Source organism: Bubalus kerabau, chromosome 4 (genome assembly GCF_029407905.1).
Source record: "Bubalus kerabau isolate K-KA32 ecotype Philippines breed swamp buffalo chromosome 4, PCC_UOA_SB_1v2, whole genome shotgun sequence".
Classification (NCBI taxonomy): Eukaryota; Metazoa; Chordata; class Mammalia; order Artiodactyla; family Bovidae; genus Bubalus; species Bubalus kerabau.
In genome coordinates this window covers 98474996-98547084 of record NC_073627.1, presented here as the reverse complement: position 1 = coordinate 98547084, position 72089 = coordinate 98474996, and positions in this window count along the sequence as shown.

The window sequence follows — 72089 nt, the reverse complement described above, 5'->3', positions numbered from 1 at the left end:
TTGAAAGAGTGAAGAAAATCAGCCAATTTATAATCATGAGAGAGCACGACACTTTCAAGCAACAGAAAGTACCTGTGGCTGGACTCCATGGGTTATAGAATAAAAACAATTTTGGAAATCAGTTGAGAAACATATTAAATGTCCTTTTATGGCATTTTACAGATTTCAGGATGGTTGTGTGAGGTTTGCCAAAATCTACAAGCATTGTTAAAAACACAGTATATAAAGAAAATTATAAATGTAACTTATTATTCTGTAGGCTTACTTAGGGCAACTCTAATCTTTGGATAGTGATTTTATTTTTTAAATAAATCTAAGTTTTGTGATTTGTAAGAATATCAATATAGCAAGCAAAATTAGAAATAAACAGCAAATAGTATGATTTGTATATATTTCTCTCATTCTCTGAAAAAGCAAATACTTGCAGACATAATTTTTCCATTTAATGTTTAAAAGGTTATTATTTTTATTATTAGGTGAACAGAGATGAATTTAATGCATTCAGTTAGAAAACTCATTATTCAACACAGTGCTATTGCTATCATATTAGGTATGCTAATTTATACAATTAACCTTATGTAATTGGTTTAAAGACCTTGTATAACAGGGCAGTATATTAGTTCATTGATGGAATAAATGAAGAAACCTTAAATTGAAGTGATTTCATAAAGCTCATTATTATTACAATATATGGTTCCCTTTTGGTTTTCTTTTTATCTTTACCAATATTTAAAGTTAGTACTTAAAGGAAATCAATTCTAAAAAGTATAATACAAGAGTATTGTTCAGAATCACCAAAAAAAAATTAATTTCTGTCTGATTAGGTATATAGTTCATATTATTCCAGAAGAGCAAGTGAAGGAAAATCATTATTCCAGGTAAAACTGGTTCATTTCAGTCACTTCAATTAAAGCCAAAAATTCAGTCAAATAAGCTTTCAGGAAAAGAAAGAACATAAATACAACAGTAAAGCAGTATATATTTGTGTATTAAAATTAAGGCACCATATGCAATTTTTGTGCTTCATTGCCCCACACATGCTGATGGAGAGAAAAGGAGCTAGTGAAAGACATTAACCCAGTAATAGATTTTAGAAATATTGGCCTGGTGACAGACTACTAGATCAATCAACTCAGCACAGCAAAAGCATCGTGTTCTAAAATAATGCCAAGGCAATAAACATAGGCAAACCAAACTATAATATATGATTTTAGTCACAAATTTCTGTCAGATCATCCTATAAGTACTTGAGACCCTACATATGTAGAATGGGAAACATTATCTCTTTTTCAAAAAACCTCGGTCATATTTAATGCTCAACTTTTCATAAGAGCTACTGCTTAGGGAATTTTAGCCTGGAAACACTGAAATCATAGTCAAATTTTCACTCTGGTTCATTCTTTACATTTGACTTGTTAATTTGCATGTTGTGCTGTGTAATGTTATGTTGTGTTATGCTATGTTATGTTATGTTACGATGTTTGTTCTGTCCTATCCTATCCCATTCCATCCTATCTTATTGTAGTCTATTTTATTTCAAGTGTATATCAGCGATTCCCAAGCCCTGGGCTGTAGAACTGTAGTGGTCCTCAGCCTATTAGAAACTGGGCCACACAGTAGGAGGTGAGTGGCAGGCTAGCAAGCAAAGCTTCATCTGCTACTCCGCATTGCTCCCCATTGCTGGCATTATTGCCTGAACCATTTCACCTCCCCTGTACCACCATCCCCATCCCTGGAAATATTGTCTTCCACAAACTCTGTTCCTGGTGACAAAAAGGTTAGGGACTGCTGCTTTAAACTGTCATGCTTTCTCACTTCCATGGTTCTATTTCTAATGTGCTTTAAATTTTAACTATGAATTATAATATTGCTTAAAAATATATTTGTGTCCAGTCGATCCTTATATTTGCTTTCTGAAATACTCTTAACACAAACTTAGTTATTTTGGGGGCTTTCAAATCTTCAGCCAAGACACTGAGCTACCTTTGTGGATTCAATTTTTTCTATCGAGCGCATTCAAACCCCTCCAGCCATAACATATTACTTTCTACCTCTTGAAAATGGCAACTTCTGTCTTACCTCATTTTTTGATTTGTGTTTTGTTTGTCTCTCATGCTAAGGTATTCTTTATGAACATCCAGTATGTTTGATGAAGAATTGATTTCTCTAACAGATGTTGCTCATGGCTTCTAAAATCCATGCTTACTTTCCGAGTTTTATTGGACATATAGCCTGCCTGCTAGAAACTCTCTTTCTTAACTTCCTTTGAAGATTAGTGTGCCACATGACTAAGTTCTAGCTAAAAGGATGTGAACAGAAAAAAAAGTATGCAGTTTCAGTGTCATGTCTTTAAAAGAAAACTACTTGCTCTCTGTATCTTTCCACTTCCAACAGTGAAAACTGTAGATGTTATGGTGATGAGCCAGTTTTAACCATGTGATTAAATCAGTTTTCTTGGTAATAGCAGACTTACAAGATAGATAATATCTTGGACCTGAGTTTCATCTCTGGATAGTTTGGCTATTACTGTTAAATTTATTTTTAAAAAGATACTATATATTAAACTTATAAAATAAAGATATTACTTATTAAAGTTATGTGAAGGGAAAAATATCTTATTTAGACACTATAGGTTGAAATCTATTTATTACATCATATGAGTGATTCTCAAGTTTGGCAATGTTATCCACTCTATATATTCAATTCAGAATGTATTCATGCAACAAAATGATTTATTCAGCTCCTTGAATCTCTATCCAGGTTGAAGGATGATTCTGCTTCAACTTTTCCTACCTATTGCTTGCATGAATTTCTAACATATTGTGTCCTCAAGGAAAAGTTGTACCTATATGGTGTTGTCTCATCAACACTTAGAGATCACCTGGTCTTGAGTACAAAAAGTTAAAAAAAACAAAACAAAAAAACACTAGACTCTATATTGATCTTACTACTCCTTCCAATGATGACTTTATTTCTTCCATTTTCTTTATAAACAGACTTCAGCATCAAGCAGTCCCAATATATTACATCCATGTTCTCAACTTCTACTTACTCTTTAACCTCTCTAATCTAGTTTTTATTCATGTCACACCACTGAAAATTCTCTCCCACAGATTACCAATAGGCTCTGTTTTATTAACTTTCCAAGAATGTAGGTGCTGTTTCTGATTTTTCTGTGTTCTTTCAGTGGAGTGTTAACCACTGCTTTCTTTTGAATTACTCTTCCCTACACTTTCTTACGGGTTTCCCAGGTGGTGCTAGTGGTAAAGAACCTGCCTGCCAATGCAGGAGACATAAGAGATACAGGTTCAATCCTGGGTTGGGAAGACCCCCTGGAGGAGGAAGTGGCAACCCACTCCAGAATTCTTACCTGGAGAATCCCATGGATAGAAGAGCCTGCCAGGCTACAGTTCATAGGGTGGCAAAGAGTCGGACACAACTGAAGCAGCTTAGCAATAATGTCTTGGTTTAACGAAGGTCAGAAAATCTGTGCCATTCCTCTCTCTCCAGCTCCCTGTCCTTTCAACTCTAGTCAGTTAGCACTCACACACACTTTCTTATCCCTGTCTTTAATTTCTGTTCACATGCCAGGCACATCCTCATCCTTCTCTGCTCTGACCTAAGTTTCTGAAACTCTAATGTCTGTTTATATTTCACCAGTGGATGTCAGAGTGTTCATCACATAACTTCAGAAGAAGTGAGGAAGAACAAGTTAACAACACGCTCAGAAAATGGTGTCCCTGGAAAATCACTCTGCTAACAATGTACTATTTCTCAATTGATTATCAACTCTAAGTCTGAATTGTAATTTTAAAGTATTTTTAAGAATCTTCAAGTTTCTCTCTACTTACCAACCTTATTTCACCTGGAAACTGACTAACAAAAAGAATTTACTAGTAATAACTTACTAGACTGTTGAACGCCAACATGGCTGGTCCCCTTCCTTCTCCACTTAACACATATCTAAAAACCCACTACCAACTTTAAACCCACTATAATTTTCCATGAACATAGTCCCCTATAGCATCATTTTTTATGCAGAAATTTTTGGCTACAAAAGAAAAGACTGTAATGCTTTCCCCTGTCTTGGATGAGCCTAGAGGTAAAGTATCAGGATAGCAGATTCTGTCTGAGTTTACAAGAGGCACATAATTTCATTCTCTCAGACTCAATATTTCTAAAACTAAGTATTTTCACTAAAGATATATTCCAAAGGAAAATATATATTGCAAACATATTTATTATGGTGTGGTGTAATATGGACAATCTGAAGCCAAATTGAACATCTGGAAACTGAATTATTTTTCCTTAAATATTCATATATCAAATTAATAAAATATTTCTAGCTATATAAATGGTCATTGTAAAGATTTATGTGATTTCAGATAATTATGGGTGAAATTAAAAAGTTTAATGAAATAATGTACTACACCAATTAAAGTAGGAAGGTGTCTAGAAATTAATTATGGGTACACCTAATATCTTACAAATCTGTATATGTTTATATTAAATCACTATTATAATCAACATATTGTACATTATGAGAAAAATAGAAAGAAAATAAATATTAGATATTAGAAGGATGAATATTGAAGATGAAACTAAAGTTTTGCCATTAGGAGCTTCTTTCTTGGGAGCTTCTAATTATTATGTATTTGTTTATTATTAAAATCTCAAAAAGAGCATAACTGATCAGGGGAATTGTTTATAAAGGGCTACCAAAACAACAGAGATAAAAATATGTGTTTTGAAGTCAGGAAAAATTAGAGATCCTGATATTAGTATTCTCTTTTGGAGTCTTCAGATATATAGCTACAGAAGGCAAAACAGGGTCATAAGCAATACAAATATCACATTTCCTGCTTAGACCTGATCATTGATTTTATGTATTTGGTGGTCAAGAGCTAGTAAGAAATGAACTGTATAAAAACATGAGCCCACAAGGAGAAAAATCCATATTGTGAGAAATATGTAGGAATATTATCCTATAGAAGGTGCTTGTACAATTTTGTTATTTGAGAAAGTGTGTGTGTGTGTGTTAGTCACTCAGTCCTGTCTGACTCTTTGCGATCCCATGGAGCCCACCGGACTCCCCTGTCCATGGGATTCTCTAGGCAAGAACACTGGAGTTGGTTGCCATTTCCTTCTCTGGATTTGAGAAGATAGCAATGTAAATAATTCTTAAGTAGATTAACAGTGTCAAATTGGTAATCAGAAAGACACAGAGAAAACCCTAAGATACCATGGAAGTAACCTGAGCATGAAACACTTGCTACTTTTAGGACTCATGGGACAAAGGAAGTGGTTTGTGTCATTAAAATTTAGGAACTTGGAGAAAGGGGCCTGCACGACTAAAACTCTGAGCTCTGAGGAGTGGGTCATGGCCATTTGCCACAGGTGTGTCTGAGTTTGACGAGAACCATGCCTTTGAAGATAAGGTGCCAGCCCAAGGTGCTGGTGTCCCTGAGAAGAACGATGGTGCTGTGCTTGTGACTTGTGTAAAAAGCTGCAAACTATTAATAGATTCAACTGCTGTCCCTGTATGACACTGCTGCTGCTGTGGTGAAGACACATGATTGCTAAAGAAACAGGAGGCAAACAGGAAACAAGGCCTTCCTCCCTCTTCCAGTTTCTGTCTTTCTCAAGTGGCTATTATTGGAAGAACCTGAAAGGGAACAAGATGGCAGAACAAAAATGTGGTGTGGAAACTTCTAGTTGCATCACTGTAAAAACAAGTCACTGAGAAACAGATGCTCATCAACTGGTACCAAAAGAGTCCCTTGAAATCACTGGTCACAAAAAAGTCTTACTGGTGAGAATGTGTATACATTGAGTCACTTATGCATTCATTTGTGTATCAGGTACCATGAACATTAATGTACATTGATTACGTGAAAAGCTAAGTTTGAGTCTTCATATATAAATAGTATAATATATGGTCCCTGATCTTGCTGTTCCTGTTTGCGATGCCAGTTGTCTCACTGTTCACATGATTCACTAAACCCAGGGAAGGAGACTCGAGGAGCTGTAGGAACTGCAGACATGTTTATTGTCTCCTGGCTAGCCCAGTAACCATAACACAGCTTCTCTCTTGGCTGACAGCAGCTGCAGTAGCAGCCATAACATAACCCTAATGTAGCCACAAGGTAACCACAACATAATCTCACATAACATAATCATGATGTTGCTCTAATGTCCCCCCAATGCAGGAGCAGCCAGGGCTTTCATGGCGAAGCTCATACAGGTGTACCACACAAAGTAGCCCGTGACCAAGCAAGTATCTCATGACATGCATGCACAGTGCTGTAAATGATCTCAGCTGTTTCATAGTCATTATTTACAAAACAGGAGGTGAGGGAGCCTGAGCAGTCCATCTTGGCTAATTTGTTCTCTCCCAACAGTCCCCAAACTCCACATGATTATTATTTAGTACTGAGTTTTATCCTGGGTTCTATGTTATATCCAAATAGTTTGGATATATATCAGATAGCCTGACATTATTAATAACAACATCACATTTTACTTTTAGAAGTGTTCCAATTCAGGCGATAAATCATATTGTTACTGAACACATACCTTACAATTAAATAGAAATGTCCAATAGACTTTAATTTGTGTTTTACCAGCAACATACATAAGGGATATGCTATGCTGTGCTTAGTTACTCAGTCGTGTATAAATTTTTATGACCCTATGTACTGTCGTTGAAGCTCCAATACTTTGGACACCTGGCGTGTAGAGATGATTTATTAGAAAAGACCCTGATCCTAGGAGAGATTGAAGGCAGGAGAAGAAGGGGACAAGTTGGTTGGATGGCATCACTGACTCAATGCACGAGTTTGAGCAAGCTCCAGGGGATGGTGGAAGGACAGGGATGTCTGGTGTGCTGCAGTCTATGGGGTTGCAAAGAGTCAGACATGACTGAACAACAGCAACAACAATGGACCATAGCCCGCCAGGCTCCTCTATCCATGTGGATTCTTCAGGCAAGAATACTTCAGTGGGTTTCCATACCTTCCACCAGGGGATCTTCCAACCCAGGGATCGAACCGAGGTATCCCACACTGCTGGTGAATCTGAGCCACCCAGGAAACCCAAGAATACTGGAGTGGGTAGCCTATTCCTTCTCCAAGGGAACTTCCCTACCCAGGAATCAGACTGGGATCTCCTGCATTGAAGGTGAATTCTTTACCAGCTGAGCTACCCAGGAAGCAAATATAAGGAATAGTAGTGATAAAATTGAGGGAACACACAACTATGTTAGTTAGATAGTACAGATGATATGAAAGGAAACATTCTAAAGGGAGGAGCTGTGTAAGTTGGATGTTAGAAGATTAGTGGAAGTTTATCATTGTGATGATGCAAATAAGGACACTTAAGACAGCAGAGGCAGCGGAGAACATGTGGGGAATTTATAAAGTTCTAATCAAGGCTGTAGCAAGTCTTGGAATCAATTAGCAAGTTTATATGCGACCATAAACAACCAATCAAAAGTATCCACTGCTGACTCTGAATCTACACAGACACTTCAATTTGGAATAGTCCAATAATGAACTTGTGGTTGTCAGGGGCAAGAATGGGAGAAAGGAACAGTTAGGGGGTTTGGGATGGGCATGAACACATTGCTATATTTAAAATGGATAACCAACAAGGACCTCCTATATAGTACATGGAACTCTGCTTAGTGTTATGTGGCAGCCTGGATGGTGGTTTGAGGGAGGTTGGATACATGTATACGTATGGCTGAGTCCCTTCACTTTTCACCTGAAAGGATCACAGCATTCTTTGTTAATCAGCTATGCTGCTGCTGCTAAGTTGCTTCAGTCGTGTCCAACTCTGTGCGACCCCATAGACGGCAGCCCACCAGGCTCCCCCATCCACTGCAGTACAAAATAAAATGTTGAAAAGAAATTTAATAAATATATAGATATATGATACTGGAAAAAAAAGAATAGTCAAATATTGATGATGCTAAGGGCATTGCAGACATAGTCTCACTTAAAATTGAGAAAAATAAAATCAAGGATTTTCTAGTTTTTTACTATTTCAAATATAGCTTCTGTAACATTTATGTACATACTTCTACTTGAACATAGATCTTCATTTCTCTGGAAAAAATTTCCTAAGCAGTATAATTACTGGTTTGAAGATATATCATTTTCAGTGGAGTATTTTACCTGTTCTGCTTATATATCTTTGTCTTTTCTTTTTAACACTTGAATAACTGCCATAATCATGTATTTGCACTTGGCAGGGTATGAAAATGACCAATGTGCATGCATGAGTGTCTCTGTGTGTATGTCTGTGTAGTAATATCACTCAGAGGAAGTGGTTGGGTAGAGAGGTGACAGTTACAAAAGGAAAGAGATAAAGATAAACCTTCCAAAACTTGCTTTGTCAGTCCTTACAGCTCTAAGCATTTGGTGAGTAGATGTTAATAGGAAATTTGCTATTTAATAAAATATGTGCAAGGAAAGCACTGTACGTTTCTTTCATGGATTTGAGAAATTGTCTGTCTTCTCTTATTAAAGGATGTGTTTACTTCTTTTATACAAGTATAAATAAGTACAGTGATTCTTAGACATATTAGAGATATCCATCTGGGTATCTTTTCAGAGAGAAACACACCAGGGAACTGAAAAATGCTACACATCATTGAGCAGTAACATCTAATTATTACTGGTGGGGAAAGCCATACCAAGTGGGTCAGCTTTCAGATAATGCTGCTGTTTCTTCTGTCAAGCTATCTACTTGTCATTTTCATAGCTACTGATGGATGCCTCCATTTATCAGAAGTTTCTGAAAGCATTATTCCTTTGGAGGACAGGGATTAGTATAGGGGTTTGAAAATACAGTACCTGAATATATGGACCAGAGGAGCACTTTTAATTCCTGACTCTTCTGTAGGAAGTGAAATATTTAGTAAATTGAGTTCTGTGTAACAATCTCCCGGAGACCAATAAAAGCAGACATATGCAATTACTGAAACTGGCTCCAGTCTCATCAACACTTAAAAAAAATAAAACAATAAAAGCTCTCAGCTGAAGCCTGAGCATTTATCCTATTCATCTGATACTGTATTTCAGTTTTATTATTTTTAAGGAATTTCTTTCTGTTGAAGGTTATATTTTAATTTTTCCTAGATAAAAGCTGTGCATAATATTAACTGAATATCTATCAGTCACTCAGAATGTCCAAAATAATCATTTTTAAGAAAGACAAAACAGTCATTTTGTTAAATTTTTTCTAAAGTTTAATATAAGTATATATGATATATTCCTTTAGTTTTTACATTAAGCAAATACAAATGATGAAACATTATTGTGGGATAATTTATCAGATAACTTGGCTAATAGAAGTAATTTTGCTTTAATCTAAAAACTCTTGGTATAAATGAAACTCATATACTCTTTGGTATAAGAATACTATTTACTTGAGAAGTATATCTCTGAATATGGTATCACTGGTATATTTAGGTATTCTAAGAACTATTTTCCATACGAAATAGTCACTTCAATATAATTTTTTCTAAAAAGTTAGTATTCTAAAATCCACTATATATTCAATAAATGGTTCAGTACAGCAGTTGAAAACACATTTCAGAAAGACCATACTGAAACTCAGCATTTATTTTTACTTTCTTGTTAAGTTTAGCCATATCTTTTTATTCAACTCTCCCTTCACTGAAAATTCTTTAAAGGAGTAGATTACAGATATCTCCCAACACAATGTATATCATTCATAGCAGTCTCACGACCACATACTCTTGAAACATACTCATACCACATCTCATAATAGACCTTAATAACCACATACTGTGTTGCCCATTATTCTCTCCTTGACAGATACAACTCTATTATCTTACATTCAGGGGTCTATGTAGTGATATTGATTAGGGATAAAGAGGCAATTATTAACAAAAGCATGATATTGGACTTTAGTGTTAAATTTGTCATTCATTAGTTCAGTTCAGTCGCTCACTCGTGTCCGACTCTTTGCAACCCCATGAATCGCAGCATGCCAGGCCTCCCTGTCCATCACAAACTCCTGTAGTTCACTCAGACTCAAGTCCATCGAGTCAGTGATGCCATCCAGCCATCTCATCCTCTGTCGTCCCCTTCTCCTCTTGCCCCCAATCCCTCCCAGCATCAGTCTCTTCCAAAGAGTCAGCTATTCACATGAGGTGGCCAAAGTACTGGAGTTTCAGCTTCAGCATCATTGCCTTCAAAGAAATCCCAGGGCTGATCTCCTTCAGAAAGAACTGGTTGGATCTCCTTGCAGTCCAGGGGACTCTCAAGAGTCTTCTCCAACACCACAATTCAAAAGCATCAATTCCTTGGCACTCAGCCCTCTTCACAGTCCAACTTAAACATCCATACATGACCACAGGAAAAAACATAGCCTTGACTAGATGGACCTTTGTTGGCAAAGTAATGTCTCTGCTTTTGAGTATGCTATCCAGGTTGGTCATAACTTTCCTTCCAAGGAGTATGCATCTTTTAATTTCATGGCTGCAGTCACCAGCTGCAGTGGTTTTGGAGCCCAGAAAAATAAAGTCTGACACTGTTTCCATTGTTTCCCCATCTATTTCCCATGAAGTGATGGGACCAGATGCCATGATCTTCGTTTTCTGAATGTTGAGCTTTAAGCCAACTTTTTCACTCTCCACTTTCACTTTCATCAAGAGGCTTTTGAGTTCCTCTTCACTTTCTGCCATAAGGGTGGTGTCATCTGCACATCTGAGGTTATTGATATTTCTCCCGGCAATCCTTGATTCCAACTTGTGTTTCTTCCAGTCCAGCATTTCTCATGATGTACTCTGCATATAAGTTAAATAAACAGGGTGACAACATACAGCCTTGACATACTCCTTTTCCTATTTGGAACCAGTCTGTTGTTCCATGTCCAGTTCTAACTGTTGCTTCCTGACCTGCATACAAATTTCTCAAGAGGAAGGTCAGGTGGTCTGGTATTCCCATCTCTTTCAGAATTTTCCACAGTTGATTGTGATCCACACAGTCAAAGGCTTTGGCATAGTCAATAAAGCAGAAATAGATGCTTTTCTGGAACTCTCTTGCTTTGTCCATGATCCAGCAGATGTTGGCAATTTGATCTCTGGTTATTCTGCCTTTCCTAAAACCAGCTTGAACATCAGGAAGTTCACGGTTCATGTATTGCTGAAGCCTGGCTTGGAGAATTTTGAGCATTACTTTACCAGCGTGTGAGATGAGTGCAATTGTGCAGTAGGTTGAGCATTCTTTGGCATTGTCTTTCTTTGGGATTAGAATGAAAACTGACCTTTTCCAGCCCTGTGGCCACTGCTGAGTTTTCCAAATTTGCTGGCATAGTGAGTGCAGCACTTTTACAGCATCATCTTTCAGGATTTGGAATAGCTTAACTGGAATCCCATCACCTCCACCAGCTTTGTTTGTAGTGATGCTTTCTAAGGTCCACTGGACTTCACATTCCAGGATGTCTGGCTCTAGGTCAGTGATCACACCATTGTGATTTTCTGGGTCATGAAGATCTTTTTTGTGCAGTTCTTCTGTGTATTCTTGCCACCTCTTCTTAATATATTCTGCTTCTATTAGGTCCATACCATTTCTGTTCTTTATTGAGCCCATCTTTGCATGAAATGTCCCCTTGGTAGCTCTGATTTTCTTGAAGAGATCTCTAGTCTTTCCCATTCTGTTGTTTTCCTCTATTTCTTTGCATTGATCACTGAGGAAGGCTTTCTTATCTCTTCTTGCTATTCTTTGGAACTCTGCATTCAGATGCTTATATTTTTCCTTTTTTCCTTTGCTTTTTTTCTTTTCACTTCTCTTCTTTTCACAACTATTTGTAAGGCCTTCCCAGACAGCCATTTTGCTTTTCTGCATTTCTTTTCCATGGGGATGGTCTTGATCCCTGTCTCCTGTACAATATCATGAACCCCATTCCATAGTTCATCAGACACTCTATCTATCAGATCTAGGCCCTTAAATCTATTTCTCACTTCCACCGTATAATCATAAGGGATTTGATTTAGCTCATTCCTGAATGGTCTAGTGGTTTTCCCTACTTTATTCAATTTAAGTCTGAATTTGGCAATAAGGATTTCATGATCTGAGCCACAGTCAGCTCCCGGTCTTGTTTTTGTTGACTGTATAGAGCTTCTCCATCTTTGGCTGCAAAGAACATAATCAATCTGATTTTGGTGTTGACCATCTGGTGATGTCCATGTGTAGAGTCTTCTCTTGTGTTGTTGAAAGAGGGTGTTTGCTATGACCAGTGCATTTTCTTGGCAAAACTCTATTAGTCTTTGCCCTGCTTCATTCCGTATTCCAAGGCCAAATTTGCCTGTTACTCCAGGTGTTTCTTGACTTCCTACTTTTGCATTCCAGTCCCCTATAATGAAAAGGACATCTTTTTTGGGTGTTAGTTCTAAAAGGTCTTGGAGGTCTTCATAGAACCGTTCAACTTCAGCTCTTCAGCGTTACTGGTTGGGGCATAGACCTGGATTACTGTGATATTGAATGGTTTGCCTTGGAAACGAACAGAGATCATTCTGTCGTTTTTGAGATTGCATCCAAGTACTGCATTTCAGACTCTTTTGTTGACCATGATGGCTACTCCATTTCTTCTGAGGGATTCCTGCCCACAGTAGTAGATATAATGGGCATCTGAGTTAAATTCACCCATTCCAGTCCATTTTAGTTCGCTGATTCCTAGAACGTCGACATTCACTCTTGCCATCTCTCGTTTCACCACTTCCAATTTGCCTTGATTCATGGACCTGACATTCCAGGTTCCTATGCAATATTGCTCTTTGCAGCATCGGACCTTGCTTCTATCACCAGTCACATCCACAGCTGGGTATTCTTTTTGCTTTGGCTCCATCCCTTCATTCTTCCTGGAGTTATTTCTCCACTGATCTCCAGTAGCATATTGGGCACCTACTGACCTAGGAAGTTCCTCTTTCAGTATCCTATCATTTTGCCTTTTCATACTGTTCATGGGATTCTCAAATCAAGAATACTGAAGTGGTTTGCCATTCCCTTCTCCAGTGGACCACATTCTGTCAGATCCCTCCACCATGACCCGCCCGTCTTGGGTTGCCCCACGGGCATGGCTTAGTTTCATTGAGTTAGACAAGGCTGTGGTCCTAGTGTGATTAGATTGACTAGTTTTCTGTGTGTATGGTTTCAGTGTGTCTGCCCTGTGAATCCCTCTTGCAACACCTACCATCTTACTTGGGTTTCTCTTACCCTGGATGTGGGGTATTTCTTCACAGCTGTCCAGCAAAGCGCAGCCGCTGCTTCTTACCTTGGATGAGGGGTATCTCCTTACCACCACCCTTCCTGACCTTCAACGTGGGATAGTGCCGCTAGGCCCTCCTGAGCCCGCGCAGCCCACAGCTCCTTGGACGTGGGGTTGGTCTTCCCGGCTGCCGCCCCTGGCCTCGGGTGTGGGGTTGGTCCTTTGTAACATATCACAGTTGATCATGACATGCCTGCATCATAACTCAACAGATGAAAAATACCATTTTTATAAAAAAGTAGTGACATAATAATTGTGGTGAATACGAAAGAGCTTGCTTTAGATATAAAAATGCACTGTGCAAAATTTGTTATAAGTTCCTTGCCAAACTTTTAAGTTATGTATTTCTATTTCCACAATTATATTTTAAAATTATAACTTAATAGAAATTACACATAATATGGATGTATTTTTTCATTGTTAACATTATGATTAGAGAGAAGTGGGGAAGATTATCTTTATTGCACTGAGAAGGTTAATTTATAAAGTAAAAGTACACTTCCTTTATCAAACACAGAAATCCAAAAATTAAAAAGAAGATTGATTTACAAACAGAAATATTTAAGATTAGATACAAGGCTCATAGCTGTATATACTAGATACCCTGATACTCAACCTTATACAAGTTCTCCCTTCTCCATGAAGTTTTACCATCTTTTATGATCATTTCTTCCTTTGAGCGCCTACAGATCCTAATGTCTGTGTCATTCATTAGGTAATTACTCTTTTACTGCATTATAATAAACCATACTGCTATCATCAACTAATATATTCTTTTCTTTTTTGTTTACTAAATAACATTTTCCTTAGGTAGTCCATGTGTGCGTGCTAAGTCACTTCAGTGGTGTCTGACTCTCTGTGACCCCATGGACTCTAGCCTGCCAGGTTCGTCTGTCCATGGGAGTCTCCAGGCAAGAATACTGGAGGGTGTTGCCATGTGCTCCTCCAGGGGATCTTCCCGACCCAGGGATCTAATCCATGCCTCTTAAGATTCCTGCATTGGCAGGCAGGTTCTTTACCACTAGCGCCACCTGGAAAACCCTAGGGTCATTCATTCAGTTCAGTTCAGTTGCTCAGTTGTCTGACTCTGCGACCCAATGGACTGCAGCCTGCCAGGCTTCCCTGTCCATCACCAACTCCTGGAGTTTGCTCAAACTCATGTCCATCTAGTCTGGAATGCCATCCAACCATCTCATTGTCTATTGTCCCCTTCTCCCAGCATCAGGGGCTTTTCCAATGAGTCAGTTCTTTGCGTCAGGTGGCCAAAGTATTGGAGTTGCAGCTTCAGCATCAGTCCTTCCAATGAATATTTGGGACTGATTTCCTTTAAGATTGATTGGTTTGATCTCCCTGAAATCCAAGGGACCCTCAAGAGTGTTCTCCAACACCACAGTTCAAAAGCATCAGTTCTTCAGCACTCAGCTTTCTTTATAGTCCAAGTTCATAAACCTCTGCAAATCAGAGGTCATTTGTTATATTTTTTTGCCTATCAGTATATAAAACTAAGCTATCTTGTTGTTTAATGGTTTTAAATTAGAGACTGGTGTGGCCTCCTAGCAATGCCGTGCTTTTTCTTTTTTTCGGGATTTCAGTCTCTTGACAGCTGTACATGTTGTACCAGAAAAAAGTAATTGCTTTAAAGGTCTGTCAGCAATGTGATGGTGAAGTGTTCGAGGGAGGGGAATGTTCTACAGTTCTGTGATTAGATCTCAGTCTTTTAGTTAGGTTATGCCCTGGAATGTAAATTTCACGATAATTTCTCAGTTATCTTTTTCCCCTCCCATTTTGTGGGATAGGATGGGTAGAGGTGGTTGGAGATGGGTATTTCCCTTCTCCCATATAGAAGGCTAGTACCATCTCTAGCTCATTATTTCCCTTCCCTAGTTCAGTTAGGCTCTGATAATAACCAGCTGAATATGCTTCTCTTAACTAGTTTCTTCTGTAGTCAGCCTTTGTTAACTTATTATTGACTAGGGGATTTTTGTAGAAACTAATGCCTGTGGCCTGCAAATTTTATTGTGGGCAGCCCCAAATTAATTCTATTAATTCTCTAATACTTTGCAGGTTATTACATTCAACAGTTAAAACTGACACACCTATAAAGTTTTCTCCAGCACCATGAGTTTCTTTTTTTTTTTTTTTTTTTTCACCATGAGTTTCATTTTCACTTTCTGATCAGAATTAATCACTAAGGTTTTTTGTTGATCTAAATTCGTATTATCTGAATCAGAACTATATTCTGAAAAGCTGTTATCTTCTGAGATGCTAAATGTCATTCGGATAATCAAAGAAAGTATCTGTATAAACGTCACATGAAAAATTATCCTTCATTCAAAATTGCATAATACATCGTTTTTTAAAATATTATGGTAAGAAATTTGTGTTTATAATATACACAAGGTTGGAACAAAAATCTAACGGAAAAAATTATGAATGATAAGGACAATCATCAATGTTGAAGTGAAGTGGCTCAGTCATGTCCGACTCTTTGCGACCCCATGTACCCTACAAGGCTCCTCTGTCCATGGGATTTTCCAGGCAAGAGTACTGGCTGCTGCTGCTGCTAAGTCGCTTCAGTCGTGTCTCACTCTGTAAGACCCCATAGAAGGCAGCCCACCAGGCTCCGCCATCCCTGGGATTCTCCAGGCAAGAACACTGGAGTGGGTTGCCATTTCCTTCTCCAGGGGATCTTCCCGAGCCAGGGATCGAACACAGGTTACCCGCATTGCAGGCAGACACTTTACCATCTGAGCCACCAGGGAAGTCCAACAATTTCACACAGTAATGTTAATTGTATCACTTTAAAACTATATATTGACATGTCTCTGGTCAGTAATGGGTTAAACACCCCCGGGTATTTCAAATGGTTTATATTCTCCTCTTCCTGCCAGAGACAGGAGGTGTTTTATTCTGAGATATTTACTGTTAGAAATTTGTCGAGCTCATGGGAGCAAATCTGACAGTACTGTGCGTCCCCTCTCTGTCTGAGTCTCCCTGGAGTTTTTAGCTCTCCAAGTTGTCCGCACTGAACCTCCAACAACTCATCAGTTACAGTTCAGGGTTTTCCTTCCCCAGCACTGGTTTCCAGGGCAGTTTCTACTTGGGAATTTGTGCTGAAGTAAGTTGAGATTTTTATTTGTTCATCTCTCCAATCTTGGAAGCAGTAGTTTCTCCCGTGTCCTAGCCTTTCTCATGGATGTACGAATTGTTGATTTTTCACTCTGTTCAGCTTTTTACTAACTAGAAAGCAGGGGAAACTTTCAAACTGTTGAATACAGAAATGGAACCAGAAGTCTAGGGTCTTTTTCTGAGATGATAAAAATTGACTATATGATAGTGTACATATCCGTGAAAATAGTAAAAACTAAAAACTATTGAATTAATCATGTTACAATGATGAATTTTATGGCATGTTAACTATCTCAATAATGCATTTTTTAAAAAGGACAGTATGGATGTATTTTTGTTTGAAACTCCTTTTTTTTTACCCTATGAGACTTAAAAAACAACTATAAAAAATAATAATAGTAAATCTTTTTTATGGAGTCACAATGTATAAAGATATAATTGGTGATTTAACACTAAAGGAGGATGAAACAGAAGTGAAAGTTTTTGCATACTGTTGAAATTAAGTTATTAATGTGAACTAGAATCTTTTAAATTAAAATCAATTATAATCCTTAGTGCAGTACTTAAAAAAATAACTCAAAATATATATTAAAACAAGCAACAAGACACTTAAAATGTCATATTATATCTACTTAACACAAAAGAAGGAGGAACTGTAGAACAAAAAAGGCATAAGATGTGTGAAAAAGACAAATTATATAAAATAATAAAATAATTCATTTTTGCATTTGTAACATAAAAATTATGTATAACAATAAAAGCACAAAAAAGGAAAGCAGGAGAAGGCCATAAAGGAGAAATAATTATATGTAATTATAATTATACATAATTATATTGTAATTATTTTTATGCAGGAATTATCATAAATAAGTAGATTTTGGCAAAATAAGTTGTATATTATGAGCACTGGAGCCAACACAAACATGTTAAGTTAAAACATATATAGTGAAAAATAATCTTAAAGGAATGACATTGTTGTCCTTGATGTATTCACTTAAGGAAAAATCATATATTAAAAGAGCAAAAGAAAAAAATTAGATATATAATAAAACAAAATGTAGCATAGCAAATGGGTATAGCTATATCTAAATTATTAACCTAGTTGGAAAAAAACTTCACTAACTAATGTACAGTGTTTGTGTAAAGTCATTTTTGTCTTTATTTTAAGTACTTCATACATTTCCAAAGTTACTCTTGTTTGCATTTCCCCCAATCCCTTAGAAAGACTGATTCATGAATTTCTAAAGCAGATTTTTTTTCTGCATTCCATCCTGCACCCATTAAAATACCCTCTCCTGTGTATTTAAGTTCCATGGATTTTGAAAAAATCAAAATCATGTAATAGCCACCATTATTTAAACAGAAAAAACACCCTATATTAAACAGAATAATTTCATTGACCTGAAAATCCCCTTTACTTCATCTATTCAGACCACTCCTTCTCCTCTTCTGGTACCTCTGATAACTACTTATTATTTCACTATCTCTGTAGTTTGACCTTTTCTAGAATGTTATAAAACTGGAATAATATGTTACAAAGCATTTTCAGACTATTCTATTTTAGTAATATGAATTTACTCTTTGTACATTTTGTATAATTTATAGTTCATATGTATATTTTGTAACAGAATAATATTGTCATATAGATTAATATAGCATGTTTATCTATTCACCTATTAAAGAGCCTCTGCACTTTTTCCAGCTCTTAGTGATTATGAAAAAAGTTACTTGTAAGAATTTGCATGCTGGTCTTTCTTTGGACGTAGATAACAAATCAGTTGAATAAATATGTAAGACTATGATTAGACTGTTTTACAGTAAGAATGTAAAGAATCCACCGAAATGCAAGAGACCTTGGTTCGATTCCTGGGTTGGAAAGATGCCTGGAGTAGATAGGCTACCCATTCCAGTATTCTTGGCCTTCCCTGGTGGCTCAGACGGTATAGAATCCGCCTGCAGTGTGGGAGAACTGGGTTTCATCACTGAGTGGGGAAGGTCCCCTAGAGGAGGGCATAGGCAACCGACTGCAGTATTCTTGCCTGGAGAATCACCATGGACAGAGGAGCTTGGCGGCATACAGCAGTCTATGGGGTCACAAAGAGTTGACCACAACTGAGCAACTAAGCACAGCACAGCAAGAATCAGTTTCATTTCATAAGAGACAGCCAGACATACTTCCAAAATGGTTGTGCTATTTAACAAATGAAAATTCTTTTTGCTTTGCATTCTTGCTGACAATTAATAGGGCAATATTTGGAATTTAGACATTGTTATAGATACATGAAATATAGAATGATCTCTGTTCATTTCCAAGGCAAACCATTCGATATCATGGTAATCAAAGTCTATACCCCAACCAGCAATGCTGAAGAAGCTGAAGTTGAATGGTTCTATGAAGATCTTCAAGACCTTCTAGAACTAACACCCCCCAAAATGTCCTTTTTATTATAGAGGACTGGAATGCAAAAGTAGGAAGTCGTGAAACACCTGAAGTAACAGGCTAATCTGGCCTTGGAGTACAGAATGAAGCAGGGCAAAGGCAATAGAGATCTGCCAAGAGAATACAGAGGTCATAGCAAACACCCTCTTCCAACCACACAGGAGAAGACTCTACACATGGACATCACCAGATGGTCAACACTGAAATCAGAATGATTATATTCTTTGCAGCCAAAGATGGAGAAGCTCTATACAGTCAGAAAAAAAAAAAACCAACAAGACCAGGAGATGACAGGGGCTCAGATCATGAACTCCTTACTGCCAAATTCAGACTTAAATTGTAAAAGGAGGGAAAAACTAGGCCATTCAGGTATGACCTAAATCAAATCCCAAACGATTATACAGTGGAAGTGAGAAATAGATTTAAGGGACTAAGTCTGATAGACAGATTGCCTGATGAACTATGGACGGAGGTTTGTGACATTGTACAGGAGACAGGGATCAAGACCATCCCCAAGAAAAAGAAATACAAAAAAGCAAAATGGCTGTCTGAGGAGGCCTTACAAATAGCTGTGAAAAGAAGAGAAGCCAAAAGTAAAAGAGAAAGGGAAAGATATACCCATTTGAATGCAGAGTTCCAAGGAATAGCAAAGAGACATAAGAAAGCCTTCCTCAGTGATCAGTGCAAAGAAACAGAGGAAAACAATAGAATGGGAAAGACTAGAGACCTCTACATGAAAATTAGAGATACCAAGTGAATACTCCATGCAAAGATTGGCTCAACAAAGGACAAAAATGGTATGGATCTAACAGAAGCAGACGATATTAAGAAGAGGTGGCAAGAATACATGGAAAAACTATACAAAAAAGATCTTCATGATCCAGACAATCACGATGGTGTGACCACTCACCTAGAGCCAGACATCCTGGAATGTGAAGTCAAGTGGGCCTTAGGAAGCATCACTACAAACAAAGCTAATGGAGGTGATGGAATTCCAGTTGAGCTATTTCAAATCCTAAAAGATGATATTTGTGAAAGTGTACACTCAATATGCCAGCAAATTTGGAAAACTCAGCAGTGGCCACAGCACTGGAAAAGATCAGTTTTCATTCCAATCCCAAAGAAAGGCAATGCTAAAGTATGTTCAAACTATGACACAACTGCACACATCTCACATACTAGCAAAGTAATATTCAAAATTCTCCAAACCAGGCTTCAACAATACGTGAAAAGTGAACTTCCAGATGTTCAAGCTGGTTTTAGAAAAGGCAGAGGAACCAGAAATCAAATTGCCAACATCTGCTGCATCATTGAAAAAGCAAGAGAGTTCCAGAAAAACATCTATTTCTGCTTTATTGACTATGCTAAAGCCTTTGACTGTGTGGATCACAATAAACTGTGGAAAATTCTGAAAGAGATGGGAATACCAGACCACCTGAACTGCCTCTTGAGAAACCTATATGCAGGTCAGGAACTATCAGTTAGAACTGGACATGGAACATCCGACTGTTTCTAAATCAGCAAAGGAGTATGTCAAGGCTGTATATTGTCACCCTGCTTATTGAACTTATATGCAGAATACATCATGAGAAACGCTGGGCTGGAGGAAGCACAAGCTGGAATCAAGATTGCTGGGAGAAATATCAATAACCTCAGATATGCAGATGACACCACCCTTATGGCAGAAAGTGAAGAAGTACTAAAGAGCCTTTTGATGAAAGTGAAAGAGGAGAGTGAAAAAGTTGGCTTAAATTTCAGCATTCAGAAACCTAAGATCATGACATCCAGTCCCATCACTTTATGACAAATAGTTGGAGAAACAGTGGAAACAGTGGCAGACTTTATTTTCCTGGGCTCCAAAATCACTGCAGTTGATAACTGCAGCCATGAAATTAAAAGACTCTTACTCCTTGAAAGGAAAGTTATGACCAACCTAGATAGCATGTTAAAAAGCAGAGACATTACTTTGCCAACAAAGGTCAATCTACTCAAGGCTATGGTTTTTCCAGTAGTCATGTATGGATGTGAGAGTTGGACTATAAAGAAACCTGAGCACCAATGGATTGATGCTTTTGAACTGTGGCATTGGAGAAGAGTCTTGAGAGTACCTTGGACTGCAAGGAGATCCAATCAGTCCATCTTAAAGGAGATCAGTCCTGAATGTTCATTGGAAGGACTGATGTTGAACCTGAAATGCCAATACTTTGGCCACCTGATGTGAAGTATTGACTCATTGGAAAGACTCTGATGCTGGAAAAGATTGAAGGTAGGAGGAGAAGGGGATGACAGAGGATGAGATGGTTGGATTGCATCACCCACTCAATGGACATGAGTTTGTGTAAACTCTGGGAGTTGTGATGGACAGGGAGGCCTGGCATGCTCCAGTCCATGGGGTTGCAAACAGTAGGACATGACTGAGTGACTGAACTGAACTCAACTGATAGATATATGAAAGTGAAAGAAAGTGAAAGTCGCTCAATCATGTCTGACTCTTTGCAAACCCCATATAGTACATAGAATTCTCCAGGCCAGAATACTGGAATGAGTAACCTTTTCCTTCTCCTGGGTATCTTCCCAACCCAAGGATCGAACTCAGGTCTCCTGCATTGCAGGAGGATTCTTTACCAGCTGAGCCACAAGGGAAGCCCAATTATACTGGAGTGAGTAACCTATCCTTTCTCTAGTGGATCTTCCTAACCCAGGAATCAAATCGGGGTCTCCTGCATTGCAGGCAGATTCTTTACCAACGGATATACCAGGGAAGCTATGGGTATATAGTGGCATCTTATTTTACATTTTCTAAATGGCAAATAATTTTGAATATATTTTTTATTTTTAAAAATATAAATTTATTTATTTTAATTGGAGGTTAATTACTTTACAGTATTGTATTGGTTTTGCCATATATCAACATGGATCCACCACAGGTATACACGTGTTCCCCATCCTGAACCCCCATCCCTCCTCCCTTCCCGTACCATCCCTCTGGGTCATCCCAGTGCATCAGCCCCACCATCCAGTATCATGCATCGAACTTGGACTGGCGATTCATTTCATATATATTATACATATTTCAATGTCATTCTCCCAAATCATCCCACCCTCTCCCTCTCCCACAGAGTCCAAAAGACTGTTCTCTACATCTGTGTCTCTTTTGCTGTCTCGCATACAGGGTTATTGTTACCATCTTTCTAAATTCCATATATATGCGTTAATATACTGTATTGGTGTTTTTCTTTCTGGCTTACTTCACTCTGTATAATAGGCTCCAGTTTCATCCACCTCATTAGAACTGATTCAAATGTATTCTTTGTAATGGCTGAGTAATACTCCATTGTGTATATGTACCACCGCTTTCTTATCCATTCATCTGCTGATGGACATCTAGGTTGCTTCCATGTCCTGGCTATTATAAACAGTGATGCGATGAACATTGGGGTACATGTGTCTCTTTCCCTTCTGGTTTCCTCAGTGTGTATGCCCAGCAGTGGGATTGATGGGTCATAAGGCAGTTCTATTTCCAGTTTTTTAAGGAATCTCCACCCTGTTCTCTATAGTGGCTGTACTAGTTTGCATTTCCATGAACAGTGTAAGAGGGTTCCCTTTTCTCCACACCTTCTCCAGCATTTATCGCTTGCAGACTTTTGGATCGCAGCCATTCTGACTGGCATGAATGGTACCTCATTGTGGTTTTGATGTGCATTTCTCTGATAATGAGTGATGTTGAGCATCTTTTCATGTGTTTGTTAGCCATCTGTATGTCTTCTTTGGAGAAATGTCTATTTAGTTCTTTGGCACAATTTTTTTTTTTTAATTTTATTTTATTTTTAAACTTTACTTAATTGTATTAGTTTTGTTTTTGATTGGGTCATTTATTTTTATGGAATTGAGCTGCAGGAGTTGCTTATATATTTGTGAAATTACTTGTTTGTCAGTTGCTTCATTTCCTATTATTTTCTCCCATTCTGAAGGCTGTCTTTTCACCTTGTTTATAGTTTCCTTTGATGTGCAGAACTTTCAAGTTTAATTAGGTCCCATTTGTTTATTTTTGCTTTTATTTCCAATATTCTGGGAGGAGGGTCATAGAGGATCCTGCTGTGATGTATGTCAGAGAGTGTTTTGCCCATGTTCTCCTCTAGGAGTTTTATAGTTTCTGGTCTTACGTTTAGATCTTTAATCCATTTCGAGTTTGTTTTTGTGTATGGTGTTAGAAAGTGTTCTAGTTTCATTCTTTTACGAGTGGTTGACTGGTTTTCCCGGCACCACTTGTTAAAGAGATTGTCTTTTCTCCATTGTATATTCTTGCCTCCTTTGTTAAAGATAAGGTGTCCATAGGTGCATGGATTATCTCTGGGCTTTCTATTTTGTTCCATTGATCTATATTTCTGTCTTTGTGTCAGTACCATACTCTCTTGATGACTGTGACTTTGTAGTAGAGCCTGAAGTCAGGCAGATTGATTCCTCCAGTTCCATTCTTCTTTCTCAAGATTGCTTTGGCTATTCGAGGTTTTTTGTATTTCCATACAAATTGTGAAATTATTTGTTCTAGTTCTGTGAAAAATACCATTGGTAGCTTGATAGGGATTTCATTGAGTCTATAAATTGCTTTGGGTAGTATACTCATTTTCACTATATTGATTCTTCTGATCCATGAACATGGTATATTTCTCCATCTATTAGTGTCCTCTTTGATTGCATTCCTATACTCTAATAATGAGAAAATAGAAAGAGAAATTAAGGAAACAATTCCATTCACCATTGCAATGAAAAGAATAAAATACTTAGGAATATATCTACCTAAAGAGACGAAAGGCCTATATATAGAAAATTATAAAACACTGGTGAAAGAATTCACATACTTTTTATATCTTCTTTGATGTCTTGACTTTTTGGATATTTTTCTCATTTTAAAATTGTATTTTCTAATTTCCTAATGTTGAATTTTAAGTGTTCTTTGTATATTTTGGATATGATTCCTTTTTCAGATATGTTCTTGGTTTTGTTTGCAAATATTTCCCTTCAATCTTGTCTTTTCATTATCTTAATATTATTTTTGTGGAGCAGAAGCTTTTCATTTAATGAAATTTATCTTTTTTAATGAATCATGTTTTTTGGTTTTGAATGCTTAAAAATCATTGCCAAACCCAAGACAATAAAGATATTCTCCTTTATTTTCTCTAGCAACTAAAAAAAAAAGTTTTGCATTTAAGGTTATGATGAGTGATTTTGAGTTACTATCATGAAAAGTGTAGGTGTATGGCCACATCCTTTTTTTTTTTTTTTTTTTTTTTTTTTCATAAATAGTCCAATTATCCCAGCACCTTTTGTTGAAAAGAATATCCTATCTCCCTTAAATTACCTTTGCTCCTTTGACAAATACTAGTTGACTATATTTGTGTTGGTGTATCTCTGGAACTTCATTCTGCTCCATTTAACTTATGTGTCCATTCTCTCGCCAATATCATTCTGTGCTGTTTATTGTAGCTTTATAGTAAACTTTGAAGTTGAATTGAGTGAGTCCTTTGAATTTCCTTGTCTGCTTTAGTTTTGTGTTGTCTTTTCCTTCTTTGTATAAACTTGAGAATCAGTTTATAGATATCTACTGAACAGCATGCTGGCATTTTTAGATTGCCTTGGAATACATACATCAAAATGGAAAGATTTTCCTAAGTTTCCTAGTGTATAAGTGCAGAATATCCCTCCATTTATTTAGGTCTTACTTAGTTTCTTTTATCTGTTTTTTATTTTTCCAAAAATACATGTATATATTTTACCATTTGCATACTTAAATACTGGGTTGGCCTAAAGGTTAGTTCAATTTCTTTTTTTTCCCCATAAGATGGTTCTGGCAGTGGTTAGTTGTCTTAAACTTCCTTTGAAACAATTTTGTTAGATTGAATTGTGACAGCTGTCATATTAGTGTGCATGAGATACAGGAGATGTGGGTTTGACCCCTGGGTCAGGAAGATCCCTGGAGGTGGAAATGACAACCCACTTCAATATCCTTGCCTGGAAAATCCCATGGACAGAGCAGCCTAACGAGCTGCAGTTCATGGGATCACAAAAAAGTTGGACACAACTTAGTGACTAAGCAACAATTTGCTTGAGTGGTTTTAATAAAACCTCTTTGTGAAGGTAATTTATTGAGTAGAAACCTGATGTATGAGAAGGAGCCAGTCAAACAGATTACTGGAAGAAGAATACTCTGCTCTAGTCTTAGTTACCCCCTAATTTGGGATTGAGAGAGATAATTCAGTTTTCACCAAGGTATGCAATAAACTGTAATCCCATACAGATGATGTATCAGCCAGGGTTTTTTGCAAGGGTTAACAAAAAGCAGGCTTCCCATGTGGTTCAGTGGAAAAGAGTCAGCCTGAAATGCAGAAGAACTGCAACGCAGGTTCCATCCCTGAGCTGGGAAAATCCCCTGGAGAAGGAAATGGCAGTCCATTCCATATTCTTGTCTGAGAAATCCCTTGGACAGAAGAGCCTGATGGCCTACAGTTCATGAGATCGCAAAAGAGTTGGATACAACTGAATGACTAAGCAACAACAATATTTAGTTTTAGGTACAGTGTTGAATCTTATTGTCTTTATTTTCAAAATCCACATGTTAATTATTGTTATAGAGAAAAGCAATTAAATTTTGTACAGTAACCTTGTATATTGCAACTTTGTTATAATCACTTATTATCTTCAGGAGTTTTTTGTTGTTGTTGATCCTTTAGGATTTTTTATTTATATATGATATATCATCTATAAGCAATTTTATTCCTTTTTATCTTTTATTTTATTTTCTTGTCTAAAGTGTATTGCCTAACACTTACAGTATGACATTGAAAAACACTAGTGAGTGAAGATATACTTGCCTGTTCTTTTTTTTTTTCTTCTTCTTTTTTTTTTTTAAATGTATTTATTCTTAATTGGAGGATAATCACTTTACAACACTGCATTGGTTTCTGCCATACATTAACATGAATCAGCCATAGGTATACATAAGTCTCCTCCTTCTTGAACCTTCCTCCCACCCCCACTCTGCCCCACCCCTCCAGAATGTCACAGAGCACTGGGTTTTAGCTCCCTGCTTCATATAGCAAATTAACACTGGCTATCTATTTTACTTATGGTAATGTATATGTTTCCATATTACTCTCTCAATTTGTCGCACCCTCTTCTTCCCCCACTGTGTATACAAGTCTGTTCTCTATGTCTGCATCTCAATTACTGCCCTTCAAATATATTCATCAAGCCATCTTTCCAGATTCCATATATACATGTTAATATATGATATTTGTTTTTCTCTTTCTGACTTACTTCACTCTGTATAATAGGCTGTAGGTTCATCCACTGCATTAGAACTGACTCAAATGTGTTCCTTTTTATGGCTGAGTAATATTCCATTATATATATGTACCACAGCTTTTGTTAAGGATTTTTACATTGTTCATAAGGAATATAGGCAGTAGTATTTGATTCTTTTGTAAATATTTTAATTTTGGAGGTTCACTGACCTACAGTATTGTGTTAATTCCAGGTGTATAGCAATGTGATTTGGAGAAGGCAATGGCACCCCACTCCAGTACTCTTGCCTGGAAAATCCCATGGACGGAAGAGCCTGGTAGGCTGCAGTCCATGGGGTCACTCAGAGTCAGACACGACTGAAGCGACTTAGCAGCAGCAGCAGCAATTTGGTATATATATATATATATATATATATATACTCATTCTTTTTTAGATTATTGTCTAATATAGGTCATCACAAATATTCAGTAGATTTCCCTGGGCTATACAGCAGGTTCTTGTTATCTATTTTTTTATATATTCTCCAGTATTCTGGCCTGAAGAATTTCAAGGATTGTATACTCCATGGGGTTGCAAAGAGTGAGACAGGACTGAGCGACTTTCACTCTTTCACGTTCACCACTCTTATAATATTTTTATCTGGTATTGGTATTAGGGTAATGCTGGCATCACAGGATAAGTTTCCAAGAATTCCCTCAACTTCTATCTCTGGAAGAGATTTTAAGCATTGTTAACTTATTTTTATTAAACATATATGAGAATACACTGGTGAAACCATCTGAGACTAATGGTTTCTTTTTTCAGAACACTAATTACTTGCATTTTTATTATTATTATTATTTTATGAAAACTTGATATGAGATCTACACTTTTAGCAAATTTTTACATTATACCTAAAATTTTTTCCACCTTTTTTTTGTGTGTGTGTCTGCTGTTGTTGCCTATGTTTGGTATGGTATTTATGAATCATTGCCAAGACAAATGCCATGAAATTTTCTGCTATTTTTTGTTCAAGAATTTTACAATTTTCATATTATGTTCATTCTCCAAGCCAGGCTTCAGCAATATGTGAACTGTGAAATTCCTGATGTTCAAGCTGGTTTTAGAAAAGGCAGAGGAACCAGAGATCAAATTGTCAACATCCGCTGGATCATGGAAAAAGCAAGAGAGTTCCAGAAAAACATTTATTTCTGCTTAATTGACTATGCCAAAGCCTTTGACTGTGTGGATCACAATAAACTGTGGAAAATTCTGAAAGAGATGGGAATACCAGACCACCTGACCTGCCTCTTGAGAAATCTGTATGCAGGTCAGGAAGCAACAGTTAGAACTGGACATGGAACAACAGACTGGTTCCAAATAGGAAAAAGAGTACGTCAAAGCTGTATATTGTCACCCTGTTTATTTAACTTATATGCAGAGTACATCATGAGAAACGCTGGACTGGAAGAAACACAAGCTGGAATCAAGATTGCCAGGAGAAATATCAGTAACCTCAGATATGCAGATGACACCACCTTTATGGCAGAAAGTGAAGAGGAACTCAAAAGCCTCTTGATGAAAGTGAAAGTGGAGAGTGAAAAAGTTGGCTTAAAGCTCAACATTCAGAAAACGAAGATCACGGCATCCGGTCCCACCACTTCATGGGAAATAGATGGGGAAACAGTGGAAACAGTGTCAGACTTTATTTTTCTGGGCTCCAAAATCATTGCAGATGGTGACTGTAGCCATGAATTAAAAGACGCTTACTCCTTGGAAGGAAAGTTATGACCAACCTAGATAGCTTATTCAAAAGCAGAGACATTACTTTGCCAACAAAGGTTCGTCTAGTCAAGGCTATGGTTTTTCCAGTCATCATGTATGGATGTGAGAGTTGGATTGTGAAGAAGGCTGAGTGCTAAAGAAGTGATGATTTTGAACTGTGGTGTTGGAGAAGACTCTTGAGAGTCCCTTGGACTGCAAGGAGATCCAACCAGTCCATTGTGAAGGAAATCAGCCCTGGGATTTCTTTGGAAAGAATGATGCTAAAGCTGAAACTCCAGTACTTTGGCCACCTCATGCGAAGAGTTGACTCATTGGAAACTACTCTGATGCTGGGAGGGATTGGGGGCAAGAGGAAAAGGGGACGACAGAGGATGAGATGGCTGGATGGCATCACTGACTCGATGGACGTGAGTCTGAGTGAACTCCGGGAGTGGGTGATGGACAGGGAGGCCTGGCATGCTGGGATTCATGGGGTTGCAAAGAGTTGGACAGGACTGAGCTACTGATCTGATCTGATCTGATTATGTTCAAGTCCTTTAACCCACTCTGGAGTTGATTTTTCTGTACATTGTAAGATGGTGGTCCAGTTTTATTCTCTTGTATGTAGATATCTTGCTTTCTCAACACCATTTGTTGAAGGGACTATCCTTTCTCTATAATGTTGAAGCTACCTTTGTTTAAGATTAATTAACTGTATATGCATGGAATTATTTGGAGGTTGTTTATTTAGTTTCATCAATCTAAATGTTTCTCTTTATGCCACTACCATACTATTTCACTTATGTGGTTTTGTAACTTATTCTGAAATTAGGAAGTGTGATGCCTCTAGCTTTGTTCTAATTTCCCCATATAGTTTTGGGTACTAAGTATCTTTTTGGTTCTATATTAGTTTTAGTATTTGTTTTAACTTCTGTGAAATATGACATTGTGATTTTGATAGGGATTGCATTGAAACTGGATAAGTTTGGGTAGAATGAAGATTTTAGTTGTGTGGTTTCTAATACATGGACACAAGATTCCTTTCCAATTTTTTTTTTTTTGCGTCTTTATTTCATTAATGTTTTGAGTCTTCAACATATAAATCTTGTAGCTCTTAAATTATTCCTATGTGTTATTTTAATGCGGTTGTTTTCTTAATTTCCTTTTCATTTTGTTTTAGTGTGTAGCAATGCAACCAATTTTTAAATGTTGATTTATATACTGCAACTAGACTGAATATCTTATTAGTCCTAACAATTGTTGTATGTGAAATCTTTAGGGTTTTATAGATATAGAATCATATTATCTATAAACAGATAATTTTATTCCTTCCTCTAGTTTAGATGTCTTTCACTTTTGATTTGAAAGATTGCTCAGGACTTCTATACTTTAGTTTTGCCAATAGCACTCTGCCAGCAAAATATTGATGTTTAATTCAATTCTTAGTAGGTATAATGAATAGGTGGTCTTCCCAGGTAGCTCAGTGGTAAAGAATCTACCTGCCTGTACAGGAACCATGGGGCAAACAGATTTGATCTCTGGGTTTTGAAGATTCTCTGGAGTAGGAAATGGTAACCCACACCAGTAGGCTTGCCTGGAAAATCCCAAGGACAGAGGAGATATGTGGGCTGCAATCCATATAGTCACAAAGAGTCAAAGAAAATAGTGACTGAGCATGCAAGCATGGATGTAAAATGAATAGGTATATTCATATGATCTATTTTTCCTCATGATATTTGATAATTTGTGTATTAAAAGGAATTATTCCATTTTAGTTATCAAATCTATGGGCATTGAGTTATTCAAAATATTCTGAATTTTTTAAAAATATGATGAATAGTTAAGCTTCCTCTTTAATATCTGATGTGAAATTTGTCTTTTTTCATTTTATCTTAGTTAACCTGACTGGAATCTTATCAATTTTGAGTACCTTTTCAAAAATCTAGCTTTTGGATTTGAATTATTTTTTTTTCTTTTTCACCTTTTTTTGTTCTCAATTTCATTGAATATTGCTGTAATAGCATTTCTTTTCTTCTTGCTTTGCAATTAAATTGTTTTTCTTTTTCAAGTTTCTGAAATTGAAAATTTAAAGTATTAATTTTAATCTCTCTTCTTTTCTAAGATATAAATTTAATTCTATAAATATCCCTGTACCTCTTGTTCCTACTCTAGCTCACAAATTTTGATGTGTTGTAATTTAATTTTTGTTATTTTCAATGTAATTTTAAAAGAATTCTCTTCAGAATTCTTGATATTTTATTTAGAAGTATGCTATTTACTTTCTCAAATACTTTTGTATTTTCCAGCTATCTTTTTGCCAATAATTTTTAGTTTATTTCCATTGTCATCTGGAACATAATTATTGGTTTATTTATTTATTTATTTATTTATTTGCTATTGTGTGTTATATGACTTAGAATGTGGTCTTTCTTGGTGCAGGTTACATATAAGCTTGAGAATAATCTGTATTCTACTGAAGGTGGATATAGTATTTATACATGTTGATTAGAAGAAGAAGAATGATTGTGATATTTAGATCAATTATATCCTTTCTGATTTTTCTACTCCCTTTTGATTTCAGTTTGGAAAATTTCTATTGACCTATTCAAATTCACTTCTTCCTTGGTTAAAGTTTGTAATATTTTAATCAGTTATTTAAATTTAAATTTAATTTATATAAAAATAAAATCTATATTATATATATGATTTTTGTTCTGATGTTTACTTTGTCTTTTCAGATTCTGTGTGTGTGTGTGTGTGTGTCTGCCTTCTAGAACACTTTGTAATTCTTTTGTGAACACAGTTTTGGTTTTGAACTATTAAATCTGTGCAAAAGCCATAGAGTAAATACTGCTTTGTCTGTGTGTCCATACTGGGATGATTAAATTCAATTGTATGTGCTTATGTGCTTGACAGAAGAAAGAATAAAAATTCAAAAACATATAATAATATATTTCAAATAGCTTAAGTGATTATATCCAAAAATTTTCTTATTTTTTCACACTGTCATTCTACAACAAAAATGCTCTTTTATTTCCCCAAGTTGCATGCACATTACTTCATTTGATCCTTAACTAAAGAAACAGCAATGGATTCCAGCACTAGTTGAAAAAAGATTTCAGCTAGACTTGTTACAAGTAAGAATACCAGTCTCCATTGTAATACATTCTTAAGCAAATCTTACGGTTAATTTTGATTATAAATTATTTTTACTTGGTTTCTTCATTTTGAAGTCTAGCTAATTTGTATCTGAATCATGATTTTAATTGTAATTGTTTATTTTTTGTCTTACTCTGATACTCTTCATATATATGGAAGAATTAATTAATTATCTGCTATACATTCAATCAGGAACTGGAAAGTACCATTTTATTTTAAGGATTCGTCATGCTCCTGTAACTTTCCTAAAGCATTTTTATTTTCACATTTGCAATGAGCCTTACCTTAGTGGGCCACTCAGTAATTGTTTTAAATAAACATAGGCATACATGTACACATGCACACACATGCACACACACAAGAAAATAGTATAGCTGATAACAGAGAAAGCAGAGTAGTAGAAATTACATTGGTGTATCATTTATATTAGAGTCAAATAATTTTTAAGGTCTCAGTGCCCCTTTAGGGTTTTACTACACAAAACTATGGTAATATTATTAATGTTAATGTTATAATTTAGTCACTAACATATGTGTAAACAAGTTCAGCATACATCTTATGAAATGAAGTAATGTACAGGTAATTCTACATCAAATTGTTCTTTTCTGTGTATTTTGTACTCCATCTTATTCAAAAAAAGATAAGCAACTAATAATAGTACTTAAAACTTAAGATGCCCTAAATTAAAGTAAGAAAACGTTATTAAAAACTGTAACTGATAAAATCTAAATTTAGAAACTAACTTTATGTGTCAAGTATAATAATCAAAATTCTTTATGTATTCATCTGTCCACCTATTTAAATATATATATTCTTACTTATTTAATTTTGTTTCACATTTTTTGTTTCCTACTATAAACGGATGTTTTTAAGGTCAATTAAAGCTATTTGATATAGTTTTTAAGATAGAAAATTGTTAGTTAATTGATAGCCCTAGTTAATTGATAATACTAGATAAATATTTATTAGTGAACTTAGATTTGAGGCTTCAGTAGAGCATGTTGCTGCTACTGTTTAGTCACTAAGTCATGTTTGACTCTGTGACCCCATGGACTGTAGCCTGCCAGAAAATGAATAAACATCTATATCTATATTGCTCAACAATGTGCTTGTATGTGTATATTATTACTGGTTAAATTGATATATACTACTGCTTTTTGCAGTAGTATATATGAATGAATATTTTTTATTCATTTCAAAGAGACATTCCCCTTAATATAATTTACTTTTGAAATAAAACAGAATTTTCTCTCTGTTCTATAGATGTACCCCAATTAGTAAAATGCAAGAAAGTTTATGTGAGTAAGTAGTTTAATTTATTTTAAATTGATTTGAAAATTTCTCTATGATATAATGATATTTAATTTCTCTTATCTACTTTAAAATGATGTATTTCTTTTTACATTATGAGTGAATCTTTTTTCCTCCAAATTCTTTGTATAAATTATGGCATACTCATACATCAAGTAGCTACACTTAATTTGTAATCTATGCTGATGTTTGAAAACTGTGGTTTAATACTTAAGGCTTTGCTGAATCAGGAGGAATTTGTTGAGAGAAAGGCTGGTCAGTGATATTTCTTGTTTGTTTTCTAAAAGATGAGCTAAGTGGCTTAAACATATAGAACACTCCTAAGAGTTCAGAGAATGCTTAATTCATCTCTCTAGTGTACAATGAATCTCTTCTTTGAGCAGGTTTATTTCTTTTATCAAACAGGGGTTCACATAATGGATAGCACTGGTATAAAACAATGACCATGTTGTGATGGATATTTCTGGGCTCAGGAGTCCTCTCAGTGATGAGGAATGGAGAGACCTAGCATAATACAAGTGTATAACACAGACAGACTTTAAAGAAACAATTTCCATTCAGCTTTGAGAATGATTTGTGCCTTTGCTAAGGTACAATATCCCTTAGTGATGTAAGCTTTAAAAAAGGTGAATGCTGCTGCTGCTGCTAAGTGGCTTCAGTCATGTCTGACTCTGTGCGACCCCATAGGCGGTGGCCCACCAGGCTTCTCTGTCCCTGGGATTCTCCAGACAAGAATACTGGAGTGGGTTAGTGGGTTGCCATTTCCTTCTGAATAGATGTTAAGAAATCTTTCTTAAACACACCAGCATGAATCCTGCATCAAGATCTACAATCTTTCTTTTCCAGATCTCTGAACATTTTCCCCACTAAAAGGTTGCTTTTCTCAGCTTGTGTGCATATGAATGTTAGGTGAGGAAAGAAAAAAAAGAAGAGGAAAACTCAGATACAGATATAAGGATTTAGCCTAATTTTGTGATGTGATGTCACTTTGTCTTTGATTTCTGTCTCTGTTTTGGCCTTAAACTTCATTTACAGTATCTATGGTTAAGTCTCTAAACTTTTAAAACCTCAATTCTTAACAATGATAATAGCAAAAGAAGAGTCAGTGCTGACCTTCAGTGATTGGGGTAATGAATTTTCAGGCTTTAAAATTAATAGACTCTCTCACAAGAGATGAATTTCTGGTGCTTTGGTCAGGTCAATATTACCAGGGGAAAAAAAAGTTTTCTAACGTTAAATTTATTTCAGGATATCTGCTCCCAATGCAAGCTCAAATATGAAAGAAAAGGGCATTGTGACTCTTCCTATTGACTCACTGGCTTCTCTCGAGTCATACACTTTCTAAAGCAGGAGAAACTTGTCAAGTTGATCCATGGTCCATACTTGGTTCACTTCTAAGGTGCTATTTAGAACAAGAAAATTACTCTTAGCTCAAAGATAGACAAGAACCAACAAGAATGTGAATCAAACCCACAAAGTATTGAAAGACAACTAAGGTTTTGGATCAGTAGTTTAGAGAATAATGGTCATTTCCATGGCTGCCAATTTGGACAAATTGTAGCATTTTTCAGCAGGCATGCAAAATAAAATGCTGAATGTTTCAATCTTTTCATCAAAAAAAAAGGAAAAAAAAAAACCTGAGTTGTGGCTATAAACAATTTCTTATTAGAAATTCCATTTAGCTTTACTGACTGAGTAGTAAGAAAGTCCCTTTAGATATGTTTGCTCCAGGCTGGAAAAGGGAGGAGATGTATTTACAGATGCTTATTTTCTGAAGGTCATTTAAATTGCCCAGATTAGGGTAAAAATTATTTTGAAGACATGACTTACAAAATACTTGCAACTTATATATTTGAATGAAATACTTTTAAGATGAAGCAATGATTACAGATGTGCAGTCGGTTCATCAAAGCACTAGTCTGAGGGAATTAAAACCTAAAATAATTAAATGGTATGGATGTAATGAAAACATGAAAAAATAATTGATGTTCTCAGAAAATCAAGATGAAAAAACTATCTTTAAATGATAAAATAATTGATAATGTCCCAAAGTCATCAGAATAGAAATTGCCTTACCTCAGGATCAGAGTGAGGAATCAAATCTCCAGAAACTTGCATTCTGAACACAAAGGTCTACATTAATCAATAACTTTGGTGGGGCCAAAAGCTCCCAGGTAAGAATCCCCCAAAAGCAGAACCAAATAGCTACTTATACCTGTGGAGTGTTAAATTTCAGTTTATCATATGTTGTGCTAAAATCTTTTACATCTGCCAAAGAGTCTGGGAGTCATTGAATGGAGGGTGCCCTGAATGTGTGTACTTTAGAATGTAACCAAATTCTAACAGATCTGAAGGGAGAAATTGATAATACCAAATAGTGTAGGCATGCTCAGTTGCTCAGTTGTATTCTACTCTTTCTGACGCTATGGACGGTAGTTCACTACGCTCCTCTGCCCATGGGTATCTCCAGGCAAGAATACCGGAGTGGGGGTGCTACCTCCTCCTCCAGAGGGTCTTCCTGACCCAGGGACTGAACCTGCTACTACTGCATTTGCAGGCATATTCTTTACCAATGAGCCACCTGGGAAGCCCTCCAAATAGTAGGGGACTTAAATACTCCCATTTAACCTTGGATAGATCATCTAGATAGAAAATAAAAAATGAAGTTAGACTTGACCCATACTTTAGGCCAAATGGATCTGCCAGACCTCCATAGAACATTCCATCCAAAAGCAGCAGAATACACATACTTCTCAAGAGCACATGGGACATTCTTCAGAAAAGATAATGTGTTGGGCCATAAATAAATAAGAAGCCTGAGATTATGTCAAGTATCTTTTCCAATTAAAATGGTATGAAAATAAAAATCAATCAACCACTTGTAAAAGAATGAAACTAGAACACTTTCTAACACCATACACAAAAATAAACTCGAAATGGATTAAAGATCTAAACATAAGACCAGAAACTATAAAACTCTTAGAGGAGAACATAGGCAAAACACTCTCCGACATACATCACAGCAGGATCCTCTATGACCCACCTCCCAGAATATTGGAAATAAAAGCAAAAATAAACAAATGGGATCTAATTAAAATTAAAAGCTTCTGCACAACAAAAGAAACTATAAACAAGGTGAAAAGACAGCCTTCAGAATGGGAAAAAATAATAGCAAATGAAGCAACTGACAAACAACTAATCTCACAAATATACAAGCAACTCCTGCAGCTCAATTCCAGAAAAATAAAAGACCCAATCAAAAACTGGGCCAAAGAACTAAATAGACATTTCTCCAAAGAAGACATACAAATGGCTAACAAACACATGAAAAGATGCTCAACATCACTCATTATCAGAGAAATGCACATCAAAACCACAATGAGGTACCATTCATGCCAGTCAGAATGGCTGCGATCCAAAAGTCTCCAAGCGATAAATGCTGGAGAGGGTGTGGATAAAAGCGAACCCTCTTGCATTGTTGGTGGGAATGCAAACTAGTACAGCCACTATGGAGAACAGTGTGGAGATTCCTTAAAAACCTGGAAATAGAACTGCCTTATGACCCAGCAATGCCACTGCTGGACATACACACCGAGGAAACCAGAATTGAAAGAGACACGTGTACCCCAATGTTCATTGCAGTGTTTATAATAGCCAGGACATGGAAGCAACCTAGATGTCCATCAGCAGATAAATGGATAAGAAAGCAGTGGTACATATACACAATGTAGTATTACTCAGACATTAAAAAGAATACATTTGAATCAGTTCTAATGAGGTGGATGAAACTGGAGCCGATTATACAGAGTGAAGTAAGCCAGAAAGAAAAATACCAATACAGTATACTAATGCATATATATGGAATTTAGAAAGATGGTAATGTTAACCTTGTATGCAAGACAGCAAAAGATACACTGATGTATAGAACAGTATTTTGGACTCTGTGGGAGATGGGGGGGTTGCTGATTTGGGAGAATGGCATTGAAACATGTATAGTATCATATAAGAAACGAATCGCCAGTCCAGGTTCGATGCAGTATACAGGAAGCTTGGGGCTGGTGCACTGGGATGACCCAGAGGGATGGTATGGGGAGGGAGGTGGGAGGGGGGTTCAGGATTGGGAACATGTGTACACCTGTGGTGGATTCATGTTGATGTATGGCAAAACCAATACAATATTGTAAAGTAATTAGCCTCTAATTAAAATAAATAAATTTTAAAAATCCATAATAGGAAGAAAGTTGGAAAATTCACAAATATGTGGAAATTAAACAATACACTCCTAAACAATCAGTTAAAGATAAAATCAAAAGAGAAATTTTTAAAAGTCTTGAAACAAGTAAAAATTAAAACACAACAAAAAAGCAAAATCAGTCTAAGCAGGAAGTTTAGAGGGATAAAGGCCAGCATTAACAAGAAAGAAGAGCTGAAAAAAAGAGCACCTAATTTTATATTGCAACATACTATAAGAAACGAACAAACTAAGCATGAAATTGGTGATGGACAGGGAGGCCTGGCGTGCTGTGATTCATGGGGTCACAGAGTCAGACACAACTGAACGACTGAACTGAACTGAACTGACTGAGGTGGCACTAGTGGTAAAGAACCTGCCTTCTCATGCTGGAGACACAAGCAATGAGGTTCCATCTCTGGGTCTGGAAGGTTCCCTGGAGGAGGGAAAGGCATCACACTCCAGTATGCTTGCTTGGAAAATTCCAGGGACAGAGGAGCCTGGTGGGCTTCAGTCCATGGGGCTGCAGAGTCGGACATGACTGAGCACGTGTGCACACACACACAGACACACACACGCCCAAAATTAGAAGAAGGGAGGAAATAACAAAGAACAGAGGAGATATAAATGGAATACAGACACCCCCCAAAAATCAATGTAACTAAGATTGTTTTTTTCCTTAAAGATAAAACATACAAACGTTTAGACCACCTACCCAAGACAAAAAGAGGATTCAAATAAATAAAATCACAAATGAATAAAGACATTAACACTGACATGACTGAAATATAAAGTTCCCCAAAAAATTAAAACTAAAACTGCAAATGTTCCATCAATCCCCTTTCTAGCATTTTATATATATATATAAGACTTCCCTCCCATGTCTATTGCAGTATTATGTATAATAGCTAAGAAAGGGAAAGAACCTAAGGGAATGTTATTCATCTCTAAGGAGGGATTACTGCCATTTGCAACAACATGCTTGGAACTTGAGGGCATTATGCAAAGTGAAATAAATCAGACAGAAAAAGATAGCTACTGTGTCAGTTCAGTTCAGTCACTCAGTCGTGTCCGACTCTTTGCGACCCCATGAATCTCAGCAGTCAGGCCTCCCTGTCCATCACCAACTCCCAGAGTTCACTCAGACTCACGTCCATAGAGAATGTGATGCCATCCAGCCATCTCATCCTCTGTCATCCACTTCTACTCCTGCCCCCAATCCTTCCCAGCATCAGAGTCTTTTCCAATGAGTCAACTCTTCGCATGAGGTGGCCAAAGTACTGGAGTTTCAGCTTCAGCATTATTCCCTCCAAAGAAATCCCAGGGCTGATCTCCTTCAGAATGGACTGGTTGGATCTCCTCGCAGTCCAAAGGACTCTCAAGAGTCTTCTCCAACACCACAGTTCAAAAGCATCAATTCTTCAGCACTCAGCTTTCTTCACAGTCCAACTCTCACATCCATACATGACCACAGGAAAAACCATAGCCTTGACTAGACAGACCTTTGTTGGCAAAGTAATGTGTCTGCTTTTGAATATGCTATCTAGGTTGGTCATAACTTTTCTTCCAAGGAATAAGCGTCTTTTAATTTCATGGCTGCAATCATTGTTTGGTCTCTTTCAAATGTGAAATCTAAAAAATGAACTTGTAGAGACACAATAGAATGGTCATTTACAAGGGCTGGTGCTTGGAGAAAATCTGTAAATGTTGGTCAAAGGGTATAAACTCCCAGTTATAAGACAAATCAGTTTTGAGGATTTAAGTACATTATGGTGATTGTAGTTAGTAAAACAGTGCTATATACTGGAACTTGCTAAAAGTAGTTCTTCAGTGTTCCCACCATAAAAAAAAGAAGTGGTAATGGAACAACAGACTGGTTCCAAATAGGAAAAGGAGTACATCAAGGCTGTATATTGTCACCCTGCTTATTTAACTTATATGCAAAGTACATCAGGAGAAACGTTGGGCTGAAAGAAGCACAAGCTGGAATCAAGATTGCTGGGAGAAATATCAATAACCTCAGGTATGCAGATGACACCACCCTTATGGCAGAAAGTGAAGAGGAACTCAAAAGTCTCTTGATGAAAGTGAAAGAAGAGAGTGACAAAGTTGGCTTAGAGCTCAACATTCAGAAAACGAAGATCATGGCATCTGGTTCCATCACTTCATGGCAAATAGATGGGAAAACAGTGTCAGACTTTATTTTTGTGGGCTCCAAAATCATTGCAGATGGTGATTGCAGTCATGAAATTAAAAGACACTTACTCCTTGGAAGGAAAGTTATGAATATGCTAGATAGCATATTCAAAAGCAGACACATTACTTTGCCAACAAAGGTCCGTCTAGTCAAGGCTATGGTTTTTCCTGTGGTCATGTATGGATGTGGGAGTTGGACTGTGAAGAAAGCTGAGTGCTGAAGAATTGATGCTTTTGAACTGTGGTGTTGGAGAAGACTCTTGAGAGTCCCTTGGACTGCAAGGAGATCCAACCAGTCCATCCTAAAGAAGATCAGTCCTGGGTGTTCTTTGGAAGGAATGATGCTAAAGCTAAAACTCCAGTACTTTGGCCACCTCATGCAAAGAGTTGACTCATTGGAAAAGACTCTGATGCTGGGACGGGTTGGGGGTTGGAGGAGAAGGGGCTGACAGAGGATGAGATGGCTGGATGGCATCGCCGACTCGATGCACGTGAGTCTGAGTGAACTCCGGGAGTTGGTGATGGACAGGGAGGCCTGGCATGCTGTGATTCATGGGGTTGCAAAGAGTTGGACACGAGCGACTGAACTGAACTGAACTGAGGTGAACTGAATTATGTGATGCAAGGGAGATGTTAACTAATGCTCTGGTGGTAATCGTTTTGTGTTACATAAGTATTCAGAATCAACGCTTTGTATACACAAAGCTTATACAGTGATATTTATCAATTATATCTCAAATCTGGAAAAGGTTTTAAATAGAAAGTAAGAAAAATAAATACATTTCTAAAAGGAAAAAGTAGTACATTTCCTTGTCTCTTCCCTTAATCTGTTATATCTTTGCTAATAGCAAATCTTAGTACACACGTATCTGTACTTATATGAATATATTTATATCTACACAATATATATGTACACATTTATTTCTACATTCAAATAAAAGCATAACATACACAATAAAGCATAACAGATTTTTCAAAGTGCATAGCTGTCTCAAAAAGAGGGAATGAAGGCTTAAAGAATAAAGGCTTAAAGAATATCTTTTTTGTATTCCCTAAATAATCAAATGCACAATTTACTTCCAACTCTTTCCGGACACAAACTGTATTTAGAAAAGGAACATATTATCAGCAACACAAAGAAAGAGCTAATACTTTATAACTCCAAGTCAAATTTTGAATTTAATGGGAAAAAGATATCTTCAAAATCAATGAAAAATAAACTATTGATATCTTTTCTAAGGCAACATGGTTAACATAGATTTATAATTTCTCTTTTGTACTTGAAGTTTAAGAAAGATCGTAGAATTGCTAGCTGAAAATTACTCAAGTAAACTGGTGTTTTTGTTTCTCATCATATCAAGTTCATGAGAAAGTTAAAAAATAATACTTTAATACTTTGAAAAGTGAAAGTGAACATGAAAGTCACTTGGTAGTGTCTGACTCTTTGTGACCCCATGGACTTTATAGTCCATGGAATTCTCCAGGCCAGAATATTTGAGTGGGTAGCCTTTCCCTTCTCCAGGAAATCTTCCCAACCCAGGGATTGAACCCAGGTCTCCTGCATTGTGGACAGATTCTTTACCAGCTGAGCTATGAGGGAAGCCCCTTTGATACTTTATCCTTAGACATTTAGGACCACATATTCAGGATAGGAAATGTAAATATCAGGTTTCAATAAATTGCTTAATACTCTTTCTTATTAATTTCTTCAGCTGTTCCTGGTTCACGTGTTACATTTGGCTGTGTTGAAAGCAATGAAAATAATTATCACTATGATTTCCTCAGAGGTACCCAGATTAAGAAATTTATGATATATAAATTTTAGCCTATCATTGATTTTTAAAAATATGTTAAATGTTCCACTTACTCTTCTTCCTGTTAGTTCATAGTGAAGGCAATAAATACAATTGTGAAAAGAAGGTAGAGCATATTTTATATCATACCTATACAAACATAAAACGTAATCTTATTCAGTTGGATGATATATGGTTACTAATAGTAAACAACAAATTGAAAATGCGATTAAATTAAATTTCATTGGATAACTATAAAACATTCTATATCATTTATCAGAATAAACATGTTGTCTATCATGTCCTTGGAACTATGCTATTCATTTGGTATAAAGTCAATGAAAAAATTTCTGTCCTTGGCCCCACAGAATATGCATTTTAATAAAGGATATGGATAGCAAGCAAACAAATACATAGATTAAATTGTGTCCATTTGGTAAAGGAGCAGAACGGTGTGCTTTGAGAGAGTATAATGAATTGTTGAATATGGGAGTTAGGAGAGGATCTCTGAGGAGTGGCATTGAAACAAGTTTGAAAGATGAAGAGAAGGAAACTAGTGAGTAAAGAGGCAATAAGGATAGCATAAGAGAAGCTCGAGATCATTAGAATATTTTCTGAAATTCCTGTGGTGTTGAAAGATGGAAATGGCAAAGAAGAATGAAAAAAATAAGATTACAAGTCTTAGATATATTTTCAATTATGTTATTCCATAGGAAGTAGTTGGAGAAGGAAATGGCAGCCCACTCCAGTACTCTTGCCTGGAAAATCCCATGGACAAAGGAGCCTGGTAGGCTACAGTCCATGGGGTCGCAAAGAGTTGAACACAACTGAGCAACTTCACTTTCACTTTTCACTTTCATGCACTGGAGAAGGAAATGGCAACCCACTCCAGAATTCTTGCCTGGAGAATCCCAGGGACAGAAGAGCCTGGTGGGCTGCCGTCTTTGGGGTAGCACAGAGTTGGACATGACTGAAGCGACTTAGCAGCAGCAGCAGGAAGTAGTTAAGACTAGAAACTCAGGGGAATACACAATAAAGCATAATAGATTTTTCAAAGTGCATAGCTGTCTCAAAAAGAGGGAATGAAGGCTTAAAGAATAAGAAAAGAATAAATAAAGGAAATAAGGAAGGGAGGAATGAAAGAAGGCAAGGAAGATATGAAAAAAGGGTACAGAACTAGAGGTACAGTTTTAGAGTTTATGCACACAATTCCACATTCATTTTATTTGCTTAAAATCCAATCATAGTACTCTGTGTAAACTTCAAAAAATGTCAAAATCTGGAAGAGGAGGAAATGAGTTTGATTATTAGCTGGTACATCCTGCCACAATTACCTGTTGCATCCTAGTTTAAAGTATTTATATATTCTCAGAGACAGACATCTCTATAGATGTTTGTCTCTAATTTTTCACCATAAATCCAATGACATTTCCTCATATGTGTTTGGCTGACTAAGCCCTTTTGTTTATTTTTTCATCATTTTTTATATACCAATGTATACATATTTATATGCACATTATCTCTGTTCTATATATATCATGTATAATGCATATGTAAACATAAATACGTGATTTATATTCATGTATTTTTCCATAAAAGAACACCTCCAAAGTTAGTGGCTTAAAGCCAAAATATTTTATCACTCATGGCTTTGCATGTTAACAGGGCTCAGATACATGATCTTCACTGGTGTTTCCTAAGCCTATTTCAGTCAATAGTTACTGGACCTGAAGTCTTCTGAAGGCTCACTTGCTGGGTATCTTGCTCACATGTCTAGTTCTTCAGCTGAGATGGCTAGAAAACTAGAAAGTTAGTCAAATGCTGATTACACTTTCTCCTCATAAGCCCTCTCCCCCGGGCTATTTTGGGCTCACTCAAAATGTTGCTTTCTTGTGTTACGCTTCCTACCTAGTAACCACCTTCCTCAATGGCCTAGAGAGAAGCTGGAAGGTGACTCAGAAATCTCAGAATATGAATTCTTCCACATTCTTTGAATGGTTGAGAGAGTCACTAAATCCAAACTACATTTAAAGGAAGGGCAAGCACAATTCACCTCTATTTGTGAGAAGCAGCATTTGATACAGAAAAGGAAGAGATCCATGGTGATCTTCTTTGGAGGAGGAGGAGGAGCTCCTCCTATTGGAGGAGCTTTTGCAGCATTATAGAACTCAAAATTTGTATGTATGTTGTTTGGTTATAGTCTTGCACTATGTTGTAAGCTTTAGAGAGCAAGACTGTGTTTTTCCCAGTGACTTGCAGAGTGCTTTATGTTGAATGACTTCTTTAAAATATCTATTTAATAGATGCATATCAGTATAGCAATAAAACATTAGTTATTATCAGTGAACATATTTCAAAAAAATGTCAAGAGAATAAGAAAGAAAAAGTGGTGAAAGAGATGAGACAAGGAGAAAATTATGTTTCCGAAGTGTTAAATGTCTTTCTTCACCACATGAACAATTTAGAGACATTTTCAGACTTACAGTGTGAATGTGTTTTTCAATATCTTTGTATTAAGCAGCAGCAATAACTCATTCAACTACCTGTAGTAATTTAGCTATACTATGATATCTTAACTCAAGTTTCAAAAAAAAAAAAAGAAACATTAAAATCATCACAACAAACTAAATCAGTTATTCATAGTAATCATATGGAGAAAAGATAGATGTTTGGACTAAGACATCAAAAGTTGTTAGAAAGTTACAGAGGAATAATCACAAAGAAATGAAAGCCACAATTCTTACTAAGTGACAGACTGTGAATTTGTACATATGTATCAATAGCTCCTAAAAATTTGCATGCATTGATAAGGTGTTATAAAGATAATTTAAGAACATCTTCACTGTGATAACATATTAAGTCAAATAATCATTTTCAAGCCCAAGTTTAATTTAAATAAACGTACACGTTAGAAAATTTGGCAAAAAATATGTTGTGTAATTAATATAAAATATAATATCATGCTATATTTTATGAAATTTTGTTATAGATTTTAACACACTTATAAATTGGTTTTATTTATAGAGAAAGAGATGATATTACAGAAAAATATATTTCTCTCTAAATTGTAAGTACATGAAATCTACCAAGCAGTACACATTCTAGTGTTTGTACTGTGAAAACTTTTGAAATAATTTTGCAATTCAGAAATACATTATACAAATCTTAACTTTAATTGTATCCAACAGGCTTTTCAGATATTTGATATTACAAATGTTTTATTTTTCTAGAATCTGATATATCAAAGCATTTTTCAGAGGAAAAGAATTGTAGAATCACAAAAGGAAATATATTAAATTTAAAAATAAATTCATATAAGATGAATTTGCATATTGTGACTGTATTTCAAAAGTATCCACTTAACATTCACTAATCTTAAAAAGAATTTAATTAAAACTGTTGTTGTTCTGTCACTGTCATATCTGAATCTTTGCTACCCCATGGATCACAGCACTCCAGTATTCCCTGTCCTTCATTCTCTCCCAGAGTTTGCTCAAACTCATATCCACTGAGTCAGTGATGTCATCCAACCATCTTATCCTCTGCCTGCCTCTTCTCCTCCTGCCCTCAATCTTTCCCAGCATCAGGGTCTTTTCCAGTGAGTCAGCTCTTCACATCAGGTGCCCAAAGTATTGTAGTTTCAGCTTCATCATCAGTCCTTCCAATGTACTTTCAGGGTTGATTTCCTTTAGGATTGAATAATTTGTCCTCCTTGTTGTCCAAGGGACTCTAAAGAGTCTTTGTCTGTCTGTCTTACTTTTTCTGTACAGACTAGCTCTCCATGATTTTGCATTTACATCATGAATACTTTTCTCTATCATAGACACCACTCACATACATACATATGCACATGTACACTAGCCTCCAATCAGCCTCCAGACATCTACAGAGATTTAATCAATTGTGACCTTGAGAGGCTACACTTACAAAAGTATAATTATAGCTGCTGAAGAACACATATATGGCTAAACCTAGAATGTTCTAGAAGAGAAGAAGGAGGGACCTGTTGGAAAGAATGACACTCAGAAATAATCAGAATGATAATTTGAATTCCAGCAGTATTAATTATAGGTAAATGACCTTGGGAAGGTTGTTAAACCCAATATATAAACACATATATGTATGTGTTAAACACACACACACACACACACACACACACACATTTGTATATATATACATACATATATATCTCCTAGACTTATTTTTAGGTTTAATAAGTGATATATCTAAAATCACTTAAGAAATTTCCTGGCATGTATAAAGTATATGCTCAGTCACTCAGTCATGTCCTATTTTTTGCAACTCCATTGACTGTAGCCCAACAGGCTCAGATATATATGCAGATTCTAAAGTGTATGTTGCATATGCTAAGTTGCCTAGGTCCTGTCCAACTCTTTGAGACTCTATAGACATAAGTCTTCCAGGCTCCTCTGTCCATGGGATTCTCCAGGCAAGAATACAGGAGTGGATTGCCATTTCTTCCTCCAAGGAATCTTCCTGACCTGGGAATCGAACTCACATCTTCTGCATTGGCAGGCACTTCTTTTCTACTGAGCCACCTGGGAAGCCCTGGCTTGTATAAATTAGTAGGTAAATATTAATTATCTATTTTTATCAGAAGAAAGTAAGCATGCCTGGTAAAAGTAGAAGAGATGGTGAATAAAAAGTAATGTAAGCAATACTAGTGAGAATGCAAGTTTGAATGCACGTTTGAATACAAAGAAAGTAAAACTCTGATTAAGGGAGTAAAGAGAACTAGCTGCTGCTGCTGCTAAGTCGCTTCAGTCGTGTCCGACTCTGTGCGACCCCGTAGACGGCAGCTCACCAGGCTCCCCCTTCCCTGGGATTCTCCAGACAAGAACACTGGAGTGGTTTGCCATCTCCTTCTCCAATGCATGAAAGTGAAAAGTGAAAGTGAAGTCGTTAGGTCGTGTCCGACTCTTCGCGACCCCATAGACTGCAGCCTACCAGGCTCCTCTGTCCATGGGATTTTCCAGGCAAGAGTACTGGAGAAGGGTGCCAAAATACAGGAGTGGAAGATTACAAAGATGCCAGAAAATGTAGTAAATGAAGAAGCACTCTCATCCCTCCACCTTTAACCTCAAATATCACTTTGGGTATGAAAGACATAAACAAGCCTCAGTAAAAGTGCTGTTCCAATGTAATCTATATAAAGAGTCTATATATTTGCAGAGAATTATTGGTTGCAAAAGGAAAGTTAGTGTCAGCTTCATCCTTTTGGAAGAAGAGACCTATTTGTTTACTTTTTATTGGTATTGTAGCTACTAGATCATCAGGTTGTTTGTCTTATCTGCAGTCTCCTTTCTGGCCTTGCAATTCAGGCAAATGTAAATCAAAAGCCTTTAGAGTTATGGATCCTGATGATTCACAAGGTAATCTTGCAAACACAGCAGGGAAATATACGATTTGCAAATTGCTTAACTGACATCTCTGCTATTATCCTAAAATATTGTTGCAGTAGAACTCATTTTATAATATTTCAGCTTGATTATATTTTAAAACTTTACCTTTCTCAAGATAAATATATTGCATCCTATTTGCATATTTTTATTTTTTTTTAAATGGTATGTGTATTGAAGTGCAGAGTATTTTATTTCTGGATGACCAAAATTTCTCCTTTTCTTGTGAGTTATTCCCTTGTCGGTTAAACTTCTCCTATAGAATTCTTTTCTAATCCCTTTGCACTGGACTTTCTTACAGTTACAAATTATGATTGAGTTTTGCCTATAGATTAACATTACAACCTTGCTAAAGATTTTGAATTTTGAATTATGTCTATTTAATACAGAATTCATCTTTGGAACTTTCAAATGATGATAATATCTTTAACTAGAGCATTTTTCATCAGTCTAATATACTTTCCCTACAGTAGGCATTAAAATGTACTTACCAATATTATACAAGGCTCTTTTCACTCAAGTACCTCATTCTGCAAAAATGTAACAATAGAGCTATATTCTCACAGACTTTTATTAATTAAACCTAGAATTCATAGTGATGGTCATGGTAATTTCAATGCAGACATATACCTGCTTTAATGCATGTTTAAAGAATAAAATTAAAATTATTTTCTTCTATTAGAAAATATTCCATTCATCTTCATCTTGTCAAGTAGATATTACATGGTTTAAGTGGATAGATACTGTTCAAAGCAGAGTACTAGACTAGAAAGAAGATGATTCAATTATAAACCATGTAATCTCTTACACAAGAAAAGGGGGGGTTAATGCAATTAGCTCTAAGAACACTGCTAGTTTTAACTATTTAATGGTGATACTTTAAACCTCATTTATGAATGAATAAGCAAGATTGCATAAATATTAAAGTAGGTATGTGGTTTAAATCCTATAAAGTAAAAATTAAATAAGAAAAATAAGAATGTAAGTGGTAAGGAAAAAAATGTTCCCTTGATGTAGAGACTTTTTTTCTTTGAAAGAAAAGATTAATTTAAAATATGAAATTATCCTTCTCTGTAGATGTTCAACCCAATTTAATTCAGATTTTGTCTGAGCAAGTAAAGAAACCACCTTGTTCCACTCGTCATTTGGAAGTGACATTAATGTGAATTAGTATTGGAAAAAGAAGGGAGACAAAGGACTTAAATCATATATTCAGAATAAACCAAGGTTATATATCTTAACATCAATCTAGGAATTTTATAGGGTAGTATATAGGAAGGGAAACCATGTTAGAAAACATAGCAATGTAAGAGAAATGAGTTTTCTTGATCACCTAGCATATAAAGTCATTTACCAAAATGAAACAAGCAGAGATATTTCTTTGGAAGAGGGGACAAAGACAAACGGAGAGGGAGAGAGAGAGAGAGAGATAATGCTTTATGTGGAATAAGTATTAATTCTCTCTGGCTAGTCTTCTAGCAATAATGTATCATGTCAATCACAAATTGAAAGATAAATATTAATTTACTCTTATAAATAACTTTTGGAGGATATCGTCTTAGAAACTATCTGTACATAAAGGATTACATCAAAGTTTTCTGTATTTGACAATATTGCATATATTTATGATGTCTTGAATTCTAAGATTCATTGCTCCCCTCTGCTTGGGTTTATATTATTAACATTTAGTCTTAACTAATACATAAACAAGTTCCTTTGTTCTCTTTTTCTCAAATTTTCCAATCCTTGGCAATACAGCACATCAAGATAGAAACTGATTCTAAAGAAGCTGCAACAAATGTAATATATATTTGTACCTCAGGGAAGAATTTTGAACGTAGAAAATTTGAAGATCATTTTATTGTCAAGTATTAATTATATATTACATGTTATTTTTATGAATCTGCCCTCCCATACACATATACATTTTTAGTGTAGTTTTACAAATAACACATTTGAGCACATTCCTTCATCTATGTAAAAACAAGGAAATTTGTGATAATAAATAGTATGTTTGTCTAGTCACTCAGTCAAATCTGACTCTTTGAGACCCCCATGGCCTGTAGACTGACAGGTTCCTCTGTCCATGGGATTTTCCAAGCAAGAATACTAGAATGGGTTGCCATTTCCTCCTCCAGAGGATCTTCCTGACCCAGGGATCAAGCCCATGTCTCCTGCATTGGCAGGCAGATTCTTTACCACTGAGCCATATAGGCCTTTAATTATGAAGTTAAATATAATGAAACATAACAAAAAGCACAGACCCCTGATCTGCCTCTTGAGAAATTTGTATGCAGGTCAGGAAGCAACAGTTAGAACTGGACATGGAACAACAGACTGGTTCCAAATAGGAAAAGGAGTACGTCAAGGCTGTATATTGTCACCCTGCTTATTTAACTTTTATGCAGAGTACATCATGAGAAACGCTGGGCTGGAAGAAGCACAAGCTGGAATCAAGATTGCCGGGAGAAATATCAATAACCTCACATATGCAGATGACACCACCCTTATGGCAGAAAGTGAAGAGGAACTCAAAAGCCTCTTGAAGAAAGTGAAAGTGGAGAGTGAAAAAGTTGGCTTAAAGCTCAACATTCAGAAAACGAAGATCATGGCATCCGGTCCCATCACTTAGTGGGAAATAGATGGGGAAACAGTGCAAACAGTGTCAGGCTTTATTTTTTGGGGCTCCAAAATCACTGCAGATGGTGACTGCAGCCATGAAATTAAAAGACGCTTACTCCTTGGAAGGAAAGTTATGACCAACCTAGATAGCATATTCAAAAGCAGAGACATTACTTTGCCAACAAAGGTCCGGCTAGTCAAGGCTATGGTTTTTCCTGTGGTCATGTATGGATGTGAGAGTTGGACTGTGAAGAAGGCTGAGCGCTGAAGAATTGATGCCTTTGAACTGTGGTTTTGGAGAAGACTCTTGAGAGTCCCTTGGACTGCAAGAAGATCCAACCAGTCCATTCTGAAGGAGATCAGCCCTGGGATTTCTTTGGAAGGAATGATGCTAAAGCTGAAACTCCAGTACTTTGGCCACCTCATGCGAAGAGTTGACTCATTGGAAAAGACTCTGATGCTGGGAGGGATTGGGGGCAGGAGGAGAAGGGGACGACAGAGCATGAGATGGCTGGATGGCATCACTGACTCGATGGACGTGAGTCTGAGTGAACTCCGGGAGTTGGTGATGGACAGGGAGGCTGGCGTGCTGGGATTCATGGGGTCGCAAAGAGTCGGACACGACTGAGCGACTGAACTGAACTGAACTGAACTGATACTATCCAATTAAGATCTGAGATCAGGGAACTTAAGTACTTTCCCTAAGAAGTGTGGAATCATGGTTATGATGTGGCCTAAAGCAGTGGTCCCCAACCTTTTTGGCACCAGGGACCTATTTTATTTAAGACAATTTGTCCAGGGACTCGGTGTAGGGGAATAGTTTCAGGATGATTCAAGCCCGTGACAGTTATTGTGCTGCTGCTGCTAAGTCGCATCAGTCATGTTCGACTCTGTGTGACCCCATAGACAGCAGCCCACCAGGCTCACCGGTCCCTGGGATTCTCCAGGCAAGAACACTGGAGTGGGTTGCCATTTCCTTCTCCTATGCATGAAAGTGAAAAGTGAAAGTGAAGTCGTTAGGTCGTGTCCGACTCTTAGCAACCCAATGAACTGCAGCCTACTGGGCTCCTTTGTCCATGGCATTTCCAGGCAAGAGTACTGGAGTGGGTTGCCAATGCCTTCTCCCACTTCTTGTGCATTTTATTTCTATTTTTATTATAACAACTCCAACTCAAATAATCAGGCATTGGGTCCCAGAGATTGGGGACTCCTGGCCTACAGTTTTTCAAAATATACAGTATCATCATTATTAAGGAGGCTCTCATTTGCTCATAAAATATGTACAAGTATGAGAAGTGAGAGGCAAGAAATGGGTGTTATGCAATTTCATAATTCTTTCTGAAGCTTCCTGTTAACAATTAAATATAAATGGGTAGAAATAAAGCTTTATTTCTTCATCAAAGAAGTCCAGAAAGAGGACATACTTTTAAAAAGTAAAGATTTAATAACAGAAAAGTAATATGTTGCTCATTCTATTAATCCATATTCTTTGCAGTTTTATATGATTCTTTCTCTCTACACCTTGCCTTTTGTTACTTTATGTAGCAACGGCAAATCTTGCATTAGTGAAATGTGTCAAAATGTTAATATCTCAATGGCACCATCAAACAATGCCCTTAATTGGAGCCCTATGGGAAGTCTTTCAGAATTTTCCACAGTTGATTGTGATCCACACAGTCAAAGGCTTTGGCATAGTGAACTCTCTTGCTTTTTCCATGATCCAGTGGATGTTCGCAATTTGATCTCTGGATCCTCTGCCTTTTCTAAAACCAGCTTGAACATCAGGAAGTTCATGGTTCACATATTGCTGAAGCCTGGCTTGGAGAATTTTGAGCATTACTTTACTAGCATGTGAGATGAGTGCAATTGTGCGGTAGTTTGAGCATTCTTTGGCATTGCCTTTCTTTGGGACTGGAATGAAAACTGACCTTTTCCAGTCCTGTGGCCACTGCTGAGTTTCCCAAATTTGCTGGCATAGTGAGTGCAACACTTTCACAGCATCATCTTTCAGGATTTGGAATAGCTCAACTGGAATTCTATCACCTCCACTAGCTTTGTTCGTAGTGATGCTTTCTAAGGCCCACTTGACTTCACATTCCAGGATGTCTGGCTCTAGGTCAGTGATCACACCATTGTGATTATCTGGGTCGTGAAGATCTTTTTTGTCCAGTTCTTCTGTGTATTCTTGCCATCTCTTCTTAATATCTTCTGCTTCTGTTAGGTCCATACCATTTCTGTCCTTTATCGAGCCCATCTTTGCATGAAATGTTCCTTTGGTATCTCAGATTTTCTTGAAGAGATCTCTAGTCTTTCCCATTCTGTTGTTTTCCTCTATTTCTTTGCATTGACTGCTGGAGAAGGCATTCTTATCTCTTCTTGCTGTTCTTTGGAACTCGGCATTCAGATGTTTATATATTTCCTTTTCTCCTTTGCTTTTCACTTCTTTTCTTTTCACAGCTATTTGTAAGGTCTCCCCAAATAGCCATTTTGCTTTTGCCACCTTATCTGCCTCTTGAGAAATCTGTATGCAGGTCAGGAAGCAACAGTTAGAACTGGACATGGAACAACAGACTGGTTCCAAATAGGAAAAGGAGTATACGTCAAGGTTGTATATTGTCACCCTGTTTATTTAACTTATATGCAGAGTACATCATGAGAAACGCTGGACTGGAAGAAACACAAGCTGCAATCAAGATTGCCGGGAGAAATATCAATAACCTCAGATATGCAGATGACACCACGCTTATGGCAGAAAAGAGGAACTCAAAAGCCTCTTGATGAAAGTGAAAGTGGAGAGTGAAAAAGTTGGCTTAAAGCTCAACTTTCAGAAAATGAAGATCATGGCATCTGGTCCCACCACTTCATGGGAAATAGATGGGGAAACAGTGGAAACAGTGTCAGACTTTATTTTTCTGGGCTTCAAAATCACTGCAGATTGTGACTGCAGCCATGAAATTAAAAGACGCTTACTCCTTGGAAGGAAAGTTATGATCAACCTAGATAGCATATTCAAAAGCAGAGACATTACTTTGCCAACAAAGGTTTGTCTAGTCAAGGCTATGGTTTTTCCAGTCGTCATGTATGGTTGTGAGAGTTGGAGTGTGAAGAAGGCTGAGCGCCGAAGAATTGATGCTTTTGAACTGTGGTGTTGGAGAAGAGTCTTGAGTGTCCCTTGGACTGCAAGGAGATCCAACCAGTCCTGGGAATTCTTTGGAAGGAATGATGCTAAAGCTGAAGCTCCAGTACTTTGGCCACTTCATGCGAAGAGTTAACTCATTGAAAAAGACTGTGATGCTGGAAGGGATTAGGGGCAGGAGGAGAAGGGGACGACAGAGGATGAGATGGCTGGATGGCATCACTGACTCGACAGACGTGGGTCTCAGTGAACTCCGGGAGTTGGTGATGGACAGGGAGGCCTGGCGTGCTGCGATTCATGGGGTCACAAAGAGTCGGACACGACTGAGTGACTGATCTGATCTGATCTGATGGGAAGTCTAAATAGGAATATATTGAGGAAGCAGAATGAGAAAACTATAGAAGAGAAAAGCTAAAAGAGGCAAGGGTTAGGTTTACTGAATATAGGCAGGACCTGCTGAATAGAAGCATTAACAATGGGACATGTGGACAAGAATTCAAATTTATGTCTGCATAAATTGCTGAATTACAACATTGTATATTAATAAATTTGAGACCTACTTGAGATGAGATGATTTCTTCTGTGCATGCCCAGCAGTCATGTAATGTAACTTCCAATTGATTATGTATATATTATATATAACTTCCAAGTTATTATATATATATATATAAACTTCAAAATTATTTTGTTATTGCAGCATGTTTTTCTTTTAAGCACTGTATTCCACAAAGATCCTATGCCAGTGTTACATGTTTTGGACTTAGGCTTTGTCACTAACTGTTCTAATGAACAATTTCAAAGTCTCTCTGGATTTATTGCTCATATCACAGCCTAAAGCAGTTCAATTTCTCCTTTCCAGATCAGACCAGATCAGTCGCTCAGTCGTGTCCGACTCTTTGCGACCCCATGAATCGCAGCAGGCCAGGCCTCCCTGTCCATCACCAACTCCCGGAGTTCACCCAGACTCACGTCCATCGAGTCAGTGATGCCATCCAGCCATCTCATCCTCTGTTGTCCCCTTCTCCTTCTGCCCCCAATCCCTCCCAGCATCAGAGTCTTTTCCAATGAGTCAACTCTTCGCATGAGGTGGCCAAAGTACTGGAGTTTCAGCTTTAGTATCATTCCTTCCAAAGAAATCCCAGGGCTGATCTCCTTCAGAATGGACTGGTTGGATCTCCCTGCAGTCCAAGGGACTCTCAAGAGTCTTCTTCAACACCACAATTCAAAAGCATCAATTCTTCAGCACTCAGCCTTCTTCACAGTTCAACTCTCACATCCATACCTGACCACAGGAAAAACCATAGCCTTGACTAAATGGACCTTCATTGGCAAAGTAATATCTCTGCTTTTGAATATGCTATCTAGGTTGATCATAACTTTCCTTCCAAGGAGTAAGCGTCTTTTAATTTCATGGCTGCTGTCACCATCTGTAGTGATTTTGGAGCCCAGAAAAATAAATCTGAATCTGTTTCCACTGTTTCCCCATCTCTTTCCCATGAAGTGGTGGGACCAGATGCCATGATCTTCATTTTCTGAATGTTGAGCTTTAAGCCAACTTTTTCACCCTCCACTTTCACTTTCATCAAGAGGCTTTTGAGTTCCTCTTCACTTTCTGCCATAAGGGTGGTGTCATCTGCATATGTGAGGTTATTGATATTTCTCCTGGCAATCTTGATTCCAGCTTGTGTTTCTTCCAGTCCAGCGTTTCTCATGACGTACTCTGCATATAAGTTAAATAAACAGGGTGACAATATACAGCCTTGATGAACTCCTTTTCCTATTTGGAACCAGTCTGTTGTTCCATGTCCAGTTCTAACTGTTGCTTCCTGACCTGCATACAAATTTCTCAAGAGGCAGATCAGGTGTTCTGGTATTCCCATCTCTTTCAGGATTTTCCACAGTTTATTGTGAGAGGTAACTAAAAGAACTGGTTTCCTTTCAGGCCATCATATGAAACTTTTAGCTCAAAGGATACACTAATGTCTTTCAATCAGTGGATAGAGAAGACGGGAAAAAACAAAGAGACATGAAAGGTTTTTTCAGTTCATCCAAAAGGGTTAAAAATTAATTGTCTGACACTATCAAGAAGCAAAAAGCAAAGAGATTTTGGAAATACAGTTTAGCTATTTTCTTAGCGATGGAAAAATGGTTAATGAGCATACTATGTATTCAATTTGTACCTTGTCTACCAAAGACCCATTTGTTACTTTATCTTATACACTTACTTTTCCAATGCAAACTAAGATAAGAAGTCCTGTGAGTCACTCTGTCCAACCTAAATACAGAATCTCCCAAGTATTCAGGAAATCTTACCATATGGTATCTGGTTCTGGTAACCTTTAATTAAAAAGAAAGTTATCTTTCTACCCATCCCTACACATACATATTATATTGGATTGGCAATAAACTTTGTTCTGGTTTTCCAATGTTATTATGAAAAACCAAAACAAACTTTTTGGCCAAGCCATACATAATTTTTTAAAATTATAAAAGTAAAGACTATCATACATATAACAAAACAGTTCTTGGCAATGTAAAATTACTTGCATCAGGCAATGTAAGGTTTCTCTATACTTGTACAGGAAGGAAAGTTCAGTAATTCAAGTTTATAGAAGACTGAGGACTCCAACTCTTTAGCCTGTGTTGGTAGTTTCCTCTGGCAACATAATTCTCTAAAGCAGCTTACTAGACTTCTGATCATTTTGTTACCAGTTAGTCACACATGGCAGTTACCACCATGGTAGTTAATTCTGTCGAACATAGTCCTCAAATTTATTCTATCCTTTTGATTTTTCTTTCTCCCCATTCTTCAAAATGGTGGTGGCTAGTCTGAAGATACCAGACTTAAAATGTAGGTTTATTTTTAATTTTCCCCCAAGGATGGTTCATTAAACACTCTTTTCCTTAAAGGATTTCTCAATTTCCCGCCTCCCACCTACCATTTGGGTTCTAAAAGAGACTGACTTATCTACCCTTTCAAGGTGGTAATTTCTGGAAGTTTTCTGTTCCCTTGCATGTATCTACTTCTCCCTTCAACAGATCTCTTTCTTAAATTACTTTATAATATATTGTTAATAGTAGTGTGAACTCTTTTGATTCTTCTGGCCCTTTGCTAGCAAGAGCAGCTAACTAATTAGTAGCCATATAGTCTACCTTCAACATGTCACAGGGGGCAGTATTTACAAACATGTTTCTACTATATTATATTTCTGACTCCAGTGCAAATGTCTTGTCACCCAAATGTTAAGTGAATGATATTTGCAGTCTTTCCTTATTTTTTTGTACTGATGCTTGCATTGGTCAGGGTAATTAATTCCACCTGTAGTTTTGGAAGCATAAACACCTCACTGGCTTAACAAAATATTGCTTTCCTGTACATCAGAATCAAATACAGGTATCTGGGGTTGACTCAGTAGATGTTCTCTGTTTCATGCAGTCATTCAAAGACACAGGATCATTAAAAGGGACACTTCTACACCCCAGAACATTCGAATTATTTATCTTCTCCATGTATCTGGATAACAAGGGCAAAGACAGGTGATGAGAATTGTAGGAGAGGTTTTAGGGGCCAGGCCTTGAAGTAGAAAATATTGCTTTTGGCACTACTTCATTGAATAGGCTTGGTCATATAACTCCTACTTGATTTAAAGATAAAAACTTTCTGTATTCTGAGGAGGAAATTGAAATATTTAGCTCAATTAATAGCATTGTCTCTAGTTCATGAGGGGATCTAAAAGTAGATATGTAAAGTGTCTTTAAAATATAAGTCACTATAACTCAGGATATCAGCTAAATCTAAATTTTAAGCCAGTTACTGACATTTGGTGAATAATAGGATACCAGAAATTTTTTTTTTCTTGTCTGTATTTTCACAAATAGCGTAATGCCTGACGACTCCAATTCTACCAGTTAAATTACATGTGCAGTAATAAAAAGCTATGGAATAGCCAGTGAAGTGATTCAATCATGTCTGATTCCCTGGACTGTAGCCTACCAGGCTTCTCCATCCATGGAATTTTCCAGGCCAGAGTATTGGAGTGTATTGCCATTTTCTTCTCCAAGGGATCTTCCCTACCCAGGGATCAAACCCAGGTCTCCTGCATTGCAGGCAGATGCTTTACCGTCTGAGCCACCAGGGAATCCCATCAATATAAACAGCTATAAATATAATAAAATATTTTATTTAAAATATATACTATATAATTCATTCAGGAATAGACCAACAGAAGAAAACACAAATAAGAAATAACATTCTTGGAAAATAATATATATATAAACTGTGATGGAAATAACTAAACATTTCCTTTTCACTTTCATCATACTGTAAATCAAGAAAAGTATTTAATTAGAAACCAATGGCTTTATTAGAATATTCCTCTCCCCTTATTTTTTTCAAAGCTTTCTGCTAACTTCTACCACCATTTCTGTTAACAAGATAAATCAGTCAGTTCAGTTCAGTCACACAGTTGTGTGCGACTCTTTCTGACACCAAGGAATGCAGCACCCCAGGCTTCCCTGTCCATCACTAACTCTTGGAGCATGCTCAAACTCATGTCCACTGAGTAGGTAATGCCATCCAACCACCTCATCTTCTGTTGTCCCCCTCTCCTCCTACCTTCAATCTTTCCCAGCATCAGGGTCGTTTCCAATGAGTCAGTTCTTCGCATCAGATGGCCAAAGTATTGGAGTTTCAGCTTCAGGATCAGTCCTTCCGATGAATATTCAGGACTGGTTTCCTTTAGGATTGACTGGTTGTATCTCTTTGCAGTGCAAGGGACTCTCAAGAGTCTACTCCAATACCACAATTCAAAAGCATCAATTCTTTTGTGCTCAGCTTTGTTTATGGTCCAATTCTCACATCCTTACATGACTGCTGGAAAAACCATAGCTCTGACTACACCAATCTTTGTCAGCAAAGTAATGTCTCTGCTTTTTAATATACTGTCTAGGTTAGTCATAGCTTTTTTTTTTTCTTTAGACAAAAGCACTTTAATTGACAGTATACAACTTTCCAAAATATATTTTTGTAGGAAAATGGCAATAAGTAATCATCTTTACAAACAAGTTTTCAGTAAATTCCAGCGTACTTTAGACCCCTGTCCACTAAGACACAGCTCCCCCAGTCTCCTGAGCAAACTCTTTAACATCTGTTAAACAACTCGGTTAAAGAGTCACGGCTTTTGTTCGAAGGAACAAGTATCTTTTAATTTCATGGCTGCAGTCACCAACTGCAGTGATTTTGGAGCCCAAGAAAATAAAGTATGTCACTGTTTCCACTGTTTCCCCATCTATTTGCCATGAAGTGATGGGACCAGATGCCATCATCTTAGTTTTTTGAATGTTGAGTTTTAACCCAGCTTTTTCAGTCTCCTCTTTCACTTTCTTCAAGAGGCTCTTTAGTTCCTCTTCACTTCCTGCCATAAGGGTGGTGTCATCTGAGTATCTGAGTTAACATTTTTCCCAGCAATCTTGATTCCAGCTTGTGCCTCATCCAGTCTGGCATTTTGCCTGATATACTCTGCATGTTAAGTTAAATAAGCAGGGTAACAGTATACAGCCTTGATGTACTCCTTTCCCAATTTGGAACCAGTCTGATGTTCCATGTCCAATTTTAACTGTTGCTTTGTGACCTGCATACAGGTTTCTCAGGAGGCAGGTAAGGTGGTCTGGTATTCCTATATTTTTAAGAATTTTACAGTTTGTTGTGATCCACACAGTCAAAGGCCTTGGCATATTCAATAAAAGAGAAGTAGATGTTTTTGTGGAATTCTCTTGCTTTTTCTATGATCCAAATGATGTTGGTAATTTGATCTATGGTTCTCTGTCTTTTCTAAATCTGGCATGAACATCAGGAAATTTACTGTTCACGTACTGTTGAATCCTGAGTTGGAGAATATTGAGTATTACTTTGCTAGTGTGTGAGATGACTGTGATTGTGCAGTAGTATGAACATTCTTTGGCATTGACCTTCTTTGGGATTGGAATAAAAATTGACCTTTTCCAGTCTTGTGGCCACTGCTGAGTTTTCCCAAATTTGCTGGCATATTGAGTGCAGCACTTTCACAGCATTATCTTTTAGGATTTGAAATAGCTCAACTGAAATTCCATCACCTCCACTAGCTTTGTTTGTAATGATGCTTCCTAAGGCCCACTTGACTTCACATTCCAGGATGTCTGGCTCTAGGTGAGTGATCATACCATCATCGTTATCTGGGTCATGAAGATCTTTTTTGTATAGTTCTTCTGTGTATTCTTGCCTGGAAATCCTATGGACGGAGGAACCTGGTAGGCTACAGTCAGTCCGTGGGGTTGCAGAGTCGGACATGACTGAGCGATTTCACTCACTCAGTGTATTCTTGCCATCTCCTCTTAATATCTTCTGCTTCTGTTAGGTCCATACCATTTTTGTCCTTTATTGCGCCCGTCTTTGCATGAAACTTTCCCTTGGTATCTCTCATTTTCTTGAAGAGATCTCTATTGTTTTCTGTTGTTTTCCTCTATTTCTTTGCACTGATCACTGAGGAAGGCTTTCTTATCTCTCTTTGCTCTTCTTTGGAACTCTGTATTCAAATGAGTATATCTTTCCTTTACTCCTTTGCTTTTCACTTCTCTTCTTTCCTCAGCTATTTTAAGGCCTCCTCAGAGAACCATTTTGCCTTTTTTCATTTCTTTTTCTTAGAGATGGTCTGATTACTGTCTCCTGTACAATGTCATGAACCTCTGTCCATAGTTCTTCAGGTGCTCTATCAGATCTAATCCCTTGAATCTATTTATTAATTCCACTGTATAATTGTAAGGAATTTGATTTAGGTCATAATTGATGGTCTGATGGTTTTCTCTTCTCTCGTCAATTTAAGTCTGAATTTGTCAATAAAAAAGCTTATGACCTGTGCTACAGTCAGCTCCTGGTTTTTTTTGTTGTTGTTGTTGCTGACTGTATAGAGCTTCTCCATCTTTGGCTGCAAAGAATATAGTCAATCTGATTTTGATATTGACCATTTGGTGATGTCCATGTGTAGTGTTCTCTTGGCTTTGGAGTACAAAATGAAGCAGGAAAAAGGCTTAGAGTTTTGCCAAGAGAACACACTAGTCATAGCAACCACCCTCTTCAAACAACAAGATAAATAAAGCAATAATAATGGATAGAGAAAACATAAGAAATTGTTAAAACCAAACTATAAAGTGTATATACCTGATGTAAGGTGAACTCTCTGTAAATACTGAATATATGAATTTAGAAATTCAAATTCTTTGAAAGCACTCATTTTTAAATTATTGTAAGACAAGTCTGTACATCATCCTACTGAGGATGATTATTGTGAGGGATATAAAACTGGTAGGATCCTAAACGAATGACAGCAAGAGGGTTCAATTTTAGAAGATACTATAAGTAGTAGAAAGAATATACATATGGTACATGTAAACTAAGATCCCTAAGTAGGAAAATTTTTGAAAAGAGTGACAAGGAACTGTATTTAAAAGAGGCTTGAAAAAGAAAACTCAAAGGGCAAGGAAATGAGGAAGAAAAAGGAAGTCTCAAATAAATATGTAAAGTTGCACAGAGGTAGAAAAAGCATATATCAATGTATACAGAAAAAAAGTCAAAATGCATTAAATATCATGACTCTTTTTAAATAAAGTGAAAGCATGAATTTTGATTGAAAAAATTAAAAAGTTAGATAAATAAGATAGCCTAAAAGACTAATTTACCTTCTCAACTACTCCAAATCAAAAAAATAAATAAATAATGTTTTTAAATGGAAAAAAAAAAAAAAAAAAAAAAAACCAGAGAAATAGAATCAGACATGTAAGAACAAAGTGAATAAGGAAATAATTTGTAATCTTGTTAGACAAAAGAGGGGCTTTCCTGGTGGCTCAGATGGTAATGATTGTGCCTGCAATGCAGGAGACCTGGGTTTGATCCCTGGGTCAGGAAGATTCACTGGACAAGGGAATGACAACCCACTCCAATATTCTTCCCTGGAGAATCCCATGGACAGAAGAGTTTTGTGCTCTCACTAATAAAGACATTTTAGAGTCTTCTTAGTGCATTTAGTCAGAATTGTCCAAATAAACAGAACCAACAGAATGAAAGTATATATATATGAATGAGAATTGGCTCATTAGTTTATGGAGGCTGACAAGTCATAAGCTGGCTAACTGGAAATCTATGAGAACTAGTGGTAAAGTTTTAGTCTGAAGGCCTGAAGATTTGAGATGCAGTAAAAGCTAATTCAGTTCATTCTGTAGAAATTTTTAAAAAAATGATGTTTTTCATTTATTAAAAAAAAATTTGGAAGGCAATCAGGCAGGAAAAGTTTCCTGTTATTTGGGGGAAGATCAGTCTTTTTTTATATTCAGACTTTAAACTGATTAGATGGAGCCCACCCACATTTGGAGGGAAATCTGCTTTACTCAGTCTATTGATTTCAATGTTAAACTCATCCAAAAACACTCTCACAGAAATCCCCAGAGCAGTATTTGACCAAACTTCTGGGAATCTATAGTCTAGTCAAGTTGGTATATGAAATTAATTATCACAGAAAGTAGGCAAACTAGATGGTTTATAAAACACAACCTGAGAATACTATAACCAAAAACACATTCTAAAGTAGACTACTAAGAAGATGGAAGCAGTCTGAATGCCTTAGAACCCAGGGTTATATATTTGGGTAGTAGATGAGCAGGCAGTAGTTTTCTATGGGCACCATTGGCTTTAGCTAGAGGCTAAAGCAGAAAATGTTAATGCCTGAAGCAGAGGTCAGGGTATTATCAGACTTCAGTTTACTGACTTAGGTAGAGCAGATATCCCCACACCCAAAAGGCACAATGCTGGATGCCATATTTCTACCTTGTTAAGGATCACAAGAGCCAGGCAACAAAGATCTTGGTGAATGAGCTTTCTCACATATGAAGCTCCCATATGAAAATCACCAAATTTGTGAGGAAAATTTTCATGGTGAGAAATATATTTTAAACTTAAAAATACATGTAAAGCTAATCATGAAGCAAATAATACAATATTTAGGATAACTGTAATTAATATATTTATAAAGCATGAGTAAAAAGGTAACACATGAAAAATACATCAGGAAGATGCAACATATGTTGAACATGATCTAGAATGAACAGCAAATGTAGTAGAGAAAACAAATACATTGTGTAGAAGCAAAATTTATAAAGATGAAAAATATTCATCTTGAAAAGACATCCAAAGCTATAAGCAAAATGAATCATAGGAAATCCAGTTCTAAAAATTTTATAATAAAAAATTCTGAACATCATGGGTGAAGAATTCATTTAAACTTTCAGAAAGAAAATTTAATGAATCACTCCCATAGGTAAAAATTATAATGGTATTGAACTTTTCATTAGTAACACTAGTTGATAGAAGACAGAAATAAAGGGAAGAGACACTGGTGGACCATTAGCATATGTAACTAGGAGGATTTATAATCATGCTTTGCAGATATTCTCCCTCTGCCTCCTACTCTCTTTCTGTTTCCCTCTTAACTTTCTCTCTTTCTTTGACTTTGCCTATGTATGTTATGAAGTCTGTCCCCGAGGAAAAGCTCAGTGATTTGTCTAAATATATCAGTAACAATGTGGCTAAGAATGTTTATTTCAAGGGTAAAGTCTTAGAGGTTGGGCTTGACTGGAAACCACATCCTTGAAAGAGCTTTATCAGTAAGATATGGACTCTTTTGAACTCTATTTGCCTGATTAGTTTGTCTAACCAAAGAGTCAGAACTAAGCATGCACACACAAAAAATGCCTGATTAGTTTATCTAACCAACTGTCAAAAGATTAAGGAGAGGATTAAATGATATTCAAGTATTTCACTATATGGTACATTATTGGTAAGTAAAAGTTATTGGTAAGTAAAAGTACAAAACTGGTAAGTAAAAATTAAAGCTTTTCATATTGATTTGAAGGTAATTTGAGTTTTGATCGTGGTCATTACACCTTACAGTGGTTTTATCTACATGCAGTTGTTGTTTGTGAGTGCTAAGTCACTCTTTGCGACCCCATGGATTGCAGCCCACCAGGCTCCTCTGTCCATGGAATTTTCCTGGCAAGAATACTGGAATTGGTTGCCATTTCCTCCCTCCAGGCGATCTTCCTGACCCAGGATGGAACCCAAGTCTCTTAAGTCTCCTGTATTGGCAGGGAGGTTCTTTACCACTAACACTACCTGGGAAGCAAACAGCCTGTTGTTTTAGAAGGAAGATAATTCTTTTTTTTTTTTTTTCTTTGTTTTCCTGTGTTTTTAAGCCAGACTTGCAGTCAATAACATTGAGTCCGGGTTCTATATATTCTACAAACATTAGTGAAGTTGTAGCTTTAAATGATGTTCAGATGGAGGGAGCCCATATTAAACTGGCTGTCAATATTTCATTCTCCTTGATGATGTTTTGATCTGTATTCAGAGCAAAAGGAGCCAAGTACAGAGGAGCTGTATATGAACTTATGAGGCTTACTATAAAATAACATGGATTAAAGTTGATAATTACGTAAGACTGGATATAACTATATTTCAGAGGTTTTGTCACTCTGAGCATTAGCACTTGATTATGTAAATAAATTTTTAAAATGTCAGTATAAACAGTAATTTAGATGAACATAGTGAATTTCCTAATAAGACAATTTTGACAATCTGTATTTGGAACACTCTGTCTCTAGTAATGGTTTCCCCAGAATTTCAAAGATAAATTGGAATAGTTAGAATATATGATACAATCTTATTGTCAAAATGAGAATGTTGGGAGAATAATGACAAAATTTTAAAAGCTAATTGCTTAGCTGAGGGAATAAAGTGATTATTTTAAGAGAATTATGGCTATCACCAGAACATATTGGGAAGGTATGAAAGAATCACTTTATATTTTAAATTTCAGGAAAGACATATACAAAAATACAAGGATAGTCTCCCAGATTTGACTGCTCTCAAGGAAGCAATAGAAAAAGGAAGCAGTGCTTTTATGGTCAGAATATGAACAAAGGTGTGTGTGACCAATAACAATTAAAAACGAAGGAAAGAAAGGTAAAATATAAGAATGCACACTGAAATAACTTCTGCATAGGAACTCGAGCCAAGGAAAATACCACAATGTCTCTTAAAGACCTTCAAATAGAGTCCTTTAAAAGAGCAGAGGGGACAAACAGCCGTTGTACATTTGGAACTTCTAACAACTTATTATTGAACATCTATACAGCTTTGCAAAATGAAAGACGAGATAATAAATCTGAAAATTTAACACCAGGGCTTCCCTGGTGGTTCAGTTGTTAAAGAATCCCCGTCAATGCAGGAGACCCCGGTTCTATCCCTGGGTCAGGAAGATCCCCTGGGAAAGGAAATAGCAATCCACTACAGTATTCTTGCCTTGGAAAATCCCATGGAGAGAGGATCCTGGCAGCCTGCAGTCCATGGGGTCACAAGAGTCAGACACAACTTAGTGACTAAATCAAATAAAATTTTTAAATACATATGTTAAATTAATATTAATTATATAAATACATTAAAATATTATATATGCCAAGATAAAAGAAAAATTATCTGTGGACTTTGGATTATGATTGAAAATTTATGGAATGTGAACCCCATAGAAAAGCAGAATGATAAGACTATTAATGGAAAGCTACTGCTGCTGCTGCTAAGTCACTTCAGTCATGTCTGACTCTGTGCGACCGCATAGACGGCAGCCCACCAGGCTCCCCCGTCCCTGGGATTCTCCAGGCAAGAACGCTGGAGTGGATTGCCATTTCCTTCTCCAATGCATGAAAGTGAAAAGTGAAAGTGAAGTCACTCAGTCGTGTCCGACTCCTAGTGACCCCATGGACTGCAGTGCACCAGGCTCCTCAGTCCATGGGATTTTCCAGGCAAGAGTACTGGAGTGGGGTGCCATTGCCTTCTCCTGGGCACGCGTGTAATTCCATTAAAATTATAGAAACCAAAATGGAGCCTATGAACGTATAAATAAATATACTATGACTAGTGCTATTTATCTAAGGAATGTAAGATTGATTTAATTTATAAAAACAAATCTCTGTGGTGCACCATATTATTAGAATAGACACAAAAATGTGATAATGCCAGTAAACAAATAAAAGGTACTTGATGAAATCTAACATTTTTCTTGATAAAAACATCTCAACAATTAAGATTGGAATAGAATTTCCTCAGCTTAATGAAAGACATCTGTGTAAAGCCTGTAGCTAACATCATTCATCATGGTAAAAAAAAAAAAAAAAAAAAAAGAATGCTTTCCCCTTAATATCAGGAACAAGACAAGGGTACCCAGTCTTTCTACTTCCATTTATTATTGTACAAGATACTCTTACCAGTACAATAATCCAAGGAACAAATTCAAGGGGCCCAGCATGTAAAACAAAAAATGCAATTATCTATATTCATAGATGTTTTGGTATTGTATGAAAAAAAGTTCTGAGGGATCCACAAAAACACTCAACTACTGAGTCACTGTCAGTAAGCTTTGAAACAGTCTTAGCAATAAGTGATTTCAGCAAGGTTGTAGATTGCAAGATGGATATATCAGTTTCATTTTTATACATTAATGAAAAGTCTAAAATGAAATCTAGAAAAAGTTAATTTACAATAGCATTGGAATGGATAAAATACTTAATAAATTTATCAAAAGAAGTTTAAGATTTGTGCACTAAAACTAAATTTTCTGTCAGAGAATGCATTCTCTGTAGAGCCAAATAGGAGAGACTCAGCAGCTTCCATCTATGAACTTTGCTTAATACATATATTTTTCTAATTACTTTTAACTCAGCAACATTTGCTATAATGAAATTGGTGGTGGTTTAGTCCCTGAGTCATCTCTGACTCTTGCGAACCCATGGACTGTACTCTGCTAGGCTCCTTTGTCCATGGGATAATGAAATTAAGCCATGACTTCTACTTGCTGTTAAATCCTATGGACCCACTAGTGAATCACTGGACTTGAAGGTGATCATGAAAACCCATAATTGTAGACACTGATTCCTAAAAACTTTTTTTTTTCTTTGCTTTAGAAATGCCAATGAATATACAAATATCTCAGAACTTAACCAGGAGTTCAGTAAGGCAGATGAATACAATATAAAGAAAGAGGCCATAATATTGTTCCCAAATAACATGGTTTACCTGGAAATAAACACATTTTCACAGCATTCATCTGAAAACTAAAAGATTTTGTAATAGCTAACATTCTGAAAAAAATGTGGTCTGTTTAAATATATCCTTCATGCTAATTGATTATGAATTAGTTGCTAAAATATTATTTGCTAATTACAAATAATACACATAGCAATATTTATTCATTCTTAAAGTTCTTTATATCTTGTTTTAGGAATTAGAAACTTATAGAGAGAGTGCATGAAATATGGCCTAATGCTGTGATATCAAAAAATGAAGAAATAAGTGACAGCATTAGATACTGACTATCAAAAATAGCAGCATAATCAAGTCATGATAGGTAGGTCAGAGGGATGATCCTAAATTTGACAGAGGACAGAGGAGAGATGCTGAGCTTTGTAAAAAATTTTGCAATTATTTGAACAAATTTCAAGCCATATTTTCTATAAATGAAAATTACCAACTGTGAAAATAGAACAGAGATATTTTAAAGAACAGAGATGAGGTGGATGAAACTAAAGCCTATTAAACAAAATGAAGTAAGAAAGAGAAAAATACATATTGTGTATTAACACATGTATATGAAATCTAGAAAAATGGTACTGATGAACCTATTTGCAGGGCAGGAATAGAGACACAGATGTAGAGAATGGACTCGTGGAAACAGCAGAGGAACAAAAGGGTGGGACGAATTGAGAAAGTAGCATTGACAAATATACACTACGATGTATAAAACAGAGAGCTAGTAGGAAAATCCCATGGATGGAGGAGCTTGATAGGCTGCAGTCCATGGGGTCGCGAAGAGTCCGGCACGACTGAGCGACTTCACTTTCACTTTTCACTTTCATGCATTGGAGAAGGAAATGGCAACCCACTCCAGTATTCTTGCCTGGAGAATCCCAGGGACGGAGGAGCTTGGTGGGCTGCCGTCTATGGGGTTGCACAGAGTCAGACACGACTGAAGCGACTTAGCAGCAACAGGAGCAGCAGTGGGAAGCTATATAGCACAGGCGACCCAGCCTGGCTCTCTCTGATGACCTAGAGAGATGGGATGGAGGAGCGGGATGTGAGGAGCCGGAGGGAAGGGGTAACATTGTTAAATACTTAATAGTAGATTAATAGAATAGTCTCTTCTCCAAGTTGTAACAATAGTAAAGAACATTTTAAAGCTCTTGAAAAAAATAGGAACATTGCTAAGACAATTATTCACAAAACTATTAAAGGTTTTTGATTGGACCTGAAACTATGAAAAAACACTGAGCAATCAGATTATTCTCATAAAATAGCTGGTGGCAGCAAATTGGCAAATAATATAGCACTTCCCTTGGTTATTTACAGCAACACATAATTTACAGCTTAGTTTGCATTTTACATCAGTTTCAGAATCGCTTAGGTTAATTCAACCTGCCTAAATTCATAAAATTTAAAAGATCATGATTCACATGGCTAATCTAAAAATTTTCAAATAGAGATATATGTACATATTGGCTATATGTTATTCTAGCATGTCCCCCTGGGAAACACAGAGGGATACAAGTTACTAGTATGATTCACAGTGAACTTGTAGTTACTACGGCAGATATTAGCAATATCAAGGTCTGACTGTCTAGTTCTTCTATCTGAACAATTGGCATATATTTGTCACCAGTCTCCTCTGTGTTAAAGCACAACTTGCTTTGATAGTATGGACAGTATCACTTCTTGTTATTACTTCTGTTTCTTTATATTGCTTCTTAAAGAAGCATTTCTTCCAAACTATATCCCTTTCTTTCACACATGCTAGGAGTTTCAGTTTAGGCCTGTGGAATATTGTACCCACTAGACACACATGACAAGTGAACACTTATAATGGGGCTAATGCACCTGAGGAAGTGAGTTTCTAATATTATTTAACTTTAATCAATTTAGACTTTAAAGCTGAAGCATATAAAATATTTCTTACTGAGAAAATTTTATTATTTTTATAATACTAACTTTTACTTTATTGTATCATGCAAGATATTTTATTGTAGTTTGCTAATTGGTGAAAATCTCATTTTACTATTATGTATAAACATAAACCTTTCATCTATTCTGTGCCATCGGATTGATTTAACTTGAATGATTTTTCTAGGCATAAATATAACATGATTATGTGCCTATTTGAATATGTTATACAGATAAAACAAAACACAGTGTTATCTGTTTAAGTCATAATTGGTAATTAACTTAAAATAGTTATAATTTTAACATAAAGTATCTTAGGTTAAAATTAAGTATGGGCAATTTTTAAAATTTAAAATGAAGGCATATATTTGTTGCAGTATTTCTTGGAGATGCACAAACTAGTTCTATGATTGGAATACCTCAACAAGAAGTGAATTACATGTTAGAATGAATGGCAATTTTGAATTTTTTGCAGCAGAGTAAAACAAAAAGGTGTTTATGGCCTGTGTGAAAAAAAAAAGAGTTTTAAAGACAATAAAGTGGGGAATGTGAAGAGACCTTGTCTGTACATACATAGCACATTTGATAAGATGTTTCCTCTAAATAGCCAAAACATAATATCTGAGATTAATCACTTGATATTACAATTTAAACATCCACAAAAATATTTTAAACTTTTTTTAAACAGAATCTAAGCTTGTAGGTTTGGCAAACTTTAAAGTAGCTTAGATTCTTGAAAAAATAATGAAAAAATACAAATAATGATTGTTTTTGTTAGAAATTTTGTTAGAAGCTAGTGAAATAAAAAAACTATTAAAGATATTTTACAGTAACAATCTTCACTTAAGCTACCAAACAATTAGTTTTAGAATATAGGATCTTTTAAAAGTATGTAAATTCATTTAACTTTCTAAGTACATCAAAGATCAATTTATTCAAATTTTGAAAAGTGTTAAGTACACTCTATAGCTTTAGGTGAATATTGCAACGTAAGAGAGAAGGTGAGATTATGACATTTGGTGTGTTTTGTGTCTAAGGCCTTTTAAATTTACTAGTAAACATGTTATTGAAATCAGTAAAAACAGTAATATTGAACTTTTGCACAGACTTCTTTTTAAATTTACATTTATCACAGAATATCAGCTAAATGTGAAAACACTACTTAGTTGCTATTTCAATGAGCTATACTCCAGTCTTGTGAGATATTAATCTTGATTGATTGGAATTTTAAAACAAAGGCTGATTTTTCCCTTATTGATTTCCTCCACTCTACTAAATATTGAAAATATTTCCATTTAGCTTTCTGGAGTAGATTCTGTGGAAAATGTCATGGGTACAGTTGTTAAAACCATTCATAGTGAATTATTTACACAACTAATGAAAGACTAAAAGATATTGAATTCAATGAATGAATTTACTTAGTTATTTTCCAATGCTCCTTGGTGATGGTATAACTACTTTACACAAATTTAATCTATTATTAATGAAAAATCAAGATTATCTGAGTTTTAAAAATGTGTTTTTTCCCCTCCATTGCTGCCCTATGAATAAATTCTTCAGTACCATTTGTCTAGATTACATATATACGTGCATTCAGTTCAGTTCAGTTGCTCAGTCGTGTCTGACTCTGCGACCCCATGAATCACAGCACGCCAGGCCTCCCTGTCCATCACCAACTCCCGGAGTTCACTGAGACTCACGTCCATCGAGTCAGTGATGCCATCCAGCCATCTCATCCTCTGTCGTCCCCTTCTCCTCCTGCCCCCAATCCCTCCCAGCATCAGAGTCTTTTCCAGTGAGTCAACTCTTCGCATGAGGTGGTCAAAGTACTGGAGTTTCAGCTTTAGCATCATTCCTTCCAAAGAAATCCCAGGGCTGATCTCCTTCAGAATGGACTGGTTGGATCTCCTTGCAGTCCAAGGGACTCTCAGGAGTCTTCTCCCACACCACAGTTCAAAAGCATCAATTCTTCGGTGCTCAGCCTTCTTCACAGTCCAACTCTCACATCCATACATGACCACAGGAAAAACCATAGCCTTGATTAGATGGACCTTTGTTGGCAAAGTAATATCTCTGCTTTTGAATATACTATCTAGGTTGGTCATAACTTTCCTTTCAAGGAGTAAGCGTCTTTTAATTTCATGCCTGCAGTCACCAGCTGCAGTGATTTTGGAGCCCCAAAACAGAAAGTCTGACACTGTTTCCACTGTTTCCCCATCTATTTCCCATGAAGTGACGGGACCGGATGACATGATCTTTGTTTTCTGAATGTTGAGCTTTAAGCCAACATTTTCACTCTCCACTTTCACTTTCATCAAGAGGCTTTTTAGTTCCTCTTCACTTTCTGCCATAAGGGTGGTGTCATCTGCATATCTGAGGTTATTGATATTTCTCCAGGCAATCTTGATTCCAGCTTGTGCTTCTTCCAACCCAGCGTTTCTCATGATGTACTCTGCAATTAAGTTAAATAAGCAGGGTGACAATATACAGCCTTGACGTACTCCTTTTCCTATTTGGAACCAGTCTGTTTGTCCAGTTCTAACTGTTGCTTCCTGACCTGCATATAGGTTTCTCAAGAGGCAGGTCAGGTGGTCTGGTATTCCCATCTCTTTCAGAATTTTCCAATTTATTGTGATCCACACAGTCAAAGGCCTTGGCATAGTCAATAGAGCAGAAATAGATGTTTTTCTGAAACTCTCTTGCTTTTTTCCATGATCCAGCACATGTTGGCAATTTGATCTCTGGCTCCTCTGCCTTTTCTAAAACCAGCTTGAACATCAGAAAGTTCACAGTTCATGTATTGCTGAAGCCTGGCTTGGAGAATTTTGAGCATTACTTTACTAGCATGTGAGATGAGTGCAATTGTGCGGTAGTTTGAGCATTGTTTGGCATTGCCTTTTTTTGGGATTGGAATGAAAACTGACCTTTTCCAGTCCTGTGGCCACTGCTGAGTTTTCCAAATTTGCTGGCATATTGAGTGCAGCACTTTCACAGCATCATCTTTCAGGATTTGAAATAGCTCAACTGGAATTCCATTACCTCCACTAGCTTTGTTCCTAGTGATGCTTTAGAATACAATATTTATCTTTCTCTTTCTGTCTTACTTCACTCTGTATAACAGGTTCTAGGTTCATCCACTTCATCAGAACTGACTCAAATGTGTTCCTCTTTTATGGCTGAGTAATATTCCATTGTGTATATGTACCACAACTTCTTTATCCATTCATCTGTCAATAGACATCTAGGTTGCTTCCATGTTCTATCTATTGTAAATTGTGCTACAATGAACAATGTGATGCATGTGTCTTTTTCGACCCTGGTTTCCTCAGGGTATATGCCTAGGAGTAGGATTGCTGGGTCATATGGCAGTTTTATTCCTAGTTTTTTTAAGAAATCTCCATACCATCTTCCATATCAGCTGTATCAATTTACATTCCCACCAACAGTGGAAAAGCATTCCCTTTTCTTCACACCTTCTTCAGCATTTATTGTTTGTAGACTTTTTGATGATGGCCATTCTAACCAGTGTGAGGCGATATCTCATTGTAGTTTTAATTTGCATTTCTCTAATAATGAGTGATGTTGAGCATCTTTTCATGTGTTTGTTAGCCATCTGTATGTCTTCTTTGGAGAAGTGTCTGTTTAGGTCTTTCTTCCACTTTTTGATTGGGTTGTTTGTTTTTCTGGTACTTAGCTGTATGAGCTGCTTGTATATTTTGGAAATTAATCCTTTGTCAGTTGTTTCATTTGCTATTATTTTCTCCCATTCCAAAGGTTGTCTTTTCACCTTGCTTGTAGTTTCCTTTACTGTGCAGAAGCTTTTAAGTTTAATCAGGTCCCACTTATTTACTTTTGTTTTTATTTCTGTGACTCTAGGAGGTGGGTCATAGAGGATCTTGCTTTGATTTATGTCATCGATTGTTCTCCCTGTGTTTGCCTCTAAGAGTTTTATAGTTTCTCGTCTTATAGTTTGGTCTTTAATCCATTTTGAGTTTATCTTTGTGTATGGTGTCAGGAAGTGTTCTAATTTTATTCTTTTACATGTAACTGTCCAGTGTTCCCAGCACCATTTATTGAAGAGGCTATCTTTGATCCATTGCATATTCCTGCCTCCTTTGTCAAAAATAATATACCCTTAGGTACATGGGTTTATTTCTGGGCTTTCTATCTTGTCCCATTGGTCTTTATTTCTGTTTTTGTGCCAGTACCATGTTGTCTTGATGACTGTAGCTTTGTAATATAATCTGAAGTCAGGAAGGTTGATTCCTCCAGCTCCATTTTTCTTTCTCAAGACTGCTTTTGCTATTCGGGGTCTTTTGTGTTTCCATATGAATTGTGAAATTTTTTTGTTCTAGTTCTGTGAAAAATGCCATTGATAATTTGATAGGGATTGCATTGAATTGGTAGATTGCATTTGGTAGTATAGTCATTTTCACAATAATGATTCTTCCTGCCCAGGAACATGGAATATCTCTCCATCTGTTTATGTCATCTTTGACTTCTTTCATCAGTGTCATAATTTTCTGTGTACAGTTCTTTTGTCTCCTTAGGTAAGTTTATTCCTAGATATGTTATTTTTATTGCAATGGTGAATGGGATTGATTCATCTGATTTTTCTTGTTAGTATGTAGAAATGCAAGTGATTTATGTATATTGATTTTGTATCCTGCAACTTTGCTAAATTCACTGATTAGCTCCAGTAAATTTCTGATTCTATATTTAGGGTTTTCTATGTATAGTATCATGTCATCTGCAAACAGTGAGAGCTTTACTTCTTCTTTTCCAATCTGGATTCCTTTTATTTCTTTTCCTTCTCTGATTGCTGTAGCAAGGACTCCCAAAACTATGCTGAAGAGTAGTGATAAAAGTGGACAACTTTGTCTTGTTCCTGATCTTAGGGGGAATGCTTTCAGTTTTTCACCCTTGAGAATAATGTTTTCTGTAGGCTTATCATATACGGCCTTTATTATGTTGAGGTAGGTTCCTTTTATGTCTATTTTTTTAAGAATTATTATCAGAAATGGGTGCTGATTTTGTCAAAAGATTTTCTGCGTCTATTAAGATTATCATATGGTTTTTATTTTTCAAATTGTTACTATGGTATATCATATCAATTGATTTGCATATATTGAAGAATCTTTGCATTCCTGGAATAAACCCAACTTGATCAGGGTGTATGACATTTTTGATGTGTTGCTGAATTCTGTTTGCTAAAATTTTGTTGAGTATTTTTGCATTTAG